Raw genomic sequence first — 72,089 nt, forward strand, 5'->3', positions numbered from 1 at the left:
TACAAAGGATGGATCTGTGTGTTTGTCTGTTTCTCCACCTCAGCAATTCACCTCGAAGTAGTCAGTGACTACTCATCAGAAGGATTTATCGCAGCCTTCCGAAGATTTTCAGCGAGAAGGGGAATTGCTCAGACCATATATTCGGACTGCGGGACAACATTCATTGGAGCAGACGTCGCGCTCAAGAAAATGTTCATCCAGAGCTCACAAGAACATCAACGGATCGCTCAAATTCTACAACAGGATTGCACCAGATGGGAGTTCAACTCACCAGGCGCTCCACACATGGGGGGCAAGTGGGAGGCGGTGGTGAAATCCGTCAAGTTTCATCTGAGACGGACTATCGGGGAGACTCTACTCACTACGGAAGAACTCACAACGTTGCTTACTCAAATCGAAGCCATTCTCAACTCACGGCCCTTAGAACCGCTGAGTGACGACCCGGAAGACGTCTCAGCGCTCACACCAGGTCATTTCCTCATTGGAGGTCCACTCACTACCATACCCGAGCCATCTCTGATTGACCTAGCAACCTCACGGCTATCTCGATGGCAGCTCATCCAGCAGCGAGTTCAACATTTTTGGGCACAATGGTCGGCTCATTATCTGCAACGCCAGCAGGCGATCTCCAAGTGGCATCATCCTAACAACAACATTAAGGTGGGCTCCATCGTGCTGCTCACCGACGACCGCTCTCCACCGTGCAAGTGGCCACTCGCCAGAGTAACAGCTTTGCACCCCGGCAAGGATGGACTCACCAGGGTGGTTACCCTCAAGACGGCCACCACGACACTCACTCGGCCAAGTGCCAAGCTTGCAATTCTACCCATCTCAACAGAATGAAGGATCAAGAGTAAGGAATCATCAACAAGGTTGCTGATGGCGGGCGGAATGTTCGAGATTCCCTTAACGTTGCGCCGTCCGATCAGATGGCAGCATCGATCGGGTAACGACGCTCGATCACCGCGGCAGCTTGCGCCCGCACGGGCGCGCTCGTCGCCACCGTCTTCCTCGCGATCGAGGCAATTGTGCAAATGGCCGCGCGGTGACTAGACGCATAACGTGTGCTCTGTACAGTTCGTTCATTGACTTCGGTTAATCGTGCACATCGCAGTGCTCACGCTGTTGTAGATCGTATCATAAACTGTGAAATAGGCCGCTCATCAACTCTGGTGCCTCAACACGACAACTCAGGCTCACATGTGCGCGAGTGCCGACCGCCACGTGTCTCACCGGCTCACGGGCGACTCACCACACGAGGAGGGCAATTGATATAATTGTCGCTCGCCAGCAACGATCATACAAAGACTTCTCTTTTATACACCGCTCATCGATTCTCAGGCCAGACTGTAACAATCTCGATACATTAAAGACGGCTCAGACTGTGGTGTGAGTTACACAAAATAAAGTGCATATTCGAGTTAACACCTTCCACGCGCGTCCTTCTCATCCCGCTTCCATCGCCGGGATTAATCAGCGATTTTGCGAACACTACTTAATAAAAAAAATTAATCAAGCATAAATAATAAACGCTTTAATTTCACTGTATTTTTTTCTGAAATCAATTTGTAAACTATTTAGTAAGTAATCACTATGTTTTAGATAATTATTAATAGTAGTTTCTGTGTAAATTATTTTTTCTTTTCAGATATTTTTTAGCACGGATAAATAAAAGATGAAAATTAAAAAATCGAAAAAAAATATAGATCCCGTTATTATCTCATTATAAATTTAGGCTTAAAAGTTGTGAAATCGATGAGTTTTTTACAAAAAATTTTGGAGAAAATCGATCAGTACGTGTTTTTTGTAAATCAAAAATTTTTGTCAAAATGAACCCCGCACAAAAACCTATGGAATTGGGTTCTCGGCGAATTTGTTTGAAACTTTGGGAAAATGTTGTTCATGTCATCTTGATCAAAAGTTCTCATGGCAACAACTTTCTTTAAAACAGAATTTTTGCTCCAGGAGACCTCAAAGATGGATATTTTATCACGCGATCACAGATGATTTTACCCATTCAGCTTTTAGAATAATGATTGTAGGTGTGTATTGCATAACCCGCATAAAACCTGAAAACAAAATTGGTCCTTTTCAGGGCCATAATAATGTGCAAAATCCGATCGCGCAACCTTCTTGCGGTGCACATTGGATATAACGCTAATCCCGACGGTGCATACTGTTATTACTGTTATTCATCAATACATAAGGTTATTAGGTTTTATGGGTTATGCAATACAAACACAAACACACACAATCATTATTCTGAAAGCTGAATGGGTAAAATCATCTATGATCGCGTGATAAAATATCCATCTTTGAGGTCTCCTGGAGCTAAAATACTGCTTTAAAGAGAGTTGTTGCCATGAGAACTTTTGATCAGGATGACATGATCATTTTCCCAAAGTTTCAGACAAATTCGCCGAGAACCCATTTCCATAGGTTTTTGTGCGGGGTCCTTTGAAAATCTTATAGAAACACAGTTTGAAAAATTTTTTTGATATTTTTTATTAAAAGTGTTTAAAAAAAAATTTGAAAAAAAAACGTCCCATTTTTTTGGCCCATTTTTCGTAAAGTTATAGGCGTTTAAAAAAAAAGTAACGTAATTTTTCAAAAATTGATATTTTGAAAACAATTTGACAAAAAAATTTGAAAAAAAATCATGGCGGCCTTTTTCAATTAATACCATAACATAAAAAATTTTCAAAAAAATCGGAGTTGCAAAACCCAAATGGTGTCCGATTTGGCGCGGTACGCCCTATATGTATATCTTCCATCGCGTAAATTCTACAAATGAACTTTGCTTGAAAAATACATGTGATATAGAAGGCACAAAAGAAATTTATGCAAAATTATTTTTAGTACAAAGTAATCGGAGCATGATTCTGGAGACATCCCGTGTCCGCGATATCGTCATTGTGGACGAGGCTCCGGGCCCAGAGAACAAATAATCGTATTATACAAACGATAGACCCCCGATATTGTCGTACAAAATGTATGTGTACCTATCCCTATAGCTTCTTCTCCTCTCTATATTATAATGAAAGAAACGTATCCGACTGAAAAAGGCCCGTTTAGCGAGATAGGAAGCCGATGCCAGTCTCACGCGAAAAGCGAACGTCGAATTTATAACACAATGGCTGTGTTCGGGAAGTGCGCTATTAGCGCTATTGCATCATTCTATCTTTATCGCTCATTAGGTGTAAAACAAGGATAAAATAAGCAAATAGCACTAATAGCGTCTCCCCGAACGCACCTAATAAATTAATATTTAGCAACTCTATCGAATTTCTATCAAAAAACGAGACAGGTCATTTTTTTGTTTTATAAGAAAATTCAATCACTCTCTCTAACCGAATTTCACTAATATCTAAACGTCAGAAACGCACGTGGTCCGAGTTAGCACAGGTCCGACAGATTTCTTTCTATAGACGGCATAGTTGCCAAAATATATTTCATGAAAAGAAAATTAATCTACAAAAATCAAATAATATTATAAGCATTGCACAAAGAAATATACACGAAGAATGTATTTTGAGAATCAGAAAGATTAAAAAAACGCGACAAAGTTTTTTCCCTCCGGATGAAATTCCAACGTGCGCTTCTAAGGTCAACGCGCATCCTTTGCTAAACGAATGAATTCATACATGTTTTGCAGCCAGATTTTTATTGACGTGATACAAACATGTATACATCTGAGCTTCAATAAAGCGCAAGTTTAATCGTAAATCAGTTATGCGAAAGATCTTAGATCTTATATTTGTCAATAAAGTTATAAAATCCGCAAATAATGCGAAAATTTGCGCATAGTCCCTTGTGATCGAATATAAATGGATCGCGTCGCTTCGCTAATGATCGGATGAACACTTTCTCAAAAACGCAACAAAATATTTGCTCCACGAAATAAGCTCACACAAATCGCATCTGACAAAACTGAAATTTAACAATTATATGTAAAATCATAAAGCTATAAATTAGTTTTTGTTTTTAACAAGAGAAGTTAAGACACGTAGCGATAAAATTGAATGAATTTCCAACACGATAAAGATAAGTTTAATAATTTTCTTCTACGGTTTTTGTTTCCTTTTTAAAAAATAAAGATGTTAAAAAAAATCAAAATAAAGTAATATGTAACAAAAGTTTCTCTTGGTGTAAATTTTTAAAAGGAGGAAGCAAGTTTGAAAGAATAATATGATGAATCAATATTCTCTGAATACATATAGAAACCATTCAATTTTTTCCCGACGCGTTGTGGAAAATATGACGGCTCCGTATAATCGTTAATTACCGCGAGACATATGCTAACGAACCGTCGTAAGCAAATTCCTCGAAACGTTCGCTACAAGAGAAAACGAAAACAATTTTGGGACAAGAACGGAAGCGTTCGTTTGATCGTCATCGTCTTCGTTTCTAAGTCGAAAAGATGTACGTACTCCACTAAGATAAATCATAATTATTCTTGATATCAGCATTCGCGGCATCCTAAAGTCCCGATGGATAAAAACTAAATACTTAGTAGCATCCGAGTTTGATTTAGTCGGGCAACGTGAACACAGTTACACGTTTGCCCGTCTCTGTGAAAAAAAAATGCGACGATCACCTTTTTTCTTTCTTTTCAAGTACTATGTATACTTGTAAACTATAAATGTATAAAAACGATTAGGTACTCGCCGCGATGGAAAGAAAGTAACACAATACAATTTCTTTATGATCCTCGAAATCAAATCTGTTTGGATTTCTAAGCACAAGGAAAAACATTTTCTTTGCTTATGTATTATTCGACAAAGCAATGATACTCTTCATGGAGTGCAGCAACGGTTGTCGCATATTAACAATGGAAACGAAGACGAGGGCAAAAACGGATAAAAGATTGAAAAGCGCACTCGGAAGGGAAATGAAAGCACCGCGAGCTTCCTCTTCTCGACGGTCCTTCGACTTTATTCGCGAGGCAACAATACTTTACGCAAATATCCAGTATTCTGTATACAATCATAATTAGCTAATCATCCGTCGACGAAACATATCGCTCGCGTTAAAACAGCCGCTTCGGCGTAAACTGCACACGTTATGCAGTTATAGATAATTAACAAACTGAATAAAAATCTTAATTATTAATATCATTATGTTATAATAATTAAGATTTTTATTCAGTTTGTTATCTGTACTGTTCATCAGCTGCGTTACCCTCTACTCTGATGCTAAGACTGAGTGTATATTTTTCTATATAAAGACAGAATAAAATTAGTTATATAAATCAATACTATATAAATTTAATATTTATTGCATTTGTGTTATAGAAGTTATTGTTTTACCCCATCAAGAATGGATCGATAGATCCTTTGAAATAGTTTTACATCATTCATTTACATTACAAGAAAAAAATTATTTGAGGTGCAAGAGATGCAGTAAATTGCCAAGCCGCGTCAATATATACTATGTATACTAATTCACATTCTCAATTGTGCTATTGTTATTATTTGTCATCAGACAATTATAAACATACACATAATAATTAGATAGATATTATATATATATATATATATATATATATATATATATATATATATACGCACATGTGTGCATAAGAATATATGTAATTTATAAAAAGCGGGTGCTTATCAGCCTTGATACGTTACTGCCTTCTGCTACGCGGACGGCCAGAAAGCATTTTCAGGTTCAGGCCGTATTGCTAAAGAATCCAAGACGCGGCAATCCACGCCGCGCGGCGTTGCCGCGTCTATAGCATATGTCTCTCTACCGTGCGTCCGTGTGAGCAATTCAGTGGTGTGTGTACGTGTACGGACATACACCACTTCATAGAATCTGAAATTAGTTGATAACACTGAAACCGGAGTTTCGCGTTGTCACCACGCGAGGTCTCCAATATCAGTTCGGCCTTTGCTTTTAGTTGACAGAGTTGACATTACCGACGTCAAGGAAGTTCGGCCTTAGCTTTAGCATCCCCTTAAGTACAATCTTAAGATGTCATTAACCAATCACAGAGCCGTATTAGCATCTGAAGATATTACTTAAGACAGTCTTGAAATAAGATCTGATTATGAATACCGGCTATAGATGGCCCATCAGGCCCATGACAATGCCCGGAGTAGCGCACTCTCTATACTGTGTCAAGGACTTTTGTTTTTTCAGTTCGCAAATTAATAAATAAAATATTAAACGTTTGACTAAAAATGATACACGGGATCAGATTTATGCCACTTTCACGCAGTTGATCCTAGATAACATTAAGTGCATGAAATTTTGATCTAAATTAAACGGCCGCTATATTGCATGGGAGTGTCGTATAGCGACTTAAAAATGGTCGGGTTTTGTCTTCAAAATACCTTTCAAATGAGCTTTAACTTGACCCCTAGTGCCATTTAAAATGTTTGACCCTTATTCCGCGCATCTGGGGTGGGAAATGATCAGCACTTAAAAAATAGTTTTTTTTTTTTTATTTTGTAATACCGATATTTTTATTTTTACAAACTGTTACGTTCAACCCCAGGATTAGATAAGAAAAACTGGGAAGCAAGGAAAAAGCTAACCAGAGGGGTCGGGATAAGGATTGAGGGACGCAACTAGATACTTGTAAAGACCTCTATGAGATTCAGCGAATCGCGCTCGAACGTCAGTGACAAATTCGCTGCCCACAAATCGAACGCGGCTCGGGTCGTTTTCAAGATTATGTCGTTGGCCAGATAAAAGTTCCATTTGAGATGTTTCCTCGGCCATTTGTCCGAAAGCGGAGCGAACGTGCGCTCCGAAATGTCCTCATATTTTCTTCATAGACCATATTTATATCATTATTCATATGTCTTACTCGTTTCCACTTTCGTCATACATATTTTCTTTTAATTGTATTTCTCCATCAGTTTCTTTACCACCATGTTCTATTCCTCTTTCTTCAACGTTTTTAATATTTTTGACAGATCGTCCTTTCTCTCAATCTCTGGCGTTTGTTAATATAACTCCTATTAATTTATCCAATGCTTTTTCAAAAATAATCTCTTGCAAACTTCCATGTTTACTTTTTGCCATAACTACGTCTGAAATTGATATATTAGTATTATTTATTAGATATTATATTATATATTAGTAATATTTAAAGTTATTAATGCTTATAATATTCAGTGCAGTAGTATACTTCTAGATATTTTATAAGCATTAGATACTTTAAATATATCTATTAATTTCTAATATATATACAGGTATGTATATGTATGTATGTATGTATGTACGTATGTATATGTATGAATGTGTATATTAAATCAAAATTAATGGTATACATATATATATATATATATACATATATATATTGTCACGTCCTCCGGACGTTCTCTCACGAATCACTCGCACACTCTCACACTCCCGGAACGCGCCCGAAAAGAATAAAAGCTCTTAAGGTGGTACTGAGTTTTAATATGATAATCCAGTACAAAAGAACAATGCAATAAAATATGTAATATCCGCAAATGCTTATTGGCCTCGAAAGCGTCTGCACGATGCGACAGCCAGACCAAATCTGTCATAGAGCCCAAAAACAACGACAGGGCGGTTGTCAATAAACAACCCCCTTAACGATGAAGCTCCACGATAACACTCAAGGGATGATATTCAGGAGATGAAAGACCAGGGACGTAACACTGCCCCCCTCCATCAAGATTGTCGTCCCGACAATCGAAAACAAAGGGCATTCATTGTTAATCCAAGGTTCTGTGCTCCGATGTCGACTTCATGACTCCCGCGAATATCCCTGTTCTACCCTGGGCTCCTGCCACAGGTTACCGAACAATCCGCGATTCTGGATCTCGTCGTACATCCGCACAAATTGTCGATTCCAGGGCAACGGCGAGTTTTCCTGCCCTACCCTGGGCTACCGCCGCAAGTTACCGAGCGTTTCCGTCAATTTGGACCTAATCGACTTCCAGAGTCCCTCGAAGACAAGTCCCGATCTCCCTACGTCCTCCGGTTCAGACAAGGGGGGGGGATCCTCCGTGGACCCATCGTCCCTCATGGACTCCCCAAGTCCCTGTCTCGGCATTTGCCCAAAGCCCCGCGGGAAAACCACGGATCAAAAAAACCGCGGACGAGACAGTCTTCTTAAAGTAGAAGATATCCAACAAAATTCTATCCAACAAGGTGTGACTCGTCGTTCAGCCAATCCGCCCTCTTCAGGAAAACGTTTTCCTCAAGGCAAACCTCTTCTTAGATCGGAAGTCTCCTAAGACGGAAAAATAAATTACGCAGTAACTACTTAATTTATTTACATTGAAATTAAAATATCCCTCCCAAATTTTAAAGAAAAATCTTCCAATCTTCTTTATTAGTTTTCTAAACTTCTTTCGAGAAAAGGAGCTAATCTATCTGAATGTACAATTTTCCTCCTATGTCTAGACGATCTCTCTATACAAAACACCTCGTCACTAAGTTTTTTCACTATCCGGAATGGACCTTCCCAACTTCCTTGTATCTTTGGAGCTTTCCCTTTAATTCTTTGAGGATTATAAAACCAAACTTTCTGTCCTACCTCAAAAAGAATTCTTCTGGCACCACGATTATAACGAAGCTTCATCTGAGAAGATTTCAGATTCATTCGCTCTCTAACTGAAAAATGGATTTCCTCTAATTTTTCCTTTAAATTTCTTATAAAATTCCTTCCCAAAAGTCCTCTTTCAGCAGATTCAGGATTTTCCCGTAAAAGATCCACCGTTAACCTAAGTTCCTTACCAAAATATAACTCAGCCGGAGTCACGCCAGTGGTTTCATGCTTTGAAGATCTGTAAGCTAAAAGAAACATGGGAATCCACCGATCCCAGTCCTTTTAATTTTCTGACACGTATTTCGCCAAGAAATTTGAAATAGTCTGATGCTGACGTTCTACTACTTCTACTTGTCCGTCAGATTGAGGATGAAGGGCGGTGGTTCTAGTCTTCTTTATCCCGAGTAATTTCATTAATTCTGAGAAAAGTTGTGATTCAAAGTTCTTCCCTTGATCGGTGTGAACTTCACTTGGAATTCCATGCCTTGAGATAAATTGATTAACAAAGACTTCAGCGACCGTTTTAGCTCTGATATTTTTAATAGGAAAAGCCTCCACCCATTTAGTGAAGCAATCTACGATAACAAGCAAATATCTGTTTCCGAATCTTGTCAAAGGAAGAGGACCAAGTATGTCCATCTGTATTTTTTCTAATGGAGCTCCAACATTATAAATTTGTAGAAGAGATTTCCCTTTTCCTAAAGGACCTTTCTTCGAAACACAGATTTTACAGGTTTTGCACCATTCCTCAACATCCTGTTTGCAGGTTGCCCAAAAGAATCGTTTTTGAATTTTTCTAAAGTCTTATTGACTCCAAAATGTCCTCCTGCTGGAGAATCATGCGTCTCCTCTAATATCTCTTTTATTCGTACTCGAGGAACCACAAGTTGGAGAAAACTTGATTTTAAATTTGGAGCTTCCCATTTTTTATAGAGAATTCCATTTTTCACAATCAAAGAATTTCAATACGACCAATATATGTCCGACCAAGTAGCTACCGTGGGTGAATATTTCACATGGACACTGCAATGCGCGGAATTTGTTGAGCAGGTCGAGACACGCTGTAGTGCCAAACGTCAGCGGCTTTCCGACAATCCAACGATCGGGCAGAGGCAATCGTTGGTTGCCCGAATCGCGCGACTCGAGGGTGTGAAATCGCGATTGGAAAGACAATTTATCCATAGCGGTGGTAATTATGCGAATGCCGCACCAGTGGCGACACACGCGCGGCAGAACTCGTATGGCGAGAAATCGACGCCGGGTTCGAAACGCGAATAATGACCGGTGCGGTAATTAATACAAACCATATAGAACCGCGACAGTTTTTGGAAGACGCCTGCAGCGTAGTGTGCAAGCGAGTACGAGACATTATAAAAACACATAACTGTGTCAAAGTGAACACCGCGTTCAACGGGGAGTTTGTGGCGGGTGATAAACGTGCCAATAAGAGTATATGTACAAATAACATAGAACTCTGAGGTACATCGCACTTGCGTGATTGGTACGAGCTGCACGTTATCGAGCCCACATTAGCGAAACTCGAGGAGTTCCAGGAACGCGACAGTGGGTGGGCGTTGACTCAAATCCTCAATTTGACGGTGAGCGTCAACAAATACAATCTTTTGCGCGCGTGGTGTCACTTGGAATTGCCTAAAAACATTAAAGTGAAGCGAGCTGTGATCAATGTCCTGTCTATGGACAATGCGTGTTTTGCGTGGGCCGTGACGGCTGCTCTGTATCCCGCCGAAAGAAATTCAGAACGGGAATCATCACACCCGCATTATTCAACGGTACTGAATTTACAAAACATTGAGTTCCCAATGACGTTGAGTCAAATTAAACAGTTCAAACGACTCAACGATATATCCGTCAATGTCTATATCATCGAAGGACAGAAGACTTCAAACGTTCTCCCGATACGGCTTACCGACCGCACGATTGATAAAAAACATGTGAATCTGTTGTACGTGCAGGACCCACGAGACGACAACGTGGGACATTTCGCGTGGATTAAGAATCTATCCCGTCTCGTGAGCTCGCAATTGAGCAAGAAAAAGAACAAAAAATACTTTTGCGATCGGTAAGTACCTATACTTTTTTAATAATATATATTGTTTTATATTTTTTTGTAGAAAAATTTATAATATTTGTGTTTGTTTTTTTGCAAATGTCTTCACTTATACTTTAGTTCGAGCGACAAGTTGCAGTCACACTGTGGAATGTCGAAAGGTAAACAAATGCGCAATCCGACTACCGAGCGAGGACAACAAGTGGCTCAGCTTCAAGAACTACAGCAGGAAAAAGCGACTTCCCTTCGTGGTGTACGCCGATCTGGAGTGCGTGCTGCAGAAGACACAACCGGAGACGGAACACGCGTCATACGCCTATCAACATCATCGGGTGTGTAGTGTATAGCATACTACGTACAGTGCTCGTACGACGAAACGTTATCGACGTATCGATTCTGTCGCGATAACGACTGCGTCGCGTGGTTCGTCGAGGAACTCAACGGATTGGCGCATCGCGTAAAGAACATCTTGTCCGACATTGTATGCATGGTAGACCTAACGCGAGACGAGTGGGAGACATTTCATAGCGCGACGAAATGTCACATATGCGAACAACAGTTCGCACCTGATGATAATCGTGTACGCGATCATTGCCACCTGACCGGGCGTTACAGAGGTCCAGCACACTCGACGTGCAATCTGAATTATAAAGAATCTCACTTCATCCCAGTAATATTCCACAATCTATCGGGCTATGACGCGCACTTTATTATCAAGGAGATAGCTGCCGCGTTCGAAGGCTCAATCGATGTACTGCCTATAACAAAGGAAAAGTACATCTCATTTACTAAACACATGAAAGACACCGCGGAAAGATCTGATTTGCGAAACAATATAAAATTAAGATTTATCGACTCGTACAAATTTCTGAGCGCGGGTTTCGCAAAATTGGCATCCTTCCTCGATAAGGATAAATTGAAAATTATACGTTCCAAATTTTCCGCGTTATCCGACGACGATTTCGAATTATTGACGCGAAAAGGTGTCTTTCCATACGAATACGTGGACAGCGTCGAAAAGCTGGAGGATACGTGTTTACCGCCGCGCGATTCATTTTACAGTTCCTTGACCGGTGACACCGTATCCGAGAGCGATTACGCGCATGCCGCGAACGTATGGCAGCGATTCTCCGTTCGAACCCTGGGCGAATACAGCGATCTATACCTGAAAACCGATGTCTTGCTGTTGGACGATGTGTTTAAAAATTTCCGCGACAGCTGCGTCGCGAGTTACGGACTTGATCCCGCGTACTACTATACACTTTACCAGGCTTTATGTGGGACGCAATGTTGAAACATACGTGTATCAATTTTGAACTACTGACCGACGTTGACATGGTCATGTTTATCGAACGTGGTATACGCGGCGGCCTGAGTCAATGTTCCGGCAGATACGCGAAAGCCAACAACAAGTATATGGAGTCGTACGATTCATCGAAACCGTCATCGTACCTAATGTACTTCGATGTCAACAACTTATACGGCTGGGCGATGTGTAAGCCACTGCCCTACGCGGAGTTTCGATGGGTCGAAGACGCATCAAATTTCGACGTTAATGCGATCGCTTTGGATTCGCCTACGGGCTATATTCTCTATGCATATGCTAAATCATGCAATTTACTAGTTTGTGTTAGTGGAATCCTAAAGCCTTTTAAAATATTATTAATTGTTTTTATATTACGCGTTATACATCCTGGGATATATGTATTTAAAATATAATTTTGAATATGTTTGTATTCACAGTCTATACAACTTAAATTGTATAATTCAATGTTATTTTATATATTTTTTAATATTCCTGTAATATAAAAATAATTATTAATAAAATAATCAGTTAAGGAGGTTCTACAGATAATGGATGTATCTAAAAATTGGAAAAAAACTTCATGGACGTATAAAGTAAGATGCGAGAAAAGTGCTCAAAAAATTTTAGCATCGGTTATCGTCTAAAAATTTGCAAAAATGAATTTTGAAATCACAGTTTTAACATGAGCTCTTATGGCAAAAGGGTTCCCGGAGACAGGAAACGAGATATTAATTATATGAAGGCGGCCTACCAGAGATTCAAAAAACGGAGCTCTTATAGATCTTAATCTAAGCTTTTCAGAAATATAGAGAAAAACAAGGGTTATCGTGTAAAATTTTGTGATATTGGCTATTGAAACAGGCCATATCACAGTTCACGTAGCGTGCATGCTTCGAATACCTAACAAGGGAGATTTAACAACGTCGCAGCGACTGCACCTCACATAACCTTTTATCTGTCAATGATTTTTGGGCATTTTCCATTCGAAGAACAACTTTATTTTTAGCGAATTTTCCTCTTTTGACACCACGTAAGACTCTATTCTTATTTCTCCATGAATTGGTCGGGCTTGGAGGAGTCATTGTAAATTTATAAAAATAAACGCAGTCACTGACTAGAAAAGGACCACGCTCATATGAGCAGAACAGCGAGACTCAAGTTCGTAGTTCGTGACGTTATCACATTTTCTCGCATATAAGAAGCCGGAGTCAAAGGAGCACTTACACGATATTTTTAATTTATTCCTCGCTTCGACTAATACGGGTATGATATAAGCTCTAACATCATCAAAATTCATGAAAATATTTTATAAATACTTAGAATTGATGAATTTGAAGATTTTTTCTTCATCTCTCGTCTGACTAGAGAGTATACCTGTAGAACCTTCTTATAAAGCAGTTATATTTTTTATATATTCTGCAATACTTTTTTTCTCATTTGATAAAATTGCACAGCAGTTTCACAGCCTCTAACTGTTGATAAAATTTTATCAATAATATTATTTATTATATTTTCTATCACAGTATTATATTAAATAGCTCTTGTATATTTTTGTCAGGAATAATATATTTATCATTAGCTTTTTGTATAGTGTTGAAAGCAGGTATTGTGAGCATATCAATTAAATTCTGCATATCAGTTTGTTCACAATTACTTCCACGTAATGCATTTTGTGTACAAGAATTTAGCATTAAAAATCTATAATAATATCCAAAATTTGTACAAGTTGGGTTATTATTTCTTCCCCCATGCTGACGCATTTGGCCGAAAAAGTTTTCTAGTGGATCTTGATTGAACTCACGGGTAGCAAAGCTAAGAAAGCCTATTTTTTGTAAATATTTTCTTAATAATTTGAACGCGCGCAATGTGTGTACAAAATTATTCAATACCTCAGGTTTGGATTTATCATGTGCCTTTGTTTTTGAAATTGCATATTTTGTAAAAATGTGATGGCTGAGTTCCATATATTATCATATGTAGAGTCATCTGTTGTGGGTAAATGTCATAGTCTTATTATCTATACTTCTGTCTTTCATATTAATTCCACCATTTATACTATCAAATAACGTATTAAAAAATTTCAGAAAATTGGCAGTATTAATTGCATCACGAGACAATTTACATGTTTTGCATTTGATTTCCATTTCCTGTTTACTGTACAGTAACATTACTTCAGCGTACGTGTTAGAAAATACCTGGGTACAACAACGTACCTTCATTTTTTATTACATAGTAATCTTTAATTTTTTCTAGAAAACCATTACAGCCTCTACTTTTATCTATAATATAAGTTTGTATTATATCCAACCATTTAGCTACTCTCGACTCATTTTCTAATATATATTTGCAATCTTTGGTTAATAGGTTGTTTCGTATGCACTTAAAATATCATTTGCTTTTTCTGCCTCTGTTTGTACTTGTCTTTTTGTGTCAAATATCATTGTTTTTATGGCTTTTACATTAGTGCTGCCTTGATCGCAAATTGATGCAATTATTATAAGGCCAGCATTGCGGCAACGTTTAGCTATTTCTTTATACATATAACAAATATTCTCCCATGAAGATGTGCCTTTGCAGAATGAATATGACACTGGTTGTTTCCACGATCTTTGTCCATAAATACCTTTTATCATCCAAACCTGAGCATGGTCCGCAAACTGTGGATTCTATTGATGCCAGTATCAACTCCTTCTTCTATGATATATCGCTTGATTTGTTATAATATAGTCCTGGGCTTACTTTCATTTCGTCAAATAATAAAATACAGTATTTTTCTCTATAATCAGTAAATATTTCAATTTTTTGTCGCAAATTTTCAAAAACGCAATCTGATATACCGCAATTAATAGGAATGTTATGAATTAATTTTCTCAATGTCTCAGTACTGGGTAGACAAAAAATATTAGTTAAAAATCTATATATATATAGTCTTGGACCTCTTCTTGCTAATGATAAAGCGAAGGCTTTATCCTCTATTGTGTACTGTAGTCTTTATATTTCCTTCTTTTTAAATTCTTAATATTAGAAAAAAAAAATGTTGCATAACTTTCAGCATTTCTGCGATAGCTGTGTTAAAACTGTTTGCTGCTAATTTTTTCATTTTTTGAAGACGTTGTAATAAAATTTGTTTACTTTTTTGATTTCTTGCCATCTTCATCACAGATACAATCTTATTATATAGATGTTTATCGCGCAAGGAAAGGTTGGAAGTCCGGAGTTACTTGAAATAAATGAAGAAGAGAACCTAAGACAAATAAATAAATAAAACTTGTTAAGTTAATCCACATGAAATGTTTCTTTATGTAGCGAAATACGAAGTACATCATATTCAAAATGTAAAGAATTTTTTTTATTTTACCATTCGTAATTATTAAATGCAAATAATAACAAATGATAAAACTAGTTTATTTTAATGTATTTTCCAAAATATTTAACATAATTTATCATTTTTCATGTCGCAATTCCATATGACGTCAGCGAGGAAAATTAATTCTAATTTACATATTTTATAATGTTTCTTGATTTTATATTGTATACAATACTATTTAATACTATATTAATATATATATGGGGCATTCTCCGTGAAATCAGACACCCCCTCTGTCCAAAAATTGGAGTCACTTAAAAAGTTCTTTTGGGGCTCATTTTATAGCTACACATATGTAGTTTTAGTAGAGCTACGGCCTTTTGAAAAATCAACATGGCGGACCCCAATATGGTGGCCGAAGTCTGCGGGTAACGAGGTACGACAGATGAAATCGTTACTTGGAAGTTATAGACTGTCATAGAAAAATGTGTTAATGTGTTTATTTAGTAGTTAGCATTGAATCCATGGAAAAAATAAATTTTTAGTTTGTCCAAAACCAATATGGCGGCCAAATTATCCGTGAAATGCTAAAAAATAACTATTTCGTTCTTTAAAACGTACAAACTGCGTTCAATTTTCATGAAAATTTATATCATGATACATTTTAAGATGTTGATCATAAATTAACAATTGGGACGTCGTATTTGAATATAACGAAACCCAATATGGCGGCTGTATATTCGAAAAATGTTAAAAAATAATGACGTCGATATTCAATCTGTCTCTCCTGCCTTCACTGGCTGGACAGTCTGTCTCTCTTGCCTTCACTGGCCGGACAATCTGTTTCTCCTGCCTTCACTGGCCGGACAATCTATTTCTCCTGCCTTCACTGGCCGGACAATCTGTCTCTCCTGCCTTCACTGGCCGGACAATCTGTCTCTCCTGCCTTCACTGGCCGGACAGTCTGTCTCTCCTGCCTTCACTGGCCGGACAATCTGTCTCTCCTGCCTTCACTGGCTGGACAGTCTGTCTCTCTTGCCTTCACTGGCCGGACAATCTGTTTCTCCTGCCTTCACTGGCCGGACAATCTATTTCTCCTGCCTTCACTGGCCGGACAATCTGTCTCTCCTGCCTTCACTGGCCGGACAATCTGTCTCTCCTGCCTTCACTGGCCGGACAGTTTGTCTCTCCTGCCTTCACTGGCCGGACAATCTGTCTCTCCTGCCTTCACTGGCTGGACAGTCTGTCTCTCTTGCCTTCACTGGCCGGACAATCTGTTTCTCCTGCCTTCACTGGCCGGACAATCTATTTCTCCTGCCTTCACTGGCCGGACAATCTGTCTCTCCTGCCTTCATTGGCCGGACAATCTGTCTCTCCTGCCTTCACTGGCCGGACAGTCTGTCTCTCCTGCCTTCACTGGCCGGACAATCTATTTCTCCTGCCTTCACTGGCCGGACAATCTGTCTCTCCTGCCTTCACTGGCCGGACAGTCTGTCTCTCCTGCCTTCACTGGCCGGACAATCTGTCTCTCCTGCCTTCACTGGCTGGATAGTCTGTCTCTCTTGCCTTCACTGGCCGGACAATCTGTTTCTCCTGCCTTCACTGGCCGGACAATCTATTTCTCCTGCCTTCACTGGCCGGACAATCTGTCTCTCCTGCCTTCACTGGCCGGACAGTTTGTCTCTCCTGCCTTCACTGGCCGGACAATCTGTCTCTCCTGCCTTCACTGGCTGGACAGTCTCTCTCTCTTGACTTCACTAGCTCGAAAAACTACCTGTCTTGCCTTCACTTACTTATTCAATGTCAAAATAGAGAAAAAGTTCATATTTTGTCGACCAATGTAACCACAAATGTACTTAAGTTAACAAATGAGATGATTTTTTATCGGTTTATGGACTTATTCAGATACTAAGGCATATATGCCGTATCTCGTAAACTAGATCTGATAGACCACAAATCTGACGGTATACTTGGATTCTGCACCTCACAATTACCTAGGAACACTTAACAAATCGCAAGCAACAAAATGTGTAATTGGAAAGAGTTTGTATGATTTGAATATCGACGTCATTCGTTTTTAACTTTTTTGGAATATACAGCCGCCATATTGGGTTTCGTTATATTCAAATACGACGTCCCAATTGTTAATTTATGATCAATATATTAAAATGTATCATGATATAAATTTTCATGAAAATTGAACGCAGTTTGTACGTTTTAAAGAACGAAATAGTTATTTTTTAGCATTTCACGGATAATTTGGCCGCCATATTGGTTTTGGACAAACTAAAAATTTATTTTTTCCATGGATTCAATGCTAACTACTAAATAAACACATTAAGGGGATGCTAAAGCTAAGGCCAAACTTCCTCGACGTCGGTAATGTCAACTCTGTCTAACTTCTATAACAAATGCAATAAATATTAAATTTATAGTATTGATTTATTACACTCAGTCTCTTAGCATCAGAGTAGAGGCGGGTAACGCAGCTGATGAACAGTATAGATAACAAACTGAATAAAAATCTTAATTATTATAACATAATGATATTAAGAATTAAGATTTTTATTCAGTTTGTTAATTATCTATAACTGCATAACGTGTGCAGTTTACGCCGAAGCGGCTGTTTTAACGCGAGCGATATGTTTCGTCGACGGATGATTAGCTAATTATAATTGTATACAGAATACTGGATATTTGCGTAAAGTATCGTTGCCTCGCGAATAAAGTCGAAGGACCGTCGAGAAGAGGAAACTCGCGGTGCTTTCATTTCCCTTCCGAGTGCGCTTTTCAATCTTTTATCCGTTTTCGCCCTCGTCTTCGTTTCCATTGTTAGTATGCGACAGCCGTTACTGCACTCCATGAAGAGTATCATTGCTTTGTCGAATAATACATAAGCAAAAGAGATGTTTTTCCTTGTGCTTAGAAATCCAAACAGATTTGATTTCGAGAATCATAAAGAAATTGTATTGTGTTACTTTCTTTCCATCGCGGCGAGTACCTAATCGTTTTTATACATTTATAGTTTACAAGTATACAGAGTACTTGAAAAGAAAGAAAAAAGGTGATCGTCGCGTTTTTTTTCACAGAGACGGGCAAACGTGTAACTGTGTTCACGTTGCCCGACTAAATCAAACTCGGATGCTACTAAGTATTTAGTTTTTATCCATCGGGACTTTAGGGTGCCGCGAATGCTGATATCAAGAATAATTATAATTTATCTTAGTGGAGTACGTACATCTTTTCGGCTTAGAAACGAAGACGATGACGATCAAACGAACGCTTCCGTTCTTGTCCCAAAATTGTTTTCGTTTTCTTTTGTAGCGAACGTTTCGAGGAATTTGCTTACGACGGTTTGTTAGCGGTAATTAACGATTATACGGAGCCGTCATATTTTCCACAACGCGTCGGGAAAAAATTGAATGGTTTCTATATGTATTCAGAGAATGTTGATTCATCATATTATTCTTTCAAACTTGCTTTCTCCTTTTAAAAATTTACACCAAGAGAAACTTTTGTTACATATTACTTTATTTTGATTTTTTTTAACATCTTTATTTTTTAAAAAGGAAACAAAAACCGTAGAAGAAAATTATTAAACTTATCTTTATCGTGTTGGAAATTCATTCAATTTTATCGCTACGTGTCTCAACTTCTCTTGTTAAAAACAAAAACTAATTTATAGCTTTATGATTTTACATATAATTGTTAAATTTCAGTTTTGTCAGATGCGATTTGTGCGAGCTTATTTCGTGGAGCAAATATTTTGTTGCGTTTTTTAGAAAATGTTCATCCGATCATTAGCGAAGCGACGCGATCCATTTATATTCGATCACGAGGGACTATGCGCAAATTTTCGCATTATTTGCGGATTTTATAACTTTATTGACAAGTATAAGATCTAAGATCTTTCGCATAACTGATTTACGATTAAACTTGCGCTTTATTGAGCTCAGATGTATACCCTGTCTGTATCACGTCAATAAAAATCTGGCTGCAAAACATGTATGAATTCATTCGTTTAGCAAAGGATGCGCGTTGACCTTAGAAGTGCACGTTGGAATTTCATCCGGAGGGAAAAAACTTTGTCGCATTTTTTTAATCTTTCTGATTCTCAAAATACATTCTTCGTGTATATTTCTTTGTGCAATGCTCATAATATTATTTGATTTTTGTAGATTAATTTTCTTTTCATGAAATATATTTTGGCAACTATGCCGTCTATAGAAAGAAATCTGTCGGACCTGTGCTAACTCGGACCACGTGCGTTTCTGACGTTTAGATATTAGTGAAATTCGGTTAGAGAGAGTGATTGAATTCTCTTAGAAAACAAAAAAATGAAATGTCCCGTTTTTTAATACAAATTCCATAGAGATGCTCCATATTAATTTATTAGGTGCGTTCGGGAGACGCTATTAGTGCTATTTGCTTATTTTATCCTTGTTTTACACCTGATGAGCGATAAAGATAGAATGATGCAATAGCGCTAATAGCGCACTTCCCGAACACAGCCATTGTGTTATAAATTCGACGTTCGCTTTTCGCGTGAGACTGGCATCGGCTTCCTATTCTCGCTAAACGGGCCTTTTTCAGTCGGATACGTTTCTTTCATTATAATATAGAGAGGAGAAGAAGCTATAGGGATAGGATACACATACATTTTGTACGACAATATCGGGGGTCTATCGTTTGTATAATACGATTATTTTTTCTCTGGGCCCGGAGCCTCGTCCACAATGACGATATCGCGGACACGGGATGTCTCCAGAATCAGTGCTCCGATTACTTTGTACTAAAATAATTTTGCATAAATTTCTTTTGTGCCTTCTATATCACATGTATTTTTCAAGCAAAGTTCATTTGTAGAATTTACGCGATGGAAGATATACATATAGGGCGTACCGCGCCAAATCGGACACCATTTGGGTTTTGCAATCTCCGATTTTTTTGAAAATTTTTTATGTTATGGTATTAGTTGAAAAAGACCTCCATGATTTTTTTCAAATTTTTTGTCGAACCTGTTTTCAAAATATCGAATTTTTGAAAAATTACGTTACTTTTTTTTTAAACGCCCTATAACTTTTACGAAAAATGGGCCAAAAAAATGGGACGTTTTTTTTCAAATTTTTTTTTAAACACTTTTAATAAAAAATATCAAAAAAATTTTTCAAACTGTGTTTCTATAAGATTTTCAAAGGACCCCGCACAAAAACCTATGGAAATGGGTTCTCGGCGAATTTGTCTGAAACTTTGGGAAAATGATCATGTCATCCTGATCAAAAGTTCTCATGGCAACAACTCTCTTTAAAGCAGTATTTTAGCTCCAGGAGACCTCAAAGATGGATATTTTATCACGCGATCATAGATGATTTTACCCATTCAGCTTTCAGAATAATGATTGTGTGTGTTTGTGTTTGTATTGCATAACCCATAAAACCTAATAACCTAATGTATTGATGAATAACAGTAATAACAGTATGAACCGTCGGGATTAGCGTTATCCAATGTGCACCGCAAGAAGGTTGCGCGATCGGATTTTGCACATTATTATGGCCCTGAAAAGGACCGATTTTGTTCTCAGGTTTCATGGGTTATGCAATACACACACACAATCATTATTCTAAAAGCTGAATGGGTAAAATCATCTGTGATCGCGTGATAAAATATCCATCTTTGAGGTCTCCTGGAGCAAAAATTCTGTTTTAAAGAAAGTTGTTGCCATGAGAACTTTTGATCAAGATGACATGAACAACATTTTCCCAAAGTTTCAGACAAATTCGCCGAGAACCCATTTCCATAGGTTTTTGTGCGGGGTTCTTTTTGACAAAAATTTTTGATTTACAAAAAACACGTATTGATCGATTTTCTCCAAAATTTTTTGTAAAAAACTCATCGATTGATTTCACAACTTTTAAGCCTAAATTTATAATGAGATAATAACGGGATCTATTTCTTTTTTCGATTTTTTAATTTCCATCTTTTATTTATCCGTGCTGAAAAATATCTGAAAAGAAAAAATAATTTACACAGGAACTACTATTAATAATTATCTAAGACATAGTGATTACTTACTAAATAGTTTACAAATTGATTTCAGAAAAAAATACAGTAAAATTAAAGCGTTTATTATTTATGCTTGATAAATTTTTTTTTATTAAGTAGCGTTTATTTTTTTACACGTTTAAATATTTTAAAAATTTGAGATTCAACAGATGATGAAAATTGTTTAAATCTCAAAGTGCTTTCTCCGTCTGGAATTACACAATGATATTTCTGCGTTCCTGTTATTGTCTTAGCTCTAATATATCGCTTGTCTAATGATTCTTTGCTCTGAATATAATCTTTGTTAGAGAAGAATTGCGCATAGATATTTGGCAAATTTTCCGACGGAGCACCTCAACAATTTAAAAATTATAAAAATTTTGTAAATCTTAATTTTCATGAAGAAGACTTTGGCTGAATGGCATTATTTTGCAACAGCTCATAGCAAAGGTCCTTGTGATGGAGTAGAAGGAACTGTTAAGAGAATAGCGGCACGAGCAAGTCTTCAACTTCCATATGACGAACAAATCTCAACTCCTCAAGAACTATATAACTGGGCGATAAAATTAAATTTTTTGCCAAATATCTATGCGCAATTCTTCTCTAACAAAGATTATATTCAGAGCAAAGAATCATTAGACAAGCGATATATTAGAGCTAAGACAATAACAGGAACGCAGAAATATCATTGTGTAATTCCAGACGGAGAAGGCACTTTGAGATTTAAACAATTTTCATCATCTGTTGAATCTCGAATTTTTAAAATATTTAAACGTGTAAAAAAATAAACGCTACTTAATAAAAAAAAATTTATCAAGCATAAATAATAAACGCTTTAATTTCACTGTATTTTTTTCTGAAATCAATTTGTAAACTATTTAGTAAGTAATCACTATGTCTTAGATAATTATTAATAGTAGTTCCTGTGTACATTATTTTTTCTTTTCAGATATTTTTCAGCACGGATAAATAAAAGATGGAAATTTAAAAAATCGAAAAAAAAATAGATCCCGTTATTATCTCATTATAAATTTAGGCTTAAAAGTTGTGAAATCGATGATAGTTTTTTACAAAAAATTTTGGAGAAAATCGATCAGTACGTGTTTTTTGTAAATCAAAAATTTGTGTCAAAAATTTCAAAATCTTATAGAAATACAGTTAAAAAAAATTAAAAAAAATTTTTTTGAAAAAAAAAAAACGTTCCATTTGGCCCATGTTTCGTAAATTTATGAACGTTTAAAAAAAAATAACGTAATTTTTCAAATATCGATATTTTGAAAACGGTTCGACAAAAAAATTTGAAAAAAATCATGGAGGCCTCTTTCAACCAATACTATAACATAAAAAACTTTCAAAAAAATCGAAGATGCAAAACCCAAATGGTGTCCGATTTGGCGTGGAACGCCCCATATAAACACATGGTGTAGTGTGTGAGTCTGTTACTACGTTTACGCGAGCGTTACGTCTACTGTAGTAATTTACGATAATTCCTTCGCGTAAACGGGATTTTGTAGTAACTTACGATAATTTACTCCGCGTAAACGAGTGATATATCGTAAGTTACTACAGAAGTAACGCTCGCGTTAACGTAGTGTGTGTGTGTGTGTGTGTATACATCTTCCATCGCATAAATTCTGCAAATGCACTTTGCTTGAAAAATACATATGATATAAAGGCACAAAATAAAAATTTATGCAGAATTATTCTTATTGTTCTAGTACAAAGTAATAGGAGCATGATCCTGGAGAAGTCCCATGTCCGTGATATCGTCATCGTGGACGGGGCCTGGGGCCTACAGAAAAAAAAATAAAAATAATATATTTATGTGCGTATGCGTATCGTGCTCGTGCGATTGCGTATGCGTGTGCATGTGTATGAATATGTATGTTCAATTGCATTACGGTTTTATATGTAATATTATTTACTTTCGACAGTAACAATAAAAAAAATAACATATATTTCATTTATATATGTATTTTCGTTTATATTTCTCAACATTTTATCAACGAAATGTTAAACAGAGTTTTTTGTCCTAAATAACATTACCGTTTTTTTTTCTTCAAATATACCCTAGAATTCCAAAAAATTCTGATTTTACCATACTAAGTGTACGCTACCCAGTGTATTAAGAGAGAGAGGGACAGCAATGAGAGAGGGAAAGAGGGAGAGAGAGAGAGAGAGAGAGAGAGAGAGAGAGAGAGAGAGAGAGAGAGAGAGAGAGAGAGAGAGAGAGAGAGAGAGAGAGAGAGACAGAGACAGAGAGAGAGAGAGGAATAAATGGGTGCATGCAAATTACATACATAGAGAAAGGAATAATAATACGAGAGATATCTGTCCTTGTCTAACGAAGCATCTGTACGACATATCTGTCAAAGCTCGTTCTTTGAAACGGCTTCATAGATCGCAAAATCCTTTTACAGGAGTAAAGTTTAGGTACTAATGAAGGGTGGGATTGTAAAATAATTAGTAATAATTGAAAAAAATGTAAAATTGCCTAACGAGATATCTGTACCACATGGGCCCGATTCTCTAACGAGAAACATATGCGCAAACACTGCTCTAACAGAAAGGCTGCAAACTGATTTGCTCTGTCGCACAGTTTTTAGCCAATAAGCTTGCAGCTTTTCTGTTAGAGCAGAGTTTACGCATACGTTTGTAGATAGAAAATCGGGCCCCTAATCTGTCAAAGCTCGTTCTTTGAAACGGCTTCATAGATCGCAAAATCTTTTTACAGGAGTAAAGTTTAGGTACTAATGAAGGGTGGGATTGTAAAATAATTAGTAATAATTGAAAAAAATGTAAAAATGTCTAACGCGATATCTGTACCACATATCTTTCAAAGCTCGTTCTCTGAAACGGCTCCATAGATCGCAAAATCCTTTTACAGGAGTAAAGTTTAGGTACTAATGAAGGGTGGGATTGTAAAATAATTAGTAATAATTGAAAAAAATGTAAAAATGTCTAACGCGATATCTGTACTATACCACATATCTTTCAAAGTTCGTTCTTTGAAACGGCTTCATAGATCGCAAAATTCTTTTACAGGAGTAAAGTTTAGGTACTAATGAAGGGTGGGATTGTAAAATAATTAGTAATAATTGCAAGAAATGTAAAAATGCCTAACGAGATATCTGTATAATATATCTGTCCTGGTTCGATTGCTGTGTAGGAACCAGACAATGTAGCCAACCCCGAAACTGCCCACAGCTGCGTGCGCCATCGCGCCATCTCTCGCAAGATCCGTGAACTACTGCTGTGACATAATTGCTGCTCTGCGTGAATATTTTTGTGAAAAATATACACGATCGTTTCAAAGCTCTCATTTTTATTCCAGGCTTTCAATCTCAATTTCAAAGGTACGTTATTGTTTGTGCACGTCTTCTGAAGGGTGGGAAAGTTTAATTTCGTACATATTACGTATACAACTGTTTATATCAGAAAATAAGGTTTTGAGGTGACAGCATTTTAAAATTTTTTTCAATTATTACTAATTATTTGACAATCCCACCTTTCATTAGTACCTCTACTTTATCCCTGTAAAAGGATTTTGCGATCTGTAAAGCCGTTTCAAAATGAGAGCTTTGAAATGAATTGTCGGTAATTTGGACGGCTTTAGCATCCCCTTAACACATTTTTCTATGACAGTCTATAACTTCCAAGTAACGATTTCATCTGTCGTACCTCGTTACCCGCAGACTTCGGCCACCATATTGGGGTCCGCCATGTTGATTTTTCAAAAGGCCGTAGCTCTACTAAAACTACATATGTGTAGCTATAAAATGAGCCCCGAAAGAACTTTATAGGTGACTCCAATTTTTGGACAGAGGGGGTGTCTGATTTCACGGAGAATGCCCCATATATATATATATATAATACTATTTTATATTATTTAATATAATATTAAATTTAATACTAAATATAATACTATTTAATATAATATTAATATAATACTATTTTATATTATTTTTAACCTTATCGGTACTAGTATCGACTTTAGTCAATACTCATTACAATATGTATTAATAAAGTAATATTTTTTTAAACGCTTACCTAAGCTTAAAAGTATTTATATATTTATATTTTAAGTTTATTTCTAATATTAAGAAACAGCATTGTTCTATCAAAAACGATTATAAAATACATGATTTCTTATAGGAGTATATATTATAACTAACGGGATTATATCTATTGTAAAGTATCAATGATAAAAATATTTTTAAATTCTTTATGGACAATTACATACATATTCTATCAATACATACCTTTCTTCGTTTTAGCTGCAATAGTATTTTTAACATGTGATGTTCGCTTTTGTATATGAAATGATGTCGAGTGCTCTGCTTGTACAAGATCGACTGTATTAGTAGTTGCATATTCGATAGATGCTTTATCTAAAAGTAAACAAAAGAAAGTTATAAATAAAAGATTAATAATAAATTTGTTTCAAAATATATCTTAACTATTGATTATATATATAGTATGTATAATTAAAACACTTATTTAATATGTATAATAAATTATATATATATACTGTATATTAAAATTGATATTATAATGATTATACCTATTTGTTCCACTACTTTGGTCTGTGCAATTTTGGTAATAGTATCAGATTCTAAAGAATCAATATCGTCTATAACGATAAAAATATCTTGAGTTATATAAAATACTAAACATATGTTTAATTTGGCATTCTATTTATCAATTCTATAATCATACCTGGTGATTTTCTTATATGATGTGCTGATGATACATTTGGCAAATCTATATCGTTCTGTACAATGTCGTTACAGTGTGAAGCTTCAATAGTATCTAAATATAATAAAAAGACAATTCTCATAAGGGTATATGTATGTCAATATAAACTTTTATATACAAATATGTGTTTTATAAGTAATTTGAATATACATACGTAGTAAATTTAAAGTTGGTATAGCTGTCTTACTAAGACCCTTACACAACTTAAAACGATCTTCGAAGTGAGCATCACATAAAACCCTTTCTATGAGTTTTTCTGAACTTAATTGCAACAAATCGATATTACCAGATGCACTTATCCACTTAGTGCATCGTTCTGTACACTTTGAAAAACGAAATTTTTTTCGAATTAAAGATGCACCCTTTTACCTCACACTTTTTTATGTGACATGCTTCCTAAAAAAATCAGTGTTTAATAAATAATATGTTTAAATACATGAGCATCTTATATAATATATTATAAACTAAAAACTAACTGAAATTATATGAACTAACGTTGCAATTAAATTAATAAACATGCACACTGTAATATGAAACATCAAACAGGTACTTGTCGAATATTCAAAGTCATCACCTTCAAAGTCACATTCAAAGTCACAATTATACTTTGATGTATGTACATACTAGGGCCGTTGCTCATCGATGTGATGTATATGTATGTGGTAGTAGCTTACCTAACGCCATCTACAAATCCGGGGGAAAGCTTTTAGCGAATCAGATCCAGTTCGTGTATGTATGTACATAGCTTGGACCCCCTGGTGAGGAATAGGACACCGAGGCTGCAGGATGCGGATTGGTCGTCTGCCATTAATAGGATATTTCCGCTTTGAGTATATTTTAGTAACGATAGTGTATAGTACATGTCAATTTATAACATATAACCACAGTATAACTGTACATACTGTGTTATAACTGATAAAGTGAGCAAGAGAAAAAATAAAAGTGTAAGCATTGCACTTAATAAATCCAATTTTATTAAAATTGAATGTGATTTTATATTATCATTTAATACTGAAATGAGAATATATATAGAGAATACATAACCTCAACTATAAATAATCAAATTAACTAATATTGATAAATATAAGCTTAGACTATCGCGTCAACACATTTTTAGCATAAAAATAATGATTTTCAAAATTGTTCTGTTTTATTTTATTTATCGAATTTACAAATTTGCTAAATTTATGTAAAAACTTATATTTATAAAAAAATTATTTTTTGTATTATTTACTGCATTTATTAACTTTTTGTGATAAATTATATTTATCAGTATTTATTGTTTGTTTACTCAATTTTTTCATTTACGGAATTTATTTCATTTAATTAAGTTTTATTTATTTACTTCAATTTAATTGAAATAACTCCTTGATTAGAATATTAAATTTATTTATGTAGACATATTTTCGATAGTTATTTTGTTTTTTTTTTAAATGGCGCGTAATGCCTGCCGTCACTTCCGCTATCCCATTAATGGCGGCTTTGTCCCATCCATGGTGGAAGTAATAAGGTGTGCTATCTTGTCGGACGAATTTTCGTCACATTCTGCGCAGCACCAAGTTTCCGCCATCTTGCAAAATCACTATAGCTAAAGGTGCCTTTTCATGCTGACGCTTGACGCTCATTTTCAGCGGCAAGAAGGTCGCATGACCACACGTGACGTCGGCGTCAATTGAAATTCATGAAAAGGAAAACAGCGTCAAAATTTCGGCGTCTTCGCGCTGCTTTGGCTTTGACGCTAAAGCTGAGAAAATCCAGCTTTCTTTGCTTGACGCTAGCGTCAGCGCGAAATCACGTAATTTCGCGATACGCTGAAACGAGCGTCCCATGAATTCGCACCTTAACCGATAGCATCGCGATGATAAAAGTAAACGAAAGTGTCACGGTATACACAGGTTATACACAGTTTTGTAGTAATTTTATGATTTTTGTGAATGTAATATAAAAAATCTTTTATAATGCCGTGTTCTTTTAAAAACTGTAAAAATACGTCGCGAAATAAAAAAAATGTAAGATATTTTTTATTTTCAAAAAATCAAGAAATGATTGCGAAATGGAAAATACTTTGCAAAAAAAACGTCAACCCGAAGAACGGTATGTACATAATATGTATTATATTATAATACTAATAGGTGATAAATAGAATTTAACAAATTAAAAATTATAAAATATAATAAAATTAATAAAATACATTATTTAAAATTTGTTTATTTAGCTCGGGTTTTGTTCCCAACATTTCCATTCTTCACAATATAAAGATCGATCGTGGCTACTTGGGCTACTACCTAACTACATAGCCCTGTGAAATCTCGGACATTGAAACTTGATGCAATTCCAATGGAATTTGTAGAGGACAATTAATGCATTACTTCTATTTATATGAATAGATTTATGTTTTAAGTGATTATATATTAATAATGTATAAATAATACTCCTGTCTCTCTCTCTCTCTCTCTCTCTCTCTCTCTCTCTCTCTCTCTCTTCCATACAATATATTAAATATATTTTCAGGAACACACAGAAGTAAGAGAATGTACACACGTTGCTACAGACTGTGTTGCATCGAGCTCTGAGAGTTCTGTGATATCGATGCTTGCAAATGAAGTCGCATTAAGCTTCACAAATGAAGAAGCATCATGCTCTGTGACTCAAGTCGCATCGAGTTTAATTACATTATTGTAAGCATATTGATGTACTATTATAAAAAAATTTCAATTATATATAATTCGCCTTACTTATTTGTAATTATTATAAATATTAATTATGATCGTATTATTAATTAGTGACGTGGGCAATCGGGTTCCATTCATATAAATGAATGAAATCATTGTAAATAAATTAAAATTTGAAATTGTCAAAAAGTGTTTTTCCGATATAATAATATATATGCATGTTTAATATATATGCTTCACACCTTTTCTTTCAGATCCAAGTAATAGTAGTACATTTAATTATTCTCCTACTTCTGAAGAACTGAAATTATTGAGCCAAGTAGAAAATTTAGAAGTTGTGGACGTCATAGAAGAAGAAGGCCTAAAATATATCGTGGGTTATGCCGCTTTTAAATTTATAAATAAATATAAAAATTTAGGTAATCCTACTGAGATGTTGGTTAATCCAGAAAATGACTGGATTAACTACATCTCTAGAGGGAAAATTATAAGTCCTTCTTCAAACTTATTAAAAGTGGGAAAAATAATGAACCAAGAATTCCAAGATTACCATGGATCCTTCATGCAGAAAAATCCGTCGATATTTGAAGCAATCGCAAATAGGGTTGAAAAGAAAATGAAAAATATAACAATCCCGCGCGAGGTTCTACTTTGTTTAATTAGAACAAGAACATATATAAGACTTCGAGTAATCAATAAAAAAATTTCGGCAGAAAATGCTAGAATAAAACCAAAAAAAATGAAAAAATTTACAAATAAAAAATAATTTTATTTTTATTATATTTTTCATATATTTTTTTATTTATATTTATGTGTTTATATATATATTTATTATATTTTTTAAATATATTCACCAAAATATATATATATAGATATATATATATATTATATTTATACACGAAAGATCTTTCATTAAAACCCTTTCTTGCCGTAAGTCTTCGTTTTAATATCCATTTAAATTATACAAGATGGCGGAATCTTGTCACGCTCTCTTATTGGTCAGTAGAAATGCTTGTGCGCAAGAGCACACCTTATTACTTCCGCCATGATCCCATGTCCCATCCCTCACTAGAGGATCCCTATGCGTCTCCAGTCAAAACACAGGGATGGCCTCTCTCAGGTTTCTTTCTGCTAGTAGCTGCAATGGCTGCAACACATTTCGTTGGTATGACAAGTTTCATAACCTAAATAGTCATCAACTTGAACGATTAAAATCTCGTTTCGTGGAACAGAGCGACACTTTTTTTTGCCAGATTCTTTCGTTTCGCGTAAAAACGCGTCAATTGAGCATAATTTCATCGATATTGGAGGTGAAGCCCCTAAACTGTATAATTACCGTTATTATATTATATTGATTGTGACCAAAACACATTTAACTTTTGTATTGTAGTTCTTGACGTTCCTTGACATGATTATTTGTTTTACAGGTTATAAAAATAGAAGACGATTTAGACGTACAATTCGACGATTTGTCAGGTTAGAAATTTGTTGCATAAACATATCGTTTTCTGTGAGATATGTATTAATAATAATAATAATAATAATAATATTATTAATAATAATAATAATGATAAATAATAATAATAATAATAATAATAATAATAATAATAATAATAATAATAATGCTAATAATGCTAATAATATGCCTTTAGTTTTCAGTTTATTATGGCTAGCTCAGTAGTAACGGTGTGCAACATTCTCGGAATTGACAAAGTAAACATGGACGGTAAAACAATCTTGATTGAAGAACGACATGGTAGCAACGCGAATTTCTTAGTAAATGCCATTTTATCACATGCTTTAAAAAAAATGAACGCTGCTGTTTGCCTCGTTCTTTGTCATAATACTTTTAGTCATTATCATAACATCGGCATGAGATTTGGCTACAATCTTCTTAATCTAAAAGAAAAGGGCCAAGTCACTGTTGTTGAGCCGATGAAAATTATAGCCAACAATGTTACTGATAAGTACGAGAATTTTGTAGATAGAACGAAAACAATAATTCCAGATGGCACTCCTATGGGAGATGTTGATATTGTGCGTAGATTATTTACATGCGTTAAAGAAAAATATGAAGAAGCAGCAAGGTTCTCTAAGTCTGTTGTTCTTATTATCGATGATATAAACCACTTCCTTGATCTTGGTCTTGGTATACGTGATACTATGTATTTTATAAGATGTCTAAGATCATTTGTAGCGTCGTATCCCTTGTCGCAGCTTTGTATTCTTGCACATATATATCAAGGGAATATACAGACTTCGAATACAGATATAGTTGCTAATACCTTAAAACATCTGGCACATTTGTGTGTTACGACACAACCATTTAAGACAGGACACTCCGGAGATGCATCCGGTAAACTAACTATTCATTGGAAAATGAATTCCATTAGATCTAAATATCATTTGGCAGAGAAAACAATATATCTGTTTAACTCGTCGGATTGGCAAGTGAAGATTTATGCACCTGGTGTTATGTCTATCCTGTCATAAGTAATATATATAACGTTGCCATGTCCAATTTTTATGTAAAATAAAATGATTTTCATGTAATTTTGTTTATATATTGAAATAGATTTTAAAAATTAGAACCATCTTCTGCTTTCCTACATTAATCTATTTGCATGCATGTTCTCTGCAATTTCGTGAAAAGAGATTCCTCTCTTTCAGATGCAATTAGATATGCAAATGAGACATTCAATAAGGATTTCAAACATATTTTATATTGCCGTACATTCAATTTTATTATATATTTATTATACGTATATATATATGAAAGGTTTGTTTTTTTATTGCTGTACTTAGAACTTTTCTTCTCACTTTCGCCAAATTTCAAATATATACCTGTTTTGTTTTAAGTACAAGAAGTATGTACATTGTACATACATTAGTTCAGCTAGAAAATACAGACCTATAATAATAGTGTATTCTTGCTATTTACCATTCATATAGATACATCCAAGGAGACACATCCCGGGAAAAAAAAGATTATATATAATTATATATATAAATGTATATGATTGTATGTGATTTTATATAAAATTTGGTATGAATTTAGTAGAAATTTTATATAAATTTATATATGGGTTATATCATATATGAGCATATATAATTCCAAATATAACTAAATATGAACAATAGATCATATATATGCACTGATATATGGATGAGATTCATATGGAAGTATATATGTATAATCCCGCGAAAACGATTTAATATGAACATAACTAAAATCACATTAAATCGCATTATATCTGTATAAAACTTAAATTAAACCCAGATTTTAAGTTAAGATTATATTTGTTTAAAAACGGTTTTAATTTGCATTTCATGAAATCATTTATGTAGATTAAATATGAGCCACAATAAAATATGGTTTTCATTTATATTTAATAAGATTACTTATGCGCGGATTATATATGATCCAGAACTATACATGATGCAGAATATTCATATCTATATTTATTATAATAAAAAGTTAATGTGTTCTATATGCGACTTTTACTCGATTCAATTACGGCTTTAACCCAAATTTAGTTCTAATTTAATTCTTATTAAAACGTATTTTGGTTTAAATATTTGCAGTAAAATTTGTTCTATATTTGTCGAATTTAACATGTAAATATTGGATTCAAATCAAAAAGTTAGACCAATGTTGAGTAGGTATTAATTTAATTTTGAAAAGATTATAATAAGTTAATTAGAAAATGAAGTAGGGGAGACCAGAGGAAACTTGACACAATTTTTTCAAAGGGAATTTTCAACAATTAATTAAAATTGTCAAGCAAATTTAATGGTACACATTTAAAGAGTGTTCCTTTAGGTACAAAATTGCTTAAGGAAGTTTTGCTGTATGTTGCTTAGTTTTGCCCCTAGGAAAGGAAAAGTAATGCAAAGACAAATTTTTAAATTGAAAAATACCGGGGTAAAATCGACACTTTACCTGATCGACACAATTTGATCTGGAACTTATTTTTTATTGTTTGAAACTGAAAATACATTGTTTATCGTGTATTTGGAAAGTACAAAAATTCGGAATTGAGTAAAACAATCATTGAAAATAATGAGAACAAAACTTGTTAAACTTTCAATTATTTTTATATAAACACATGTCTGAAAAACAATTTATACAAGTAAATTCGCGATCGGACGTACACACACATTTGTCATGAGCCATATGGCTGCATAACAAGCATCGTTTGTTATTAGAAGCCGATGAAACGGCGTGGTGTCGACGTGTCGACTTTGCCCCGAACCTCGTTTTTTACTTTTGTCAGTCCAAAAACATGAAAATTTTGAAGATATGCAAAAATTATTATCGGATTTGTATAGAGCATCAAATTTTCCATTAAAATCACTTACATATAGGTTCGCAAGAGTAAAGCTCGATGACAGAGTAAAAAAGGCCGTAGCCGGATAAGAAGGGTCAATGTGCCCCCACCCGGATCATGCTCATTTTTTTTGCTGTGATTGCTATCAGTGTTACTTACAATTTAGTCGGATATTAGCCCTTAATATTGAACCGTTTTGCTGTAAAAAATAAAAACAAAAATATCAAAAATAATTTATATCTTTTGATCAGCTTAACCGATTTTGATGAAATTTTAATATGTTATAGATATTATTAAAACACATTTATGGAAAATCCGGGAAACGTTTCTGATGACAGAAACATTGATAAAAAAAAATAAATAAATTTTCTTGATTTTTCTTAGTCCCAATATCTTTCTTGTACAATTACGAAAAAATTGTTTTTGAATCTTGGAGTAGTTTCCTATTAGACATAATTTTTTAGAAGCAATAAAATAGGTAAGCGGTACTTTAAAAAAATAAAGTATTTTTTTTAAATATAATATGCTTTTGGTACGATCGCCATATATTTTACGTAGAATTTTGGGATAGTATTCTACAACAAGTAATTTTTTTGAACCAATAAAATAGGCGAAAGGTACTTAAAAAAAAACCAAACATTTTTTTTCAAAATTATCATAGCTTTTTGGTACCATCGCTATATTTTTGTTTAGAATCTTGAAATGGAATCCTACAACAAGTAATTTTCCGGAATTGATTAAATAAATAGGTGCAGGTACTAAAAAAATAATAAAATAAAGTAAATTGAAATAATTATAAAAGGATAAACTATAATCGTATTAAATCAAATGTTTATTAATCACACAGAGAACTGTCGAAAATCGGCCAGCGTCTCACTCATATACCCGTAAATGCGTCGTTCTCTCGGGGGTAAAAATTATTTAAAAAATGAATAAATAATGCTTATTGTCAGAACTCTTTAGAAAACGTTAGAACACGTTCAGGACTAAACGAGAATTATAATAGACTTCACAGAACTGTCGAAAATCGGCTAGCGTTTCACCCTCGTCTCGATAAATTCCTGACTTTCGAGCGTTATTAATTTATTTAAAAATTATACAACATTGCCAATGTCCGGAACTCTTAAGAAATTGCTTCAATATGCTCAGAATTATACAAAAAATATTTTATATAAGCCAGAACTCCGAGATTTTGTACAGCGTCTCACCCATATACCCGTAAATGCGTCTTTCTCGGGCAATAAAAATTATTTAAATTTTAAAATGAATAAATAATGCTTATCGTCAGAACTTTTTAGAAAACGTTAGAACACGTTCAGAACTACACGAGAATTATAATAGAACTCACAGAACTGTTAAAAATTGTACAGCGTCTCACCCTATTTTCTCCAAGTACTCGATTTTCGGACGTTATAAATTTATTTAAAAATTGTACAACATTGCTAGTGCCAAGAACTCTTTAGAAAATGCTTCTATATGCTCAAAACTACTCGAAAAATATTTTATATCACACGTGCGTGGAAAGTAGCTCATTACGCGCGCGCCATCTGTGCGACAAATAGCCAATTCCACACACGAGTCAAAACAGTGCGGTAATGTAAACACGTATTACACACCCTATTTTATATTACAAAGTGTGTGGAAAGTGGCCCATTATTGCGCGCGCGTCATCTGTGCGACGGATGGCCAATGCCACACACGAGTCAAAACAGTGCGGTAATGTTTTCCCGCACTTGTTACACAAATAATTATTACATAAACCGTAACTCCGAGATTTCGCACAGCGTCTCACCTTCTTCTGTCATGATTACTTTTCAGGTAACATTAATTTTTAAAAATATAACACAAAGAGCCTAACGCTCGGAACTCTTTAGAAAATACTTCAATATGCTCAGAACTACTCGAAAAATATTTTACATGAACCGGAACTTTGAGATTTCAACTGGCGTACTCGGTATACTCATTATACATTGTAATTTTGTTTTTAGTACCTTATCACTGAAAAAAATAGTTTCGTAGACCTAACCAAAATTTGGTACACCAAACCAAAAAATTTGGTCAATATATGATCAACCAAATATTTCATTGCTCCTATAAAAAAATTTGATTTCTTCTATTTAGTTCTTGCAACCAAAATGTTTTGTTTTGCTTAAATAAACATACATTAATAACCATATTTTTGATAGAAAATTTTATTCTTGTATTACAAAATAATTGGCATTAATTGATTTGACTAAAGAAGTAACGCTGTACTTATTGATTGACTTATTACATTTAAAAATTTTCCATTTTTTCGTAAACGAAACACGATAAGCGTATAAATGTCTCGAAAAACTAAATGTTACTAAAACTTGTAAAACAAAAAAATGTTTTTTTGCTTTATTTAAGCAAATAAAATGGATAAAAACAGGTAACATATCCGTAACATTTAAATTTGTTGCGACCCTAATTAACGTAATAATAAAATATAAACTAAGAAAGACAAAAAGAATAATAATAGGGTGCGCGACTGCGAAAGCTCGAAAAAGTTACGCAACGCCGAATCAGCAAGAGATGAGTTGCGCGATCGGCCCACATACGATCGAGCAACTCAGCGATATCGAAGGACAGGACGAGGATTTAAAAGGAAGCGACAACAGGAGACGTGAGGGCAATCGGAGTCAGGGAGCAAATCAGTAACGGGCATTCTTGTAAACAATAACTGTAAAACGGATTTAAGTAAAGTATCGTTTATTGAACGTGTCGTGTGTTATAATTCTTCCCGCTTCCTCCGTGGAATAAAAGATCTCCGGTGTCCCTCTTCCAAAAAAGGGGCACAACAAATGGTGGCAGCGTGAGGGATCCAGTGGCAGGAAGACGGGAACGGCAGCTGAAACAGAAAAATAAATGAATCAGTGATGCAGTGCAACATCCTCAACGGAGACACGGCAGTCAGATTCAAAAGCAGCGGACAACACGGTAGCGGCCGACGAGGGACAAGCGAGCAGCGTAACCCGAGAAGGCACCAACCTACCTCAACGGAGGCTCACCGACAGATAAGGCGGCACAAGCACCGACCAGCAACATGCGACTAGCGACCGTAATATAAGTCGACTAAATAAATTATGTAAAGCACAATTACCGAAAACGAAAATCCACCTGCGGAACTAAACCAAACGTGGCTCCATAGCGAGACGTCACGACGAGCGCGTAGAAATAGACCGTTAAGCCTCGTGCAAACGACCGAAGAAATCGTAAGCGATAATCGCGAAACCGTGCGTAGAAATTTAGACGCGTACTACTCAAGCGAAAGCGAATCAGAACCCGAATTACACCCGAACAGCGTAATCAAACGCGAATCCCAATTCGACGATTCCGTTATAATTTTAGACGCGAGAGTAATAGGACAAAATAACTGCCCCGACGAAAATAGACTCCACCCCTCACACGCGCACGCACAATCCGAAGACGCGTACAGTACGACCAGTAGGCAAACACACAGACGAAAGTTCTCATTGACCTCGTATGATAGCAGCGTATTTGACCCGCAAGAGTATTATTCTGCCCCGAGACACGTAAACGTAATCGAGATGGCGAAAGCAACAAATAGCAACCACGACGCGAATAACGTAAATGACAACGCGCCGATAACCCCAGAGGAAATAGACGAAGAAATAAACCGTCTTAATCGAGTGCTATCATAAAGAGGCACCCCGGCGAATCACCGTAACCGGATACCCGCACGGGCCGGACCCCTTATAAAAATGTGCCCTTTATTGCCATTAAAAAATGCCATTAAATTCCCATTGTTTCAGACGCAATGGAAATGAAGGCATTTTTGCCAAAGATAAAAAGTTCCACACAAAATCCCATTGGTGTTGCTATTGGTATTGCCACTGGTTTTGCCGTTGGTATTGCCATTGGTATTGCCATTAGTATTGCCATTGGTATTAACACTGACATTATCAATGGGATTTTGTGTGGAAATTTTTATCTTTGGCAAAAATGCCTTTATTTTCATTGCGCCTGGAACAATAAGAATTCAATGGCATTTTAATAAATGGTATTATTTTGTCTTTAATATAAATGCCTTCATTTCCCATTGCTTTTGGTTCAACGGACAATCTAATAGGAGCTCTTGCCTTAGGCGACTAGAGCCTGAAAAGGCCTTATACATATACCAGTCCGTGCCGAACCTTGAATTTGAGAGGATGCATGAACGATGCGACGCCTAGCGGCGTCGATGCGAACTGCCGGTAATACAGTTACCGCGCGGGCGTGATGATGATGCTATGCACCACGGTGCCGCGGTGGCGCAAACCGCCACATTTACCATTGACGAATTTCCATTACAATTTACACTGAACAACATTGGCTGAAGGTAGAAAAATTCCATACAAATTTTATCCTTCATGAGTCATTGGCAGTTTCCATTACGCCTATATGGAAAAGGTTGTCATTCAAATCTTGCCATTGCGTTTCCATTTATCTTATTGCCACTCAATATTTTCCATTTACTTTTCCATATAATTCGCATTGCAAGTTCCATACACAAGTTTTAACTTTCATAAGTCATTAGCAGTTTCCATTACGCCTGTATGGAAAAAGTTGTCATTCGAATCTTGCCATTGCGTTTCCATTCATCTTATTGCCACTCAATATTTTCCATTAACTTTTTCATATAATTGGCATTGCAACTGTAGGCATTGCAACCATACATTCCCACTGACCACCATTGAGCACTCATTCTCGACGAGATATTAAATGGAATTCGCAACTTACAAGATCGCGTAAATCAACTAGAAACGGCAAATCCTGAACGCCGCGAATTTCACGCGAGACGCGAGCCAAGTAACCTCCCGTTCGAAGTAACGTACGGAAGAACGTCATACGATATTCGGAACCAAGCGGAGCGCGCAATCGGATATCTACATTTAAAAGAGGCACGAGACATGATACCCGAGTTTGACGGAGCCTCGAGTAAATTGCAAGAATTCTTAAGCGCCGCGTCGTACGTAATAAAAAATATAAATCCTATGGAAGAAAGAACGCTATTAGAAGCAGTACTATGCACAAAGCTAAAAGGAAGAGCGATGATAGACTTTCAAGCGCGAGAGATAAGAGATTTCGCACAACTAAAGAAGGAATTAGAAGTTTGCTATTTGAGCCGCAAGAGCACAACACACTTACAACTAGAGTTTAATACATTCAAGCAAAAACCCGGAGAAAATGCAAAAGCATTCGGATTAAGAGCCGATAAGCTAGTGATGGAGCTATACGACTCCATGATAGATGAAAGAAATCACACCATAGAAAGCAAGCGAACGATATTAGAAACGATTCAACAACAGGCATTACAGAATTTCCAATTAGGATTGAGAGACGAGATCAAGTTACTTGTCCGAGCTCAGCATTTCGCAACATTGCAAGAAGCGATTGCCGGAGCGAGCGCCGAAGAAAAAGTAAACGGGCCGAGTTAAATTCCGCCGCGTTCTAAATAGTATATTATACTACAAGGGCAGAAAGTTTGAGAGCCCTGAACTGCGCGCCATCGTGCTCGAGGCAAAGCCGAGAAACTTTCAAACTTTCTGCCCGTGTAGTGTATACTATTTTTCTTGCTGCCTGGTCGAAAGTACGGAAGAATGACATGTGTGTGTTGAAGATATTGATGCCTGCCCCGACATTTGCGGCACGAGCGAAGCGAGTGCTGCTGGTCGGGGGCAGGCATCAAATCAAATGCATCTATAAATAAAGGTATAAATACACTTTAATTAAAGGAATTGTGTTTATGTTTAGACATTACACATTTCTTATTTTTATTTTTATTACATTAATCACAATCACTTTCTGAATAGAATTTACTAATAAACATTATCATTGACTAACTGTAAACAAATTTTTAGGTTATACGAGTGAAAGTAAAAGTAGAGGTTGGGGCGATGTGAATTGGGTTTGTGGTAATATTGTGGCAGGGATCTTGTCATATATTGAGTGCCAGTGCACGCAACTAAGTTTTTACTCCCGCTATTCTAGATGGCGCGCATGTAGTTTAACCAAGGCATAAAAATGAGACTTTCTGCCGTGGAACCGGGGCCGAAAGTACGTACTTTCGACCGAGGTAGTAAGAAAAATAATTATGCGTACTCGTCGCAACCGCGCGATAACCGATCGATATTACAATGCCAAAAATACGGAAAATACGGGCACCTCGGAAGGGAATGTCGTACCAATAGATATGCGAACCGTTTCTCCTTACCGAAACCCGATAGGACACCCCGCGTAAACGCGACAGATAAAGTCTGCAATTATTGCAAGTAGGCAGGACACATGCACGAAGAATGTTGGCTGTTAAATGGTCGACCAAATAAAGAAAGGACGAATCACAACAAACCTAATAATCCGCGAGGACAAAATAAAAATTTTCATCCGAAAACAAATAGCCCGAGAAAAAAGGACAGTAATTCAGCCGCGAATAGCGATGAGGAAGACAAAGAAGACACAAAGCAGCGCCGACCGGCGTTAGAGTATCAGGTGTCACACATGACGAACAAGCCGCGAAAGCATGCAGGGCTGGATTTAATCACTTTGCCCATGCGAGAAGCGAAGCGCAAAAAAATAAATTTACTGTTTGATACCGGAGCGGCCGTATCAGTAATAAAAGTAAAACATTTGAAAAGCGAAACAATAATAGAAGAGGATAAAATGGCCCTTACAGGAGTAACACGTCATAAAGCCCATACGATTGGAAAATTTACAGCAACTATTTACTTGAAAGATAGAAAGATCAAGCACACGATATATGTCGTCAAAGATGATTTTCCGATTGAATACGACGGAATACTAGGCGTAGATTTTATAAAAAATTATCGAGCGTCATATAGTTACGAGTCGAGCTCAATACGCATAGGGAATAGCACATTAAAATTATACCCGTATAAGAAAATGGTTTTGAAAACGCAAAGCGAGACAATAGTACAAGTCGCGACCGATAAAAATTCACTAGGAATAATACAGGCAGAAGAGACAATGCCAGGAGTGTTCATAGGAAATTGCCTAGTGATGCCAGAAAACTTTCTATGTCCGGCAAGCATACTAAATACGACGGAGAAGACAGTCGAAATGCTAATGCCGCAAGTAACATTAGAAAAGTTAGAGCAAGAAGAAGCAAAAGAGATAGAAATAAACCAAGTAAACAAAGCAGAAGAAACAATGCCGCGTAGCGAAAAAGTCGAAAAGTTGATACGCACGCAACACTTAAACAAAGAAGAAAAGAAAACCATTATGGAAATTTGCAGAGATTACAGCGATGTATTGCACGTGGAAGGAGAACCACTGACATGCACTGATATCGTCGCGCATAAGATTATCACGAAGGCGGGCAGCGTACCGGTCAACGTCCGACCGTACCGTTTGCCAGAAAAGCACAAAGAAGAAGTGAATAGACAAGTGAAAGAGATGTTGAAAAACGGAATTATTAGACCTAGCACGAGCCCGTGGAATGCGCCGTTGCTAGTAGTACCAAAGAAAAGAGACGCATCAGGAAAATTAAAACTGAGAGTGGTAATAGATTTTTGGTTTGTGAACGACCTAACGGAGGGAGATTCCTTCCCATTGCCAAACATAACCGATATCCTAGACCAACTGAGAAAAGCAAAATATTTTACCACGCTAGACTTCGCCTCGGGATATCATCAAATCCCAATGGAAAAAGAAGATAAAGAAAAAACAGCGTTCTCGACACAATACGGACATTACGAGTATAATCGAATGCCTTTTGGACTGAAAAATGCCCCAGCGACATTTCAACGAGCAATAATAGCCGTTTTAGCAGGACTAGTAGGATTACAATGCTTAGTCTATTTAGACGATATAATAGTATACGGAGCAAGTTTACAAGAGCACAATAAGAGATTAATTGAAATGCAAAACAGACTGAGAAACTATAATTTGAAATTACAGCCCAATAAATGCGAATTCCTTCGGAAAGAAGTGACGTATCTCGGACATGTAATAACAGAAAACGGAATCTCGCCAGACCCTTCAAAACTAAAAGCAGTAAAAAGCTTCTCGAGACCAACAAAAGTAAAGGACATCCAGGCTTTCGTAGGATTAGCCGGATATTATCGAAGATTTAATAAAGATTTTTCAGCAATCGCCAAGCCACTCAAAAAAATGACCAGAAAAGATATGAAATTCGAGTGAAACGCAGTACAACAAAATGCATTTAAAATACTTAAAGAAAAACTAACCACAGCACCGGTGTTAAAATACCCGGATTTCTCCCAAGAATTTGTAGTAACGACCGACGCGTCAGATTACGCAATAGGAGCCATACTGTCACAGGGAAAGATAGGTCAAGATCAACCCGTGGCGTATGCGAGCAGAGTATTATCTAAAGCCGAGCAAAATTATAATACTACCGAGAAAGAATTACTAGCGATAGTATGGGCGGTGAAACACTTCCGACCATACGTTTATGGAACAAAATTTACCATAGTGACAGACCATAAATCATTGGTTTGGCTATTAAACGTAAAGGACCCCGGATCACGATTAATCCGATGGAGATTGAAATTAGAAGAAGACGATTACACTATCGTACACAAGGCCGGTCAAGAGAATAGAAACGCGGATGCGCTGAGTCGACATGTGCCAACAGATATCAACAAGATAGAGAGAGAAGAGAATAACGAAGAGGAGAGCGAAAGAAAATACACAGAAGAAGAGAAGCAACGTATATTATACGAATACCATGATGCACCTGTAGGAGGACATCAGGGTGTGAAACGCACCATAAACCGAATAAAGTTGACGCATAATTGGAGAGGATTAACTCGAGACGTCGAAGATTACATTAATAAATGCGAACTATGTCAGAAGAACAAGTTATCGCGGAAAAATAAAGCACCCTTAGTAATAACAGACACCGCGGACAAACCGTTCGAAAAATGTGCTCTAGATATAGTAGGACCACTGACGGTGACCGAAAACGGAATTAAATATATCCTCACGTTTCAGGATAATTTATCAAAATTCAGTAAGTCGATACCCGTACCTAATCAAGAAGCGAATACAATCGCGAAAGAATTTGTCACAAAGATTATCTTTGAATACGGTATCCCCGACAAAATACTGACGGATAGAGGAACGAATTTCCTTAGCGAGATATTTAAAAGCACGTGTAAATTATTGAAGATAGAAAAAATTCAAACAACGGCCTACCATCCCGAGAGTAATGGAGCATTGGAACGCTCTCATAGAACATTAGCCGAATATTTGCGACATTATATTAACGCGTACCAGACAGACTGGGACGAATGGACGCCATACGCAATGTTCGCGTATAACACGACGCCACACACGGCGACCGGGTTTACACCCTTTGAATTAGTATACGGGCACCGAGCGACACTACCGACGGCACTGTCGCAACCACCGAAACCAACGTATACTTATGACGATTACGCGCAAGAGCTAAAAGAAAAATTAAGAGCAACACAACGAGTTGCAAAAGAACATTTGCGAAACGAAAAATCTAAAGCCAAGGAGACGTATGATAAGAAGACAAAAGAAATCAATTTCCGAGTGGGAGACAAAGTTCTCTTGCACGACAAAACGGTGCGTAGAGGGAGATCAAAAAAATTAGAATCCCCGTGGATAGGACCGTACGAAGTGATTGAAAAACACTCAGACGTAAATTATACGATCTAAAAGGGACGGAAAACCACGCAAGTGCACGTAAACAGGATAAAGCCCTTCATAGAGCAATAAAGGCAGCGCAAAAGAACAAAAATAAGCTATAGAAAGTAAGAAATAGAAAGTAGGCGATAGAAAGTAGGCGATAGTAAAAACTAAGGAAATAAAACAAAACGTAATAAACGAGATTTAATAGACGCGATCGGCACGATCAGCAAAACACTGTTCGGCACTATGGATGCCGACGACGCAAAACACATACAAAAGCAGCTTGAACTGATACAAAATCAGCAACAGACTCTACGGCACACCGCAAAAAGTCAATTAAAGGTGATAAATGCCACAATAGGCCACATGGAGGCCTTAGAAAAATCGTTATACCATAACAAACAACTGATGACGGACGTCACGAGACGGATACAGCTGGAGACAGCACTGTACGCCAGAAGAGAAGAAATAGATGAACAGTTATTATAATACTAACCACAATTACAGATGATCTAATAGAAGACGTGAAAGACACGATAGACTACCTCACATATTCGCGAGAAGGAGTCATACTCACCCGCCTATTACCAATAAAAAAAATAATAACCAAACTAAAAGAGGCAACGTCACAATTGACGCGTGGATCCCATTTTCCATTTAAAGCTAGACTAGAAAATTGGAACGAGATACAAAGCTATGTAGAAATTAACGCGTATTATGATAAACCGAACATTTATACGATAATCAAATTTCCCGTGGTAGCATATCCCGTGTATGAAATAATAAGAACGACACCATTACCTGTCTATAACCACGCGAATATTTTCACATTCCTAAGAATTACTCACAACATATTAGCAATAGATAAAGAGAATCAGAATTACATAACGCTAGAGGAACGCGATTTAAACGACTGTAAACGAAACGGAATAAAGTATGTATGTAACCGAAACTAACCGGTATATTTTGTAAAAGCCGACGCACCATGCGAAGTACAAGTTTATGTAAAAACGCCAGGACATGTAAACACCTGCGAGAAACGTCAAATAATGTCAAACGTAATCTTATGGATAACATTAAGCGAACCACAAACGTGGCTGTTCTCAACGCCAAAAAAATAACAGCTGACAATTCAATGTAATGAACAGGCAGAAAAAAAAATAGAAATAAAAAAAATAGAGAAACTAAGTATAATCGAAAATTGTAAACTAACCACACCCGACATTATAAAAACAAAAAGACAAACGATTATGAGACAAATAGAAATGCACTTAGCAGATTTTAACCTAACGCTAACAAACAAAAATAAAAATATTAACGAACAAGCAAAAAAAGAAATTAGATTAGAACCTGTAATTAGGAATTCGAACGAATTAATGGAATTAAGTCTAGAAATAAACGACATAAATAAAGAATTGGAAAAATCCCAAGATACCCTAATAAAAAATCCTTATGTCATTGTTACGTTTAACCCCGGGATTAGGGGTCGGGGGAAGGGAGGACGCAGCTAGATACTTACAAATGTCGCTCGCAGGTACGCGCTCTGAGACGCGTGGCGCGAGCCGAACGCACTTTTATGACTCGGAAAGGATCAACGTCCGTGAAGACGTTAGGACGCCTTTCGTGAGCGGTGCGATTGTCGGTCCTTTTTTGAGTCAGAGAATTTAATCCCTTTAACTCAGGATCGGACCTCATGCAATTTTGAGAGGTGGAATAATGGTGGGTGAAGTCTTAGATTATAAATAAATGGAAATTTATATTTAACGTAAATAAAACATTTATTATAAATTTAAGTTAAATAATCTGTCGATATTACAATAGGTGAGAACTAGGCAAATTGAACCGGAGATTGAGAGCATTTTACAATGGAAGTGTATGTTTAAGGTATATGTGTGTACTTCTCGCGGGTGTTACATAAGTGCGGGGGTGATCGGGTAAGATTTCTAAGGGGATACCTACTTGAAAATGCACATCCTGCCCGCTATTATTACAATTAGTTTTAGGATTGAAGTTACATGAATTTACTATGTGTGCGTGGGTGTGTGTGTGTGTTAATCGATGAAGTACAGCATATGAGAATTGAAATAAGTAAAACTTAATTTTATAGCTATCAATCTAAGGTTACGATCTTAGGATCGGCTACTTCCTCAAGATCGTGAGTCGAGGCGGTCGAGGAGGATGGGGACGGACTTCGGGAAGAGGAGGGGGAATCGGGAGGTTCTAGGAAGCGGGCTGGATCGGGGTTGACGGGGACCACGCGAGGCGGGACCACGCGAAACGGAGCCACGCGGCAAATAGGGCGATGTTCGGCAATTGGGCGAGAGGGTAGGACAACTGGGCGATAAGATAAGATGATAGCGGGACGATTCTGATGCGAACAACCGGGTTTCTCCGAAAAAGCTAGTAGGGGCGGTGGGATGGCGAGTCGTGGAGGACCGGCGTTGAGCTGCTCCCGGGGGAGTTTGACCTCCCGTCGCGCCCGCTTGTTCAGGCGATTTCTCTGTCGCTTGATCGTGCGGAGATTCTGTCCTCGAGGGGGTAGGACTTTCGGGTCCACTAAAATTATTTATTTGTTTAGTCGATTTCTCTCGAACCCGGTCGGAAGCGAACAAAAGGAAATCGTTGAGCTCAAAGGGGGGAAGAGGTCAGTGGACAGGCTGGATCCGCGACAGCGACGAGATGCCGGGAGCCAAGTCAGGCCTACCACATCGCCAACGACCGCTGGGAACTCGATGCCTACACCGACCGACCCACGAGCATAAGCTCAGGGGGGTCAGTGGACCAGCCGAGTCCACGACAGCGATGAAGACGCCGGGAGGCAAGTCAGGCCCACGACAACGCCAACGACCGCTGGGAACCTGATGCTTACACTGACCGACCCCAAAATAATAAGCTTCCGGGGATCCGACAATCGATAGACCGTTTAAGAAGGGGGGCGATAACGCTGAAAAAGAAAGGATTAAAAGAATTACGGGACTTACTACTTGATGAGTTCAAAACAGTGGGTTTCTTCTCGGTGTCGCTGGTGGATGAGTCGGAGCGACTGATGTGCTGCTGGATCTCTTGCACAGACTCTAAATGCAAAATCGTGACTCAAAAACGGAAGAAATCGCGATTATAATGCCGAAATGCAAACTAAATCTTCAGAGGCTTGAAGAGACTGAGAAGTTTTGAGAGCGAGTGCCGCAATCTCGGGGTTTATATAGGAAAATGTAGGGAATGGAAGGGGTGGATTTCATGTGGGGTGTGTCTGGTTTTTGTTTAAAGGAAATTGGATTGGCGGGATGTTTCTAATTTTTGTTTAACGGATTTCTTATTGGTTGAGATGTTCCTCACCCAAGAGGTAGATTCTTAAGTTTTCGCCTATCCTGGAAAGTTAGAGACGGTTATCGATTTTTGCGGTTTTCCATTGGTGAGCCCCCTCTTAAGGCCCCCATATTGTCTTATTGGGGGTGTAACCCATCGGTTCTTTCCAGAGACGCATTTGTTTTTCGGCTATCGCCAATTTCTCTTTTATTGGGGTTTTTTACTTATCTCGCGACCTTGTTTTTATATCGACAGACGATGCATACTTCTCAATCTTAATAGTAGGTACAAGGCAAACAGAACTTCCACCACGTGTATTTACAATCACGTCCTAGGCTTTGGCTCTGTTTGTCAGAAACATCGCACGAGCAATTTTAGAAAGCTCGCTCGATGCAATAAAGATCTTCATCAACTCTGTCTGGGATTCAGGCCCTTTTGGCGCGTCGTGTCGCCGGGTTTATAGTTATGGGCCAGACAAGGTTGATAGACAAAATCCGATTACGTATGCCCCGTCTGTCAATATTTTACTCTGGAAGGTCGCTTCGTCGCCTAGGCAAATAGCTATTATAGTTGTATAAAAAAAGGAATGCGAGATCTAACCTCACCCCGATCGATAACCGTCCGTACTCGGCTTGTTTATCCTAATCTTAGGGCTATCTTAGGTGCATAAGAATTCCCGCGAAAAAGGGATATCGTGGAGTCCGCAGGACGTAACATCATATATTCCGTAGGATCGACACTTACGTTAATAATTATATTAAGCATAGTAGGAATAATCATCTATGTAATAAAAAGACATAAGAAACGAGCAAGCGCCCGACCGCACGTACAGGGCGACTCAGCGATACTATACTAGAAAATAAGAAGAATGTAACTGAAGCGACAAGTTTTCAAACACGCTCACGCTTCGCACAAACAGCAGAGCTTTCACGACGTAAACGAAAACGAATACAAATACTTTTTAATGGATTACACGACGAGACGCTAATATACATAAGTAAAGAGACGCGAATATATTTAACTTAAAATAACGATCGAGACACGAAAGTTCTAGAAGAATCAAGACGCGATACTTAAATCGACTAAACGCTAACGCATGCGAGACGAGACTGACGACGTGGCGCCAACGTACATATTAAGCACGAAACAAAAATAACGTAGAGCCGAAAAATACAGAACGCACTTTACAGCGCGCCCATCGCGACATCTGAACCGATGCGCTCAGTGCGAAACCATATATACGCAACAGTAACCTCAGAAACAAATAAAGAAAATAAACCACCCTAATAAAAATAGAAATAGGATAAGCAGCGAAAAATTGTAGCAAAAACTACAGACCGTAGTTTCCTTCTCTCAAAGAGGGAGGGATGTTGCGGCCCCAATTAAGGTAATAATAAAATATAAACTAAGAAAGACAAAGAGAATAATAATAGGGAGCGCGACCGCGAAAGCCCGAAAGAGTTACGCAACGCCGAATCAGCAAGAGATGAGTTGCGCGATCGGCCCACATACGATCGGACAACTCAGCGATATCGAAGGACAGGACGAAGATTCAAAAGGAAGCGACAACAGGGGACGGGAGGGCAATCGGAGTCAGGGAGCAGATCAGTAACGGGCATTCTTGTACGCAATAACTGTAAAACGGATTTAAGTAAAGTATAGTTTATTGAACGTGTCGTGTGTTATAATCCTTCCCGCCTCCTCCGTGGAATAAAAGATCCCCGGTATCCCTCTTCCAAAAAAGGGGCACAACAAATTTAACACAAATTGTGACTTAAATAAATTGCTTTGGATTTTTATCCATTAAACAATTGTGTAAGTTTCTGGTAAGTATTCTTTAAGCAAATCAAAATGAGGGTGAAGATATGCTGAATCTGTTGAAACACTTGGTCCAAGTAATATTTCGTCTGTTAAAGAAATTTCATTGAGTAATCTATCATTTAGTTTTAACTGGTGCTTCAACGCAAGAGTGAGAGGCAAATTCTTTCTACTAGTTATAATATGAGATTCTATCTTTGATTCCTTGTGTTTTGCCTCGAAACGCATACATCAAATATTCACTAAAGGTCCTACACAAAGCATAAGTTGTGGATAATGCAACATATTATGATATTTTGTTTTTAAAGTATTGCCAAATAAGTTAACGTAAATTTCATGATGTTCCGTTACCAAACATTGCAAATATTCAACTTCTTGCAGTGAAAAAGATCTAGCGTTTAAAATATCAATTATTGCTCTTAGAGTAAAGTACAATTCTCAATGAGAATCATCTAAAGGCACAAGATCGCCAATAATGAGACCAAAATATGTCATAAAACTTATTGCCTGAGATGCAGAAAAACCCAAATGACAATTATTTAATTTTTCTCTTTTTAAAAAAGGAATTCGATTACCTAATTTTCACTTACACCGAAGTCTTAAGCTCTGATACGATCGTTTAAATCTTGAAGTGTAAAAAGCTTTAAATTTACAATATACTGTAATAGAATTTGAGACAGATCGTATCCGCAAACTCCTTCATAAATATCATGCATTATATCAAGAGCACTGTTTTCCAAAATGTGAAAGTCTTCTATTTCATAAAATACACATTCTTTAATAAAATAATGAGTAGGACTCTTGAAAATATAAAACTTGAAAAAAGGATGGCTATGAAAGTCAGACGCAGTTATCTGTGCGTAAGTGATCAAATCACTAATTTATTCCATGTTTATACATTCGACGAACGTTTCGGCTCGGGATTGAGCCATCTTCAGCAAGAAAAATAATTATTAAATTACTCCCTCTCTCCAATGTAATAAATGCTTTCCTATAAATCGAGTCAGTTATTACAAACTTATTAAACTCACCCAAAAGTCAAGAGAAAAGGGAATATCACAATCAAAGCCATGTCGAAAAGCATATAAGATCCGAACAGATAAAGCAATACAAACAATGAAACGGAATCAACGAACTTGTCAGGACGACGGGCACGAAATATTTAACGTAAGTTTAGTGTCACGAGTCATGGTAACAAACCTTGATAAATAAAAAGATATAAGGGTCGACAATATAAGAAAATTTAAAAACAAAATATGTAGTCCGTGTTATAAAAATAAGAAAACTTTAAAACAAAATAAGTAATCCATATTATAACTATATAAATAAATAAAATATAAAATAATATAAAATAAAATAAAATAAATAAATAAATATACAGAGTGTCTGGTAATAATCGCCGGACCTCTTGTATGCAAGTAGAGTGAGTCAAACCGAGTAGAAAAGTCTTCTATCATTTTGCGAAATTCGCAATACTTATTGAGAAATTAATTGAAAAAGATCGGCCAATTCACGCGCGTAAAAGCCGGCGCGGCCAGAAGAGACGCCCACACTCCCACCGTAACCCCCGTACAAGGCGCGCGGCGAAGCAGTGGAAGGGACGCTGCCGCTGGCTCGCGAGCGCGGAGCGGCGCGTAAAGCTCCTTGCACAATAGCTTTGTCGGCAACTTTATCGTTGTCGCTATCGCTATCGCTATCGCCTATTGTGCAAGGGGCTTAACGCTAAAGCTCCGCGTCGAATTATTCTCTCTCTCTCGCGCGCGCGCACGAAATAAAAAATATTACGCTGTCAGAATAAAACGCCATTTACGGTCCGAGCTTGGATCTTACAATTAGTAGCCTAATAATAATATTTTTTGTGTAGTACACATAATTTTTTCTCCAACAATTTAGTAGACTGCGCGCCGACTAAATTGTCTGCAGACTTGCAACACAACAGCTCCCGTTTTAGTAGTAAAATCCCCTCCCTCCCCGTAATTAAATTGATTTGATTTAACTATTACTACGTTTAAACGCGAGCGTTACTTCTGTAGTAACTTACGATAATTCCTTTTCGTAAACGGGATTTTGTAGTAACTTACGATAATTTACTTCGCGTAAACGTGTAGTATGTGACGCTAAGCATCTAAATAAATGTAAAGAATTTATTACGAAAAATTTTATGTAGTGCACAAGAAATATTATTAGGCTACTAATAATAAAATTCAAACTCGGGCCGTAAATGGCATTTTATTCTAATTTGATTATGCTGTCATTTCCTCGCCACCTTGCGGTATACAGCACGGCGCATTTTTTTTTAAGTGGTATCCCCAGTAGGTCTAATCCACTCTCATAAAATTTAATGTAACAATTGTTCGAAGTGCCTCCCTCGTTCTTGTAAACAAAGTTCGGCCCTTCGAATAATGTTGCGCGTCGCGCGATACGCCATTTCTGGCGTGATGGTATTAAAAGCTGCGAGAATTGCTTCTCGCATTTCAACTTCTGTACCATCACGCCTGTGCTCGACTATGGCTTTAATGTGTCCCCACACGAAATAATCGAGCACATTAAGATCTGGCGATCGCGGCGGCCAACTGATTGGACCACCTCGACCCACCCATCTGTCCGGATAATGCGCGTTTAAAAAATCGCGTACTTGTCGAGAGAAATGTGCAGGAGCTCCGTCATGCTGAAAAATAATTTCTCTTCTTGCATGGAGAGGAATATCTTTGAGGAGAGCAGGCAACTCATTTTGAAGAAAATTCCTGTATATCTCTCCATTTAAACGGGGCGGTAGGAAGTAAGGACCAATCTAAAAATTGCCCCCCCAAAAAAATGATTTTTAAAGCTGCGTAAGAAAATTCCTTAAATAATTTTAAATAGGTCTGATGATTAAAATTCAATATGAAGAATAGGGCAAGGAAAGCCGTAACGGGATGCTCGTGTTAAATTATTTTTGCCGTGCTGTATACCGCAAGGTGGCGAGGAAATGACAGCATAATCAAATTAGAATAAAATGCCATTTACGGCCCGAGTTTGAATTTTATTATTAGTAGCCTAATAATATTTCTTGTGCACTACATAAAATTTTTCGTAATAAATTCTTTACATTTATTTAGATGCTTAGCGTCACATACTACACGTTTACGCGAAGTAAATTATCGTAAGTTACTACAAAATCCCGTTTACGAAAAGGAATTATCGTAAGTTACTACAGAAGTAACGCTCGCGTTTAAACGTAGTAATAGTTAAATCAAATCAATTTAATTACGGGGAGGGAGGGGATTTTACTACTAGAACGGGAGCTGTTGTGTTGCAAGTCTGCAGACAATTTAGTCGGCGCGCAGTCTACTAAATTGTTGGAGAAAAAATTATGTGTACTACACAAAAAATATTATTATTAGGCTACTAATTGTAAGATCCAAGCTCGGACCGTAAATGGCGTTTTATTCTGACAACGTAATATTTTTTATTTCGTGCGCGCGCGCGCGAGAGAGAGAATAATTCGACGCGGAGCTTTAGCGTTAAGCCCCTTGCACAATAGGCGATAGCGATAGCGATAGCGACAACGATAAAGTTGCCGACAAAGCTATTGTGCAAGGAGCTTTACGCGCCGCTCCGCGCTCGCGAGCCAGCGGCAGCGTCCCTTCCACTGCTTCGCCGCGCGCCTTGTACGGGGGTTACGGTGGGAGTGTGGGCGTCTCTTCTGGCCGCGCCGGCTTTTACGCGCGTGAATTGGCCGATCTTTTTCAATTAATTTCTCAATAAGTATTGCGAATTTCGCAAAATGATAGAAGACTTTTCTACTCGGTTTGACTCACTCTACTTGCATACAAGAGGTCCGGCGATTATTACCAGACACCCTGTATATATATATATATATATATATATATATATATATGTAAAATTTTAAAAAATTTTAAAACATATGCAACGGCAACCGGCATGGGGGTTCACAATTTATTTAATATTGATACATAGGCGTGGTGGAGAAATTCTGTAACAGTTTGAGTATTAAGGCTGTTCTTTTGTAACTTTATATTTGCCATTTCTGACACCAATCGTTTAGCTAAAAATTATTCTCTATCTAACACTTCAACATTCTCCCAATCAAATTCATGGTCAAAGTTAATTCTGTGGTCAGTGATAACGGATTGAGTTGTAGTGTTCCAACGGATGTGATTTCTATGTTCGGAGACTCTGGTTTTTAATTGTCTCGTTGTTTGCCCGACGTAGGAAGCATCACAATTTTTGCATGAAATCTTGTAAACCACATTTCTGTTGGATTGGATTGGGAGAGTGTCTTTCTGTGCTTTAATAAATTTTCGCATTTTGTTTAAGCTGAAAAACGAAAGATTAACATTGAGATCTTTAACAACATTTTTAAACTTCTCCGCAATGTTTGAGACAAACGGGGTAGTGAACCAAATACGTTGTTCCTCATTGTTATTACTCGGTGACAGTTCATTTTGTTTACGTGTGCATTTATTGAGGGGAGACTTAATTCTAAAATTAATTGTGTTAAAAATAAATTGTAAAGGGTAGCCATTATTTAAAAAAGTGTCTATTATAAATTTTATATTTTTAGTGTGAAATTTTGGATGTGACAGTAAAAACGCCCTGTCTACCATGCCCATTACCATGCCTCTTTTTTGAGATATAGGGTGTTGCGATATAAATTTAAATAACGGCCCGAAAAAGTCGGTTTGTGAAACCAGTCAAATTCTAAAATATTATTGTTGTTGATGATAGTTAGGGGAGAGTGGGCACCCTTGAACCACGTTTTTTTAAATAACATTAAAAATGGTTTTTAATAACTTCATTAGAATATAAATGGTACTATTCGATGTTTAATATAATAAACTTTGTTTGTAAATGATTTAAGAAGTAAATTGTCAGAAACATTTTGCAAAAATAATGATATTTCGAAATGCTGCGTTTGTCACAGTGGACCCCACGCGTGGGGTCGATTGAGCCACAGCGTAGGGTACACTGTGACATGTAATGTGAAAGTCGCGGCATGTTTTTCAACGTAGTTTATTATTAATTACTCTCTCTACAAAAAAGAAAAATCAAGTGCTAGAGAACCAATTTATCAATAATCATGTCATATTTGTTTCATCAGATGACCTAAGAAATTGAAAACTGAAAACAAAGTCTTATAACCTTACTTTTTATCGTAACCTAGCAGAGATAAACAAATATTGCCTCACAGCGACTCGATTACATGTGATCTGTAAGTAAAGGGCAAAAAAAAAAGAGAAAATGAAAGTGTGGATATGATTATCGATGAAAATTATTTCATTTTATATGAAAATTTAGGCACTAACATTTACTATTCCGCGATCGAAACACACTACGGAAACTCGCGCTGTCACGTACCTATATAGGTTAGGTAGTTCTGTAAGCGTGGCACAGAGGACCCCATCAACCTGCGTCACATTGGACCCCACTAAACATCGATATTATTTATCGTAAATATTTCAGATACAGGACAATTAAACGTTTTTGTGCGCACGTTGGTATTGAACCTAGATTCCGACGAACGTCTTATGAATTTTTTTCTAACTGTAGAATCTCTAGAAATCCATACATATCAAAAAGTTATGACAAGTAAAAATTTACTTTGCAAGGCTCCAATTACTTATCTGTCTTTAACTAAAGTATACATGCTTATTTCGGCATAATTTTTTTATGGAAGTTATATATTTTGAAAACAAAAGTTTTTATACCCACTGTGACTATTTTGCAGAACGTTAACACAGAAAACTCGCACTGTCACATTGGACCCCGTGGCTCAAGGGAGCCCACTCTCCCCTACATCTAGAAAATTTAGTTTATCGCCTTCTATTTCAATCGTGAATTGTAATCTGGGATGATATGAATTAAATGCATTGAGTATTGTGTCAATCGAATCTTTAGGTGCAGCCAACGCCGCGCTACATCATCAACATATCTGCAGTTGAACGGTAAAATAAAGGTTAGTGTCTGCAACGCCCTATTCTCAAGGTCCTGCATCACCATATCAGCAGCGATAGAAGAAAGCGGAGAGCCCATTGGAGTACCAAATTTCTGTTTATATATAATTTTATTAAAAACAAAATATGTAGAATTTAAAATTAGTTCCAGAGCTTTCAAAAATTATTTTTTGGGAATCTGACATTTTTTGAAAATATCCGGCCATTTATTAGAGACACTGTGCATTACCAAATCTATAGGAATGTTGGTGAACAAAGAAATCACATCTAAGGATATCAGGATGAAATCCTTGTCAATATGTGTTTCATTTAATTTGTCGACCAACTCGAAACTGTTCTCTATGTGACTAGTCGGTTTAGGTATGCTCTTGGAGATGATATTATGTAAAAAGACTGCTAATGGGAATGTTGGACTATCAATCGAAGAGATTATTATTCTAAGTGGATTTCCAGTTTTGTTGATTTTCGGTAGTCCATACGCTCTTGGCAAATTCCCGTCACTGCAATATAAGTGTCTGTATGTCGAGTTCGAGATATATTTACAATTTTTCCATCCCACGATGACATCTCTAATATTTTTAGTGACTGAATTTGTTGGATCTCATTTATTCATTCACACATTCTTCATTTATTCCGGTTGTACTAACATCATTTTTTTCAACATCAAGTTTGTAATTGTCTACGTTACGTAAAAGTTCAGGTTTTTCACAAGTTGCACTCAGTAATTCGTCACGAGATATTTTACATATTGAACATGAGGTATTGGCTGAAAAAGATTGAACAAATTCTATTTCGTGACGACCAAAATTATCTGCTACAATTAAGCAACAATTTACATAAATATTAATATTATTTTTCGTCGTGTAAACTGGATGATGCGTGTGTAAAAATTTTAGTTCTTTAAAAAGTGGTAAAAAAGTATTTTGGTTTCCAAATTCTTTTCGGTTACTAGTATTAAATAATAATGCAATTTGTATATTAACAAACTGAGATTGAGCATGTGGAGATATACACGGTAAAGAATAATATACAGCACCAATTTTATGAGTGCCAGTATGTGAGCCAAGTGGATCGTTTACTTCAAATTCATCGTAATAAAATATAAGAAAAATAATTATTCTGTTCGGATACTTGTTTTGTAATTTTTTGAATAATTCAGCTTGAATTATGTTTGAAACACCATTCGATTCCATTGACAAATTTTGCATGTAATTTAAAATTTCTTCTAAAAAATTAGCAAATAATTTTTGTATAACTGCTTTTACGCGTACTGACCGGTCACATTGCCTGGTACAATCACGTAACTCGAATCATTTTTTTCCCGATAATTAATTTGCTGTCCAATTACATACGATTCTGGTTCTAAGTACCTTGTTCTTCAAAGTATTTAAACCGTTTGAACTCTGATTCAAGTAATTCGAGTGTGAATCAACTCTGAATCAACAATCGTTTGCACATGCGTTCTATTCATTGACAATTCATTATAAAAACTGGAAACAAACTTGACAGTTTCATGTAGTAACTGCTTTTTTAAATCAACAAAATTTTGTTCGGTATTGTCAAAGTCATAAATGAATTCATCTTCACTCACAAACTCACAAATGAGTCGTGAGTAAAAACGTCGAAATCCCTGTTACCATTATCACTTACTGATAAATCAACAGTACAAATTTTTTTATTTAAAAATGGTGTATTAGAATGATTGTTAATTAAATGACTTTTAAAAACATTTATACTTTGAAATATGCGACAACAGTCATTTTGTATACATACCTAACGATTACATGTTTCAAATGTGTGAAATAAAAAAAAAATGACGAATAAACAAATTAATATTTTGAATTTTGCCTTACATAAATGGCAATGGAACATCTTGAATGATAAAATTACAACTGCAAGACTTTGTTACGTCCTGTTGACTCCACGATTTCCTTCTTTCGTGGAATCACTCATCTCATCACACAAAACAGACGGAAACCATAAAATAGCGGCTATCAATTGACGAAGCGGATGCATTCCAACTGTCATCGCTCATTAAATGGTAAATGACGAAACCTTCCAGAAGACTCAAACCTAATAAAATAGGCAAATTATAGACTTGTTTGTCACATCCCATCTAATTCTACGAAATGAAGCACGAAATTTCAATTATCACGAAATTTCATGGCAAAGGGCGCAATAAATTAAAAACGCCATAAGGATCTGGGTGACCTCTCGGGTCACGGAAGGGCTAATCTCACGCTTTTCCGTGAAACGCAGATTTGACCTAAGACCCACGCCTCGCGGCGATTGATAAAATTAAGACTCTGGAAGGGACTGTCAAAGGGCAAGATGATAACGTACTCGCCAATGAATAGCCGCTAATTAAAAATTGCTCATAGGCAACGACGATTTTTGGGGAAAGTCACCACGGGATAGGCGGAAAATTGAAACATACGTCACGATCAGAAGAGAACTCTACCCAATCAAATCGGATTAAAACATAATCCCGCCTCCTTAATTTTGTATAAAAATCGCGACTTTGCGCACTTGAACTCACTTCTGATCCAGTCCGAGACGTCTTAAAATTATATTTACCAGCCGTACTTGTCAACTATCATCCAGTTGTATTCCTCAAGTGAAACTAAATTTCTGTCGCGTCGCGAGTCGATTCTGTGCGCGTCAAGACACATCACAGAACCGAGCCGAACCTACCTCCGGGAGAATCCGGCGCAGTCACCTCAGAGATTCCCCAATCACAGCCGTCAACAGTAAGCCCGAGATACCCGCTCGGTTATCTATATACATCCCTACAGTATACTTATATATATGTGTGAATACCATACATGAGAACACGTATATATATTTATATATTTATATAAAACCGTCTTTATATAAAACTCCTTCTTTTTTTTTAACTTCAAAATCATAAAATAATTTTAGTGAAGTCGAAAATTCACCGCCGCAAGTCCTTGGGGATAACTATCCGCAATCGGCTATTTCGGAACAGGCGCGCCCGCATAGTGGAGAAACAGCTCCTAGCCTCCTTTTTAACACGCGAACAGTCTCCGCATATCGAACTCGCTATCCCCGATTCTCCCTCTTCCCGATCTCCCTCATCTGCCCGTTGTTCCCTTGCGTATCGGGTGTTCCCCGATACCCCAGAATCTTCCCCCCCCTTTTTTGAACCTTCCTACTCTCCAGTTCCTTCCGAGGAACTTGCGGAGTTCCGGGACAGATCACCTTCTCCCTCCTTTTCTGACTCGAGTATCGAAGTACTCGAGAAATCCTCCCCGCGTTCCCCATCCCCTACTATAGAAATAGTATATGAATGTATAAATTTATAACTAATCGCTAATCAACCATTGTATCGTAATCATAACCCCTTACGTAATCATGAATTTATAACTAACTATTTCTCTAGAATAAATTTAAATATTTTATTCCGATAACTATGTTATTAAATTAATGTTTGAACCCTCGTTTTATATATTCACGCATACATAGTCAACACTTACTCTTTGCAATCTACTCACCAAATGTATCGTTGACGAGCAGAATATCGATCTTTATAAAAATTCTCCCCCATCTTCCGAATTTGTACCAGGACGAATGTCAATCCACACACACACACACCACACTTCCACGTATTATTATATACAATAATGATTCCTTAATTTGTAATAATATTTGTCTATTCCTTTTACAATAAATGTTCCAATTATTTGATTAAAATAAACGCAATGTTTATTTATTTATAAATAAGACCTCACCCCTCACTACCTCTCTAAATCGCACAAGGTCCGATCCCCGGTAATAGGGATATTATCCTTGACCGAAAACAGGACCGCGAGTGCACGAAAACTCTCAGTAGGCGTAATAGCGTCCCTTCTGGACGTTGACCCACGACTAGAGTTTTCCCGGAAAGTGCATTCGACTCGAGGCACGCGCCCTTCCAGCGTGAACCCGAGATACCATAGAGATCTCGTTACGTCTTCCTTTACCCCCTCCCTCGGATAGCCTATCCTTCGCTATCCGTCGAACCAATGCAATGTACCTAAATTTCGGGGTTCTGACGTAACAGACCTTAAAATTTTTGGGGGCTCGTCCGGGATGAAAAGTGCGATTTTTCGAGAGTGGTGATGAATACGAGGTCAAAATCTGATAAAGATCAAGTTGATGATCTCTATAAACAAGCCATAGAAAATCAAGGCAAAATTAAACCCGGTGATTCTACACCATACACATCCACTCCCCATCCGAACATTAAAACAGCACCTAGACAAATTTTTCCTTCAAACGTTGGCGATATTGCGGAGAACAAACAAAATATAACCGATACGTCTGATTTCACCCTTCACGTTTCCGACAATTCCTCAGATAAAACAATACTACCCGCACGGTCGGTCGAATATAATTCTTTTATAAGCATCGCAGGAACGATGGCGCACGCTAACCCTTTCGCTACCTTAAAATACGCGGTAGAGGCCGTTCCCTTTTTTGACGGAAAAAATATTCCGTTAACATATTTTATAGAGGGATGCGAAGAAGCGAAATCCATGCTGCCCAATGAGGCAGAATCTCAATTTACCAAAATACTCAGAACCCGAATTATAGGCGAAGCTCGCCGTACCATACAAGATCAAGATTTCGATACAGTAGCCTCTTTAACAAAATATTTAGAACAAGTTTATGGCGCGTCTAAAAATATTTATCAGTTACAAGGAGAGCTAGGTTGCATATATCAAAAAAACGAGGAAGACGTCGTTACATATGCAAATCGGGTAAAGCTATTAGGTAAACAAATATTAGAAGCCCATAAAAATTCGGGAAATGCCCTTCCCGGTCAGAATATTAAAGCATCTTTAGAAAGAGATATGTGCAAATGTTTTATTAGAGGATTAAAGCCGGCAATTGAGCAAAGAGTAACGAGAAACTTAGACGTCCAGGCAACCGTGGCCGACGCGTTACGCATAGAGAGAGAGCTACACGAGATGACAGATTTACGACAGGGACCGGGTGCTACAGCAAATAAACCATCAATTGTTACCCGATCTCACGAAACCTGTCAGGTCTGTTTTAAAGAGGGACACATAGCCTCTAATTGTAGAAAACTGACTCAACCTTCCCAACAATCACATAATAAGACTAGCTTGGGAACTGAAATTTTGATATGTCAGATTTGCAAAAAACGTGGACATAGCGCCGACAAATGTCGCCTCCGCGATCCTCAAGTCCAACGCCCTGTTAACATAGTCCAAGAAAATCATCTTATCTGTCAATTGTGCTCTAAATCTGGCCACGACGCTAAGACATGCAGAACAAACAACAATCAGAATAATAACAATCAGGGTAAAATCTCGATAATTTGTCAATGGTGCGATAAACCGGGGCACTCAGCTAATAATTGCTGGAAGAAGCAAAATGAACAACGTAACGCAGAAACCAAGCCGAAAATTGTTTGTCAAATTTGCAATAATTTCGGACACATTGCTAAGAATTGTCGAGCTAATATAGAATCAAATATTACAGCCAAAAACTCATTATTCTGTCGTTATTGCAAGGGAGAAGGGCATCTCCTCGAAAATTGTGAATTACGCATTGCGAGCAATAATCGCAGGCAAGTAAATAATCAGGGAAACTCCAATGGCCCCTCGAAGTCGGGTGTGGAACAGGGGTCCGAACGGATCTCACACCCATCAACATCTCAAACTCAATAGATAACAACGCTTCTGAAATACGACCCGTGACGGTAAACCTTAATAAACATCATCGAGTCCCGACCGTCCAGATAAAGTTCAATGAACCGTCTTCTTCAGTTACTCTTATGTTAGATAGCGGCTCCGGGCCGAATTTAATTAAAGAAAAATTTTTACCTAAAGACAAAACTGTCAATTATACAAAAATTTTACAATTAAGTGGCATAAATGAATATCCCGTCTATACTCTCGGAGAAATAATTTTGCCTCTTTTCGGAGAACAAGTAACCTTTCATGTAGTATCAAACGATTTGCCAATTCCACAAGCCGGGATATTAGGTAACGATTTTTTTGAACAGACCTCCTCAATGATAGATTACGCGAAAGGATGTCTAAACGTATCAGGATTTAATATACCTTTTTTTCACCAGAGACCATTACGGCATCTCCACGCACAGAATCTTTGTTTTATGTGAGAATAGGAAACCCGGAAGTAAAAATAGGATATATACCGAGGCTGAAGATATCTCACGGAATTTATCTGGGAGACTCTATAGTAGAAAATATTTCCGGAAAAGCATATTTAAATGTTATAAGTACGCTGGATGAAGAGGTAGAAGTTCAAGTACCAACTCTGCGCCTTAAACCACTAAATGAATTATTCGACGAACACGAATCGAATATAGAAGCGCAAAACAACCAAGAGGGAATTACGCAAATTAGCCCTCAATTTTCAGAAAACCAAACTCATTGCAAAATATTCATCGGAACGAACAAAGACAGAATGAAAAATAACGATCATGCAAAGTTAAATAAGGACGAGTTTATAAATGAAAATCAAAATAAAGCAAGAGAAGAAGAATTAATAGAAAAGATTGAGAATAAAAATATGAGAAAAAATAAAAAATTAAATGAAAATCTTGATCTAGATACTCGAGAGGAAGGTTTCCAGACCTCCCCCGAAATGCTAGACTTCCAAATCTTTGGAGGGGGAAGTTACCAAACCCCTTCTGAAATGTTAAATAATTCCAAAATCTGCGGAGGGGGAAGTTACCAAACCTCTCCAGGAGATTCCAAAATCTGCGGAGGGGGAAGTTACCAAACCTCTCCAGAAGACTCCAAAATCTGCGGAGGGGGAAGTTACCAAACCTCTCCAGAAGATTCCAAAACCTGTGGAGAGGGAAGTTACCAAACCTCTCCAGAAGATTCTAAAATCTGCGGAGGGGGAAGTTACCAAACCTCACTATGCAGTACGACAAGAAATTGTTTAAAGGAGCCAAAGAATAAGAGATCTTCAGAAAAAATAAAATTCCCAAAGGTTGAAATACCCATAAAAAGTACAATTAATAAAGATAATGCCTCTCATGTTACTATTGGAGAACTCATGAGAAGAGTAAAATTATATAATCCTAATATGGAAAAAATTTACGAAATCAATAGGAAAAATAAACCGTCCGCAAAAACTTTAGCATACGCACAAACCCGATTCCGAGAAATAATGGAAAATTTCCGGTACAAACGCAAGTCAAAGCAACATCAATTAACACCTGAAACATCAACTAACGACGTCATTTCACGAGAATGTTTTGTATCATCCGGAGAACCTAAGAAGGATAGACTTGCTGAAATTATAAAGTTATTACGATTAGAGCATTTAAATCATGAAGAAAGGAAAAGTATTATAAAACTTATAGCCAACAGTCAGGATCGATTTCATATTCCCGGAGAAAAATTAACAGCAACTCACGTATTGCGACATCAAATACCAACAACGGATGATCGACCCATAAATACTCGACAGTACAGATTTCCACAAGTTCATAAGGAAGAAATAAATAAACAAGTAAAAGAACTGTTAGAGGCAGAAATTATAAAACCCTCTCAATCACCTTATAATACACCCATTTGGATCGTGCCAAAAAAGGAAGACTCGAAGGGAAACAAACGTTGGAGAATGGTGTTAGATTTTCGAAGTGTGAACGAAAAAACTATGGGCGATGCCTACCCAGTACCGAATATTGTCGAAATCATTGATCAATTAGGCAATGCAAAGTATTTTACAGTATGTGATCTTGCCTCTGGGTTTCACCAAATAGAAATGGATCCTGCAGATAGCCACAAAACCGCATTTACCACTCCTAATGGCCATTATGAATTCGTGAGAATGCCTTTTGGGTTAAAAAATGCTCCCGCCACTTTTCAACGATTAATGGATCTAATACTAACAGGAATAGAAGGTGTATTTATCTACATGGATGACATTATTATTTCCGCTCCTACATTAGAAGAACACGAAAGAAAATACAAGTTAGTAATGGAGCGACTCCGCCAAGCTAATCTAAAATTACAGCCTGATAAATGTGAATTCTTAAAAACTGAAGTAACGTACTTAGGACACATAATAAGTAGTGATGGAATTAAACCCGATCCAAAAAAATTAGAAGCCGTGAGACAATTTCCAAGGCCAAAAACACCGAAAAACATCAAACAATTTCTTGGATTAGCAGGATATTACAGGAGATTTATACCAAATTTTTCAAAACTAGCTAAACCGTTAACAAATTTATTAAAAAATGATACGCCTTTTAATTGGACATCTGTTCAAGAGGAATCTTTCGAAATGTTGAAACAGAAATTATGCGAAGAACCAGTCTTGCAATATCCTGACTTTTCGAAATCTTTTATTTTAACCACTGACGCTTCCGGAACTGCCGTAGGGGGCATATTATCGCAAGGAGAAATAAACAAAGATCGACCAATAGCATACGCGTCGCGAACTTTAACCGACAACGAATTAAAGTACGACACATACGAAAAGGAAGCTTTGGCGATAATATATTGCGTTAAACATTTCCGACCATATCTATACGGACAGAAATTCACTCTAGTTACAGACCATAAACCCTTACTTTGGTTCAAAAATGCACAGGATGCAAACATGAGAATTCTCCGTTGGAGATTGAAATTAGCGGAATACGAATACGACGTAGTATATAAAGCAGGCAAGACCAACGTGAATGCTGATGCCTTATCAAGGAACCCGGCAAATTTCGAAGAGGCAGATTGCAAAATAATTAATCGTAAAAAACTTCTAAATCCCAACAACCCGAAAGACGCAGCCATAATTTCCGAAATGTTAGAAGAATCCGACGAAGACGAAGAAGACGAAAATTACAATTTATATCTCTCAGACGACGAAGAGATAGAAGACTTACTACCTGACGATCAACCTGATAAAAATACAGACTCAATACCATTCACACAGGAAGAACTAAGTGAACCGCCAAAAATAGAAATTGTGGAAAAGGCATTAATCCACGAGTCCCCTAGTTATAATAGAATACAAACCCGTAGCCAGACGATGAAAGATAACGCTCGACGAAAAGAGTCACCTAACGATTCACAAGTTCAGGAAGATAAAATCGAAGAGATAGAAGATAAAAACGATCCTCCAGATAAAGAAAGCGGCACCGAGGACGATGAGAGAGATGACAAAGGAAATGAAATAAATGAATCAGACGAAAATAGAGACCAAAATACATCACAGATGAAACCTACTGTAACCGATATTCAGATAATCAAAAGTAACATAGTAGAAACCCGCGATCTACTATTTTTACGCAAAGATAACATAGCATATTTTGTTGATACTAACGGGAGACCGTTAGATTCAGGATCGCAAAAACTTTTCGAACGAAACGAGATCCCGAATTTAACTCCTCTTTCCCTAGGAAAAGCAAAAGCCTTGAAATACAAAAAACACTATCATATAGCCTTGCCTATCAGCGAAGGGCAACGGGAAGGCCCGACCATGACTCTCACACAAATCAAAGCAGCAATAAAAGATTTACTAAACGCTGCCAACGATTTAAATTTAGAAACACTCAGTATCGCAAAAACAGATTTTGTTAATAACGTACCGTGGAGTAATATCAAATCTCTCTTACAACTGACCTTTATCAACTCAACAACCAAATTAATTATATGCAATGGATTAATAAAATATCCTCCTAAAGATCTCCGATCCACCATAATTGGTGAAACGCACTGTTCACCTACCGGAGGACACCGAGGTGTCACGAAAACCTATAATAGAATAAAACATAATTACTATTGGGAAAATTTAAAACCTGACATTCAAAAATATATACAACAATGTCTACAATGTCAATTGAAAAAGTTAGTCAGAGTAAAAACTAAGCAACCCATGATAATTACCGACACTCTAGGATCTTCTTTCGATAAAGTAGCCATGGATATTGTAGGACCTCTTCCCACCACTGAAAGAGGCAATGAATATATTCTTACACTACAAGACCAACTAACTAAATTCTGCATGGGAATACCCTTACAAAACCAAACTTCGGAAACAATAGCAGAAGCATTTGTGGATAGATTTATATGTGTATTAGGAGCACCCAAGGCAATATTAACTGACCAAGGAAGAAACTTTATTAGCGATCTAATGAAAAGAGTCGCTAAGATATTCAGAATCCGTAAATTTCGCACTACCGCCTTCCACCCTCAATCAAACGGATCGTTAGAAAGATCACACCACGCGTTAGGTGAATATTTGAAACAATACGCCAATGAACAGAAACAATGGGATAAATGGATTGGATTGGCAATGTTTAATTACAACACCAGTGTACATGAAGCGACGAAACACACTCCATACGAATTAGTTTTCGGAAAAATTGCAAGGATTCCGTCTAACGAACCCTTGTCTTCAGAAGATAAATTAGCCAACTATGACGAGTATGTAATAAACCTCGCCACTCAGCTCCATAATATACAGACCAACGCTTGTAAAAATGTCGTTCAGGCCAAATTAAAATCAAAAAAATACTATGACAGGAAAATTAATCCTCAAACCTTTAAACCTGGAGATCATGTGTTCCTATTAAAAGGACCGAAACCTGGAAAATTCGGAGACCAATACACCGGTCCTCACGAAGTTTTAGAAATATTGAATAAAAACAACGTGAAAATCAAAATCAAGAAAAATAGCCGAGTTGTACACCCCAACCGATTGCGAACCTCCCATATCAAACCAATAGATAAATAAATAAATAAATAGATAACCAAATAACCAAATAAATAAATAAGTAAATAAATAATAAGGGATACACTGCAACAACAACCAATAAGGCCATATAACTTTCAGATGGACTCCCAGATCTTAGGAAAGATCACAATATTAATAATAACTATATGGATACGGCAAGTTTATGGAATAATAGGATACGACTGTGGGTCTCCAGCCACAAATTTGACGACCTTATCGCTGATAAACATTGAAGAATGTGACATTCCATTGCCGAAAGTCACCTCCACCCAAGTTTTTATGCACTTACTCCAGCTTACCGAATTCCAATCGGTGAAAGTAATACAATGCAAGGTTGAAGTCGATCGTTCGATTAGAGTGTGTGGAATGTTTTCTCACAACTCAGACGTTCATAATGGAAAGTATTCGTACGTAGCCGATGTCACCAGAGATGCCTGCACCCGAATGCATACCTATGGAAGCTTTGAAATATCAGGCACTCTCATAACCGGATTGAAATCAAACCAAAGTGCCAGTCGTCCAGTAACCTTAGCCGGAGTCGTGGATTCCGACGGAGATTGTACCGGAGGAGTATATTCAGACCCTTACGGATCATGGACAAATGTTCTTGTACTTGCTTCCGTTACAATTACTCTACAAGATTACACCGCCGATGTTAAACTAAGCACCAACCGTTTATATCTTAGATCAGGAGTAGCTTGTGATTTTAGTACCACCCAATGCACTGACATAGAAGGAGGAAGTACCTATTGGAGCCCTATACCCGACGAAGCCTGTAGATTCACCTCATATAACCAGTTGTACAGAGGTTACGCAGAAAAGGTAACCGACCTCGTAAACGAGCGTTCCCAGATCATGTATACTGTTAATGCTCAAGATACCGTCTTCTCTTTGACCAGCACTAGCCGATATCGAACATGTGGATTCCTTTTTATCCGAACCGAACATCCCAAACTAGTAATTGTGGAAACCTTACCCGAAGATAACCTTGCTAAAGGCACCGGTCGCGTAGCTAATCTCGACCTTTTTACGTATATGAATTCAAAATTCGTTTACGTGGAAAAGCACATCCGTGGTCAGCTCAACCAATTGTACAGAAACATCTTGTTACAACAATGTAGACTTGAGCTAAAAATAATGCAGAATGCCTTGGCAATAGCTGCACGGTCCCCCGACATCTTCGCGTACCACTTTATGAAAGGACCTGGATATATGGCCCTTTTGGCCGGCGAAGTAATCCACATAGTAAAATGCGTCCCAGTCGAGGTAAAATTGACCCATACTGAGGACTGCTACGAGCAACTCCCAGTGATACTAAATAACAGAACCCACTTCCTAACGCCGCAAACGCACATACTTCTAAGACAAGGGACACAGATTAACTGCAATTCATTTGCACCTCCCATGTACCTCCTAGGAGACGCATGGTATAAGATTATGCCAAAACCAGTGGAAACTGTGGCACCCACCATCATGAAGCCCATGACTAAGCCCGTCTGGAAATATGTGAGTCCCGGAGCATTAGCTACCAGTGGCATATATACACCAAAGGATCTCGAAGACCTAAAGGACCATATAATGTTTCCCGCCGAGCGACCTGCGGTCCTTAATACCGTAGCGAGAGGAGTGATGGGGCAATCAACCTCGTTACATGGAGGATCCATTGCCAACTTGATCGACGAGGCATCAATTGAAAAATATGCATTATCCGCTTGGCAGAAATTCTGGAGCAAATTCTTAATCTTCGGCAACATTAGCGCCGGAATGATCGGGATATATTTATTCACAAGAATCTTCAAACTGATACTAGATACTCTCGTACACGGGTACGCTCTTCACACAGTGTATGGATGGTCCGTATACCTGATAGGAGCCATATGGGATTCCTTGACCCAACTTTTATTACATCTAGGGAAAAGGAAACCTGACACCGAAAGACCCACTGCTCCAGATAGATCGGAGGAAGAGAGACAATCTCTTGAGCCACAAACTCACATGACAACTAATAACGGACCAGGACATTCTTTTTCATTCGGGAGACCTCTCCTCCCTTTGAAGGAAACTTCCACTTACACTCTTGAACTTAAAGGATAATAAAACTAATAATAATAATAACAACAATAGATTATATTTACCCGGTCAATGTACTGTCTCTTACTATCGGTATCCTTCGACGCCAACCCTACTGTTTTAACTACATGCTACGACATGCAGGGAAATCAAAACGTCACTATTCTTTTATAGAAATGGAAATTGAGTGTATCAACCCCCGACTTTTGACCCGCGGGCCACTAAGGGTCAAGGTCATAAAGGTAGAATCCCCCACCTTCCTATGGGTTCAATTGGAAAACTCGCGTGATGACCTGGACGAACTCGTTGACGATCTAACGCGCAGGATGATGCGCAGGAGTAATTCCTTGCATATGCCACCTGACCGCGTGCTACCAGGAGAAGCAGTAACCATCCGGGAAGGAAGACGTTGGCAAAGAGGGATCGTGTACCAGATCGAAAGAAATGGATTGGTCACGATCGCCTTACGAGACTGGGGACGGGTCATCCAGCGACCTATATTTGACACCTACATCCTAGAAGACCGATTTTGCAATCTACCTTGGCAGGCCATCCCCTGCGGGCTTGCAAATATCCAGGCTGTTGGAGCAAAACCAAAATGGCCCCGGAGAGTAAACGACCTGACCAGACTACTGCTGGAACGACGGGAAGGATGGATCCGGATTCGTACCACTCTCCGAGATGAAGCCGCCGTGGTTAATTTCAAACCCGAACGCGAGAGTGAAGAAGAACTAGGCAACACGGAAGAATTGCTGATACGAATGGGGTGCGCCGAGCATGCTGACGAACAAATAACAAAAACACACCCTACAATTCTCTAGGTGAGAAACAAACGCGCAAAACAAATATGTATGTCTATATATATATGCAAATATATATATACATGTATATATATAAAAAAAAACACAAAAAAAATAATAGCATATTTCTACACCTAATTTTAGCAATTACACCTATTTTAATTATAGTTAGTTAATAACAATTGGTAATAAAAATCTTAAGGGATATATATATATATATTTTTTTTTTCTCTTTCTTGAAATAATTATTGTTACAGTTAAATGCATTAGAGAATAACGTATGGTTGTCTTCTTTCAAAAAAAAAAAAAGGGAAAAGAGATATAGAGGACCTATATATTCCCCTCCTCTTTCCTTGAAATATCTACTGCAAGAAAACGAATCTTGAAACCCACGGTACGTACCCAATAACGTTCCATGAGTTATCTCATGAAGAACAATCTGCTAGGCGCTTGCCCCCCCTTCTTTTTCTCCCTGTCAGCTTATATGACTCCATACTAAGCGAGACGCATAACAATTCAATTGCGCCCAGCAAGGGCCAATCTGCAACACATATCAAAGGGTACACAAAGAGTCAGGCCAGCAGAGCCCGACTAAACCAAGAGTGGGAATCTCAGCGGTCACCACACGGGTAAAATAATAGTTACCCTAAGCGGAGACTCGGCACAAAAAAGGGAAAGCGTAATAAACTTCCCGAAACCAGAGACATTCATGTAGTCAACCTATCCTCGTGACCTACGACTCCCGTCTCTTTCCCAAACTTAATCTCTGAACTCTAAAGGAAAAAGAAGACAACAAAAACAAAAACAAAAAAAAAAACAACAAAAAATAATAAATAAACAAATAAAAGAATACGTATATATATTTTTAAAGAATATATAAATATATAAATATATATATATAATATATATGTATATCGGCATATTTAGTCAATGTATAAGTATTTTTGTATGTATACATGTGCACGTAGAAAGAACTACCCTTTTTTATCATGATATTTCCTTAACTAACCCAACAGGCGCATGTATATGTAATTTCCATAAAAAAAATGTGTATATATATATATACGCGCATCCGAATGTAACGCGTATGTATAAAAATAAGAAGGACGAAGGAATTAAGGAAGGGGTTATGGAGGTCGCCTAATTCTTTCCTCTTTCTTTAAATAAAACCAGAGAAATAAGCGCTATTCGGAGACGAGTGGTCTTCTAGTCTATTTAGGGCTTAGCACCGATTAAGTTATCAACCGACGAAAGAATGAAATCGCTCAAAATTCACTTACTTCCGCAAATGTTGTGTATATACACCCCCAACATTTGTCTAAGGCGGGGGGTGTTACGTCCTGTTGACTCCACGATTTCCTTCTTTCGTGGAATCACTCATCTCATCACACAAAACAGACGGAAACCATAAAATAGCGGCTATCAATTGACGAAGCGGATGCATTCCAACTGTCATCGCTCATTAAATGGTAAATGACGAAACCTTCCAGAAGACTCAAACCTAATAAAATAGGCAAATTATAGACTTGTTTGTCACATCCCATCTAATTCTACGAAATGAAGCACGAAATTTCAATTATCACGAAATTTCATGGCAAAGGGCGCAATAAATTAAAAACGCCATAAGGATCTGGGTGACCTCTCGGGTCACGGAAGGGCTAATCTCACGCTTTTCCGTGAAACGCAGATTTGACCTAAGACCCACGCCTCGCGACGATTGATAAAATTAAGACTCTGGAAGGGACTGTCAAAGGGCAAGATGATAACGTACTCGCCAATGAATAGCCGCTAATTAAAAATTGCTCATAGGCAACGACGATTTTTGGGGAAAGTCACCACGGGATAGGCGAAAAATTGAAACATACGTCACGATCAGAAGAGAACTCTACCCAATCAAATCGGATTAAAACATAATCCCGCCTCCTTAATTTTGTATAAAAATCGCGACTTTGCGCACTTGAACTCACTTCTGATCCAGTCCGAGACGTCTTAAAATTATATTTACCAGCCGTACTTGTCAACTATCATCCAGTTGTATTCCTCAAGTGAAACTAAATTTCTGTCGCGTCGCGAGTCGATTCTGTGCGCGTCAAGACACATCACAGAACCGAGCCGAACCTACCTCCGGGAGAATCCGGCGCAGTCATCTCAGAGATTCCCCAATCACAGCCGTCAACAGTAAGCCCGAGATACCCGCTCGGTTATCTATATACATCCCTACAGTATACTTATATATACGTGTGAATACCATACATGAGAACACGTATATATATTTATATATTTATATAAAACCGTCTTTAAAACTCCTTCTTTTTTTTTAAATTCAAAATCATAAAATAATTTTAGTGAAGTCGAAAATTCACCGCCGCAAGTCCTTGGGGATAACTATCCGCAATCGGCTATTTCGGAACAGGCGCGCCCGCATAGTGGAGAAACAGCTCCTAGCCTCCTTTTTAACACGCGAACAGTCTCCGCATATCAAACTCGCTATCCCCGATTCTCCCTCTTCCCGATCTCCCTCATCTGCCCGTTGTTCCCTTGCGTATCGGGTGTTCCCCGATACCCCGGAATCTTCCCCCCCTTTTTTGAACCTTCCTACTCTCCAGTTCCTTCCGAGGAACTTGCGGAGTTCCGGGACAGATCACCCTCTCCCTCCTTTTCTGACTCGAGTATCAAAGTACTCGAGAAATCCTCCCCGCGTTCCCCATCCCCTACTATAGAAATAGTATATGAATGTATAAATTTATAACTAATCGCTAATCAACCATTGTATCGTAATCATAACCCCTTACGTAATCATGAATTTATAACTAACTATTTCTCTAGAATAAATTTAAATATTTTATTCCGATAACTATGTTATTAAATTAATGTTTGAACCCTCGTTTTATATATTCACGCATACATAGTCAACACTTACTCTTTGCAATCTACTCACCAAATGTATCGTTGACGAGCAGAATATCGATCTTTATAAAAATTCTCCCCCATCTTCCGAATTTGTACCAGGACGAATGTCAATCCACACACACACACACCACACTTCCACGTATTATTATATACAATAATGATTCCTTAATTTGTAATAATATTTGTCTATTCCTTTTACAATAAATGTTCCAATTATTTGATTAAAATAAACGCAATGTTTATTTATTTATAAATAAGACCTCACCCCTCACTACCTCTCTAAATCGCACAAGGTCCGATCCCCGGTAATAGGGATATTATCCTTGACCGAAAACAGGACCGCGAGTGCACGAAAACTCTCAGTAGGCGTAATAGCGTCCCTTCTGGACGTTGACCCACGACTAGAGTTTTCCCGGAAAGTGCATTCGACTCGAGGCACGCGCCCTTCCAGCGTGAACCCGAGATACCATAGAGATCTCGTTACGTCTTCCTTTTCCTTTACCCCCTCCCTCGGATAGCCTATCCTTCGCTATCCGTCGAACCAATGTACCTAAATTTCGGGGTTCTGACGTAACAACTTATTTTCACGAATATAATAGTCTTAATCTAAATGTATATCTAACCTTAGTCTAAATTTATATCTAATTTTAGTCTAAATTAACTTCATACTTTATATTTTTTTAAATTCTCTTCAAATAATCAATTAGATTCATCACAGATTTATCATACTAAACATCACAAGACACCCGCTTCGCGCACGCTATTTAGCTTTATTATTATGCTATTATTATTACACTATTAACTCCTTGATACACACAACTGTTAAAATATACGATGACAACTGCAAATGAAGTAAGCGTAGCGAGAGAACCGATCAGCAGAACCGTCGGCATTGTCGCGGAAAAGCGACAACAATAAACTTCAATAGATTCGAGTATCGACTTTACATCTCTTTTTTAAATATGGACTAGCACGCACGCGCGCTACGCGCGTGCTTCAAACTTTTTCCGTGCCATTTCATCTTAAAACACTCGTCCCACATCACCATTTCTCTCCGTTAAAATGTATTCCTTTTCTTATCCACTGTACCAATGTCCATTCGCCACCTCTCCCTTCACCTCGCCACCCTTCACATACTTGTCTCTCCCATATTTTGCTTTCTTCTTTCTTTTTACTTCTCGCATAAGACTTATCACACTTCGCTTCCTCGGCTCTAATTTTTTTCCTTACACTTAACTACTTTTTACACTGCACTAACGCGCGCGCCACCCATGTCTATATATATTGTAACGATGCACCCCCGAACATGCATCGTTCCGGCGCAAACACCTCGCCGAAGCCACCCCGCCGACCACCCGCGGGGTGAAGACCGGGCACGGTGTGCCCAGCATATTTTTAACCGTTTTGACATGTAATGTTAGGAAGTCCGCGAACGGACTTAACGCGGCAACCGCCTCACCGCGCCGAGCGGTGCCGAAGGCGGCCGAACACCGCCGAACGCGATCGTAGCGTCGGGACGCTGTAACCACCGATCGTTCCGCCGCACCGTCCCGGTGCTCGCGATCGCCGTCGCTACCCCCACCACGCCGCGACGCCGCAACGACGCCGCCGCGACGCGTATATAAGCCCGGCGTCGCTGGCACAGAGCGCGATTCCCGATCATCCGTCTTCCCGACAACACCGATCCTGAATCCCCGCACTAAGCCAGTCCGAACGTAAGGTAGAGCGCCTCCGGCATTCTCTGTCTTTGCCGAGTGTGTCTTGGCTAACGACCAGCTTTCCGCAGTTATCCGAAT

The 72,089-nt window shown here is 37.5% G+C and overlaps 4 protein-coding genes and 1 long non-coding RNA gene across 5 annotated transcripts; 4 read left to right on the forward strand and 1 right to left on the reverse strand.

The window, feature by feature from the left end:
* Positions 1-6,343: 6,343 nt before the first annotated feature.
* Positions 6,344-26,591, reverse strand: LOC143908659 (uncharacterized). The gene is made up of 6 exons (XM_077426411.1): positions 26,571-26,591; positions 26,175-26,382; positions 25,982-26,074; positions 25,827-25,895; positions 25,525-25,653; positions 6,344-7,046 (listed from the first exon to the last, which is right to left on the reverse strand). Exons 1-6 carry the CDS (start codon positions 26,589-26,591, stop codon positions 6,943-6,945), a joined length of 624 nt encoding a protein of 207 aa, XP_077282537.1. The 3' UTR covers positions 6,344-6,942.
* A 1,037-nt stretch (positions 26,592-27,628) lies between these two features.
* On the forward strand, positions 27,629-28,677 carry LOC143908656 (uncharacterized). The gene is made up of 3 exons (XR_013260206.1): positions 27,629-28,114; positions 28,236-28,420; positions 28,532-28,677. It is a non-coding gene; the product is annotated as an uncharacterized LOC143908656 (long non-coding RNA).
* A 1,008-nt stretch (positions 28,678-29,685) lies between these two features.
* On the forward strand, positions 29,686-31,283 carry LOC143908655 (elongator complex protein 6-like). The gene is made up of 3 exons (XM_077426407.1): positions 29,686-29,857; positions 30,120-30,168; positions 30,345-31,283. Exons 1-3 carry the CDS (start codon positions 29,701-29,703, stop codon positions 31,183-31,185), a joined length of 1,047 nt encoding a protein of 348 aa, XP_077282533.1. The 5' UTR covers positions 29,686-29,700; the 3' UTR covers positions 31,186-31,283.
* A 4,293-nt stretch (positions 31,284-35,576) lies between these two features.
* On the forward strand, positions 35,577-38,516 carry LOC143908667 (uncharacterized). Its single transcript, XM_077426415.1, has 3 exons — positions 35,577-35,667; positions 36,818-36,949; positions 37,743-38,516. Exons 1-3 carry the CDS (start codon positions 35,577-35,579, stop codon positions 38,480-38,482), a joined length of 963 nt encoding a protein of 320 aa, XP_077282541.1. The 3' UTR covers positions 38,483-38,516.
* Positions 38,517-64,721: 26,205 nt separating this feature from the next.
* Positions 64,722-68,673, forward strand: LOC143908657 (uncharacterized). Its single transcript, XM_077426408.1, has one exon. The coding sequence runs from the start codon at positions 64,793-64,795 to the stop codon at positions 66,605-66,607; it is 1,815 nt and encodes a 604-aa protein (XP_077282534.1). The 5' UTR covers positions 64,722-64,792; the 3' UTR covers positions 66,608-68,673.
* The last annotated feature ends 3,416 nt before the right edge of the window (positions 68,674-72,089 follow it).

This window comes from Temnothorax americanus, unplaced genomic scaffold (assembly GCF_048541705.1).
Source record: "Temnothorax americanus isolate GAGA-0224 unplaced genomic scaffold, ASM4854170v1 Scaffold110, whole genome shotgun sequence".
NCBI lineage: Eukaryota > Metazoa > Arthropoda > Insecta > Hymenoptera > Formicidae > Temnothorax > Temnothorax americanus.

Bases quoted from the DNA above. Each gene is read 5' to 3' on its own strand.
- LOC143908659 (XM_077426411.1), bottom strand. From the start codon at position 26,591: ATGACTTTGAATATTCGACAA. The intron at 26,075-26,174 runs GTATGTATATTC...TATTATATTTAG, and splicing joins ACCAACTTTAAATTTACTAC to ATACTATTGAAGCTTCACAC. The intron at 25,896-25,981 runs GTATGATTATAG...TTATCGTTATAG, and splicing joins TCATATAAGAAAATCACCAG to ACGATATTGATTCTTTAGAA.
- LOC143908655 (XM_077426407.1), top strand. From the start codon at position 29,701: ATGCTTGTGCGCAAGAGCACACCTTATTACTTCCGCCATGATCCCATG. The intron at 29,858-30,119 runs GTATGACAAGTT...TTTGTTTTACAG, and splicing joins GGCTGCAACACATTTCGTTG to GTTATAAAAATAGAAGACGA. The intron at 30,169-30,344 runs GTTAGAAATTTG...ATATGCCTTTAG, and splicing joins ACAATTCGACGATTTGTCAG to TTTTCAGTTTATTATGGCTA.
- LOC143908667 (XM_077426415.1), top strand. From the start codon at position 35,577: ATGAGTTGCGCGATCGGCCCACATACGATCGAGCAACTCAGCGATATC. The intron at 35,668-36,817 runs GTGAGGGCAATC...CCATTGTTTCAG, and splicing joins AGGAAGCGACAACAGGAGAC to ACGCAATGGAAATGAAGGCA. The intron at 36,950-37,742 runs GTATTAACACTG...ACCACCATTGAG, and splicing joins TGCCATTAGTATTGCCATTG to CACTCATTCTCGACGAGATA.
- LOC143908657 (XM_077426408.1), top strand. From the start codon at position 64,793: ATGCACTTACTCCAGCTTACCGAATTCCAATCGGTGAAAGTAATACAA.